Below are 72,089 nucleotides of genomic sequence, written 5' to 3'. Positions count from 1 at the left end.
GGAAGCAACACTATACATAGGCAGTGACACTATGTGTGAGTCTTTTTTAAAGATCATAAATTGAGAACGAAATCACTCTGAATTGCTGACAATTTTGAAAGGTTTAGGGACTGGCAATGTTGACTGGTGAGGCAATACAGAATTAAATGAGATGCCCAGGATCACACATTGGTCAAGAGGAGAAGCTGGGGATCACACCCACTCTGCAATGTCTGCACTTTACCAGTTCTTACCCTGAACTAAAATAATCCCATTTTCCAGAACTGGCTTTGAAAATATGCAAATCACATAACTCAACAAACATTTTTTTAAACAAAACCGTATAAAGCATATTATGCAAAATGGCAATAATTATAGCTTAATTGTCTCCCTCATCAAGGGGAAGCATAGAAGTATCAGTATACTAATTGAATTGATCTTAAAAAAATCATCTAGGTTTCTCTTTTGTATTTTAAAGCTTTAAATACACACCAAACACAGGCTTGTGCAACAGTATTTAAAAACGGTTTGCACAAAAAAAGCAAACCGTTTTGTTGTCACATAAGCAGACCGCTTTCCAGAAACCTGCGATATCTCGTCTGCTCTCTTGTCTAAGACACCTTCCACTCAAATGGCCTACATAATAGGAAAGATCAGCTAATTGGCTGAACAATGCCACCAGTATGTGAGAAAAGTGATATAGGATTTGTCCGGATCCAAGCATGAACACTCTGATTCCACAGACTGGAATTATTATATATAAACCTCTCTGGACTAACACTATATTTTCGTCGTTAGATGTGCCTGCCCAGGTTTTCCAACTCCCCATTTGAACAAACCAATTAATAGACCTTCACCATACTGATAATGTTTCTATAGCAACTGCAGTCTGGTGCAGGTACATTGGTGACGATAACACCTGGAGTGCTAAAAATCAAAGTACATATACATGCAGGCTTATCAACTTCATACATAGGATAGGCGGAGTCGGCCTTGCTGGAATTTGGTATTGAACTTTTGCCTGTTAACGCAGATCCCAGCAATGAGTGCTTAAAACACTGCACCATCGCGACACTCAAATATATTATCCATTTGAACTTTGGCTATTGCTCTTGATCAATATAATCACAACAGAAAGGTGAGAGTGATACAGGTGTTGCACCACACAAAATATGTATGCCACATTGAACATAGAAAGAATTATGCAATGAAAAGATCAGAGCAGAATCTACCTGTCAACAACATACTGGCAATATGTTAAGAGCCTCAGCAGCACACCATATAAAATCCTGAAGTCTGATGTTTAATTTTGGTGACTTATGGGAACTGACTTCTTTTAATGTGGGACCCGCCTCCAAGGTGGGGGCCCAAGCAAGTGCCCCTTTTGCCTTCCCATAAAGTAAAGAGGTCTGTGAGTATAGTAAGGGGGGAGGGACAGTTTCTACCTGTAGTGCCTCCTCTAGATCCACCTTCTCCCAGAAGGTGTCCTCTTTCCAGGCCTCTCCTGCCCTGATCAGACCTGCCTAATAGTATGTTTGAAATCTAATAGGAGCCACTATTTTATCTCTTATGTTAAGGGCCCAAATGCAGCTCAGAGGGGATAGTCACAAAGTCACCCCCTCAGGGTCCTTAGTTTTCTTTTGCAAGTACCAGAGCACTGACAAGTTTGGGTGTGTTCTAATGTTGCATGGTAGCCGCCTCCCTGGGACTCAGATCCACTCCCCCAGGGTGACAGGTGTAAAAAGCCTGTTCTCTAGGTCTATCTATTGTTTCTCATTGTTCACTCTCAGGTGGTCCACCAGTATGTGCAGCTGTGATTCACTGTAAAATGTGTAAAAATCCGGGAAAGCCATAGCCCCCTTTCTCCTTAGGTTGTACAAGTGTGTTATATGCTATTCGTGGCCTCTTCTCTGCCCATAGAAATGTGAGAAGTGTTTTCTTTAATTTTGCATGGAATGCAACCTGACGAATAATTGGGCAAGCCCTAAACAAAAACAATAGTATTGGTAGGATAATCTTTTTTATAGCCGTTTGGCACGCCGTCCAGGATAACATAATGCCAGACCATTTTTTTATGTCTTTTTTAAATCTTCCCCACAGAGAGGTGGAAGTTTGCCAGATAGAGATAATTTATTTAGTTATGGCAACTGCTAGGTTTTTGATGTCATTGACTTGCAGGTGAATCCCATGGTTTATTAATTGTCCACTCATCCGCATATAGTCTATTGCCAATGGCAGTGGCGTAGGTCCATGTATATTTTAAAACCTGACAAATTGCCATTTTCCTTGACTGCAGTGATAAGTGCAATTATTGACGTCTCTGTATGGGTAATATAAGCCCGAATGTCATCTGACAATAATGCCAATGTATATTCCTTACCATATCTGCTATTTTCCTGTATTTGGTCCTTCGAGAGTATGGCCTAGGCCAAAGTTCTAGAGTCAGCGCAAAGTCCAAGAGAGACAATGGGCACCCCGGTCTGGTCCCACGACCTAAACAAAATCTGCCCCGATCCTACCACATTTACAGTCACTTTAGGTCTTGTGTCCTCGTATAGGGCCAGCATTCCAGCCAGCCACCTAGGATGCAAGCCCACCTCCCGCAGGACTGCTTCCACGAAGGACCATTTAACCCTGTTGAAGGCTTTTTCTGTGTCGACAGAGAACAAGATAGGGTCTATATCATCCTCATTAGTCCCCGCTATGAGATTCAGGGTCTTACAGATATTGTGACTCCCTGCCTCCCCCTTATAAAACCCACTTCATAATTATGTATTAATTTAGGCAATAACCTACTGAATCTCGCCGCCAGAACACTAACATAGATTTTCGCATCCACGCTGAGTAGGGATATTGGGCGGTACGATTCACACTCCAATTGACCTCTCCCTTCTTTTGAGAGTATCACTATTGTCGCCTGTGTGAACGAGTCTGGGCCTTACCCAGTATCTAAGATGTTATGGAACATTTTTACCAAGAATGTTATTAATGACAGTACATATTTTTCGTAGCATACTGGGTAAACCTATCTTGACCCGGAGCAGATCCCGCTTTCAGTCTCCAGATTGCATTGAGAATCTCCTCTCTGTAAATTGGGGTCTCTAAAAGCATATTATCCTCCCTTGTCATCTTCAGCATAGCTAGCTCTGACAGGTATGCCTGAATGTCATTTTCTCCTCAGTTATGCTCGGATGTATATAATTAAGGCTCCTGTTTTTAATGTATTTATTTTTGCAACGGTTCTGTCTATATTTATCCATATTTATTTTTGGGAATTCTTTTTTGCATTTACCCAGATGTATTTCTTACTATGTAAAAAAGTAAGTTGTAACTATTATGTATCCACATTTATTTACATGACAAAAAAGCATTAGTGCTTAGATTCCAGTAATGGGAATCTCCTACTGCAATAATTTGATTTCTTTTTAACCTGTTATGTTACTTTGCACAACCACTGACTTGCAATGCATGTTTGACAACATAAATTCCCAATCAAGAGACATACATTTCAATTTGTATCCATTTTTGGTAAATTAATACAGAAAGGAAAAAGAGTGATTTCCATCTGTATTTATGTGTAAAAATCAGTAAAAACAGAAAACAGGGAGCCTTATATATAATCAAGCATAATATTGGCCAAACCTTTGTGCTACAGGCGTGTTATAAATGCCATATCATATCTATATATAGCGGTTGATCTAATACTGGGCCACCTTCATCCCTAGTTTTATATATTGTTCTCTCAGCTCTCTGTCCTCTCAGGCGGGCCACTAGCAGTGTATGTGTCTTGCCGCCTTTTTCACAGTACGACTGTTTAAGATAGTGTAGCTTGGCTAAAGCTTTCCCCTTCCAGATGTCATTCAGTTCTTGTCTCAAGTCCCTAATCTTAATTATCAGCTGTTAACTTAGCCCACATTTCTTGCTTCAATTTAGATTCCTGTAACAGTCTCTCTCTTTTCTTTGAAGCGCATTCGGAAATCAACAAGCCAGGAAAGGTAGCCTTCGGCGCCTCCCAAATTATGTTCAGTGACATTTCCCCAGTTTCATTTTGTTGAAATAATTATTTCATTTCTTTACTGACGGCATCTTTAAACACCATGCCCCTAAATAAGGTGTTGTTGCAGACCCATCTCTTGTATATAGGAGTATTTGGGCACATGTCTAGGCGCAACTCACACATATCATGGTCCGACCATCCAATTATGTGCATGTCAGCTCCAATGATGTTATGTTCTTGGGCCGTATCTATCAAAATATAATCCATTATGGAAAATTTCTGAAAAAAATGAGAATGCTTGCTTTCATGGGTGCTGTGATCTCTATGCGTGTTAGGATTGAGAGTCCTTCAAGCAGCTTAGGTGAGTCAGAACTAGTTAATTTATTGAGTTACATAAGTAGGCACATAAAATGACAGGAAACGTGTAGGAGCAGGGAGGCAGCCCACCGGTTCCCACCACCCAGGCTACATGGTTTCAACTCCATTAGGAGGAACACTCACACATGACAACATTCCTAATCATTCAACATTCTACACATGACATCACTCAGTCGCTGACATCATTCAAACTCTGCACACACACATGTCCAGTTATAACACACTCAAGTCTAGTCATAACACTTCCTTCCCTTCACAAGCAAATCACAGCAACATAACACACCTCCTCTCCATCAATCAAGGAGACATAACCTGCACACTACCACAAGCACATAACAACACACCAGACACACTCCAGCTGAACCAACATCACAACCAGCCAAACACAGGGAGGAAACTGACCAAAATGATGTAACTGACTATCCGTTGACTTACCTGGGTGTTACACTACGTCAGCAAAGAGCTTTCTTACGAAGAACTTCCCAACCATGGACTCTGTTTTGGCATCGTTACAAGTTGCCTTGGAAACTGTTCAGGTCACGTAAACGTGCTAGTCAGCTGATCGGATGTGCTTCGCGTACACGGAAGCTACGCCCCCTTGTTCCTTAAAGCCTTCAGCCGCGGGAACTTCGTTGCTGCTAATTGTACGTTACTACGTGCCTTTTCATAGCCCGCCTATGGCACTGTTTACCTTCCTCAGATTACCCTCCGTGAACCTTTGACTCTGAACTCTCGTTACCTGACCTCGGCTTTGTACTCTGTTTCTGCTTATTTGGATTACCCTAAGGACTTGTTGCCACGGTAGTTTTCCTTTACTGCCGTTAAACCGCAGGAGCCTCCCTGCTCAACCTTCAGTTCTACGGGCTCTGCGGTTCTTCACTTCCACTTAAAACCGAACTCCAGTTCTCATTCATATTACGTTTGCACAACCGCCCTTGCTTTCCATCTGGAGTTTCCAGCTCTACGATCAAGATCTGCTGAGATCCGCTTCAGCTACATTGCTTGGTCCTTTTCTTCCTGTTCTATCTGAATCATCTATTTGGACTATATATCACAAAGGTCAGCAATGTCCTCTTCTTCAAATGAAGTTTCAGTCTCAAAACCCTCCCCCTCCTCCTCACCTCTGTCTTTTCTCCTGATTTTCTTTCCTTCCTTGTTTCCTGGTTTCTCTTTTTTTTTTATGAAGATATGGATGGCCACGAAAGGGCGCCCCCGCGACACCGTATAGGTAAGGCGGTGAAAGATCCTCCGTGACCGTCGGATAAGGGGAAAAAGCCAAAGGCACAAAAAACCCCTATTGGAAGATTTCAGGTTGTGATCCGTAAGCAGGTTGGGTAAGCTTCACATGAAGGACCAATGTCCACAGAAACGGGAGGCGAAGACAGTCCAATGAGCAGGCAAGGTCGGTACACAGGAAGATGAACAGTTCACAATAACGGGAGGCAGAGGCAGTCCAAATAGCAGGCAAGGTCGGTACACAGGAAGATGAACAGTTCACAATAACGGGAGGCAGAGGCAGTCCAAATAGCAGGCAAGGTCGGTACACGGGATGATAAAAATGTTCAACCACAGCGGAAGGCAGAGGCAGACCTATAAGCAGGAGAGAGGAGGGAAGGAGGGTAGAGCAGAGTGAGAGTAGATAGAGAAAGTAGATAGAGAAAAGAGGAGGGTAGACGGGACGAAGGAAAGGGAGAGGGAGAGAGAGTGAGACGGAAGAAAAGGGAAAAGGAACGAAAGTAAGGAAAGAAAGAAACAGCAGGAGCGGGCGGAGGTAACACAGAAGGCTTCCTAGAGTGGCAAAAGCAAGCGAAAAACCAGGGAGCGTTGCAACGCGTACGCGACCCGGAAGCAGAAGGCTAAAAGCTCCCGGTCGCGTACGCGAGCGGAGAAAGACTAGACCTGAAAGCACGTAGGGGAGAAAGGAACGTGACGGCAGGATCTACGGCGGACCACGTCGATACCGATCCCAGACTCGCCATCTACGCCACGATGTGACAGTATGCCCCCTCCGAAAGCACACTCCCCCCGGTTTCCCTGGATGAAAACGGTGGAACTGACGTAACAATCGAGGGGCGTTAATGTGGGATTTGGGCTCCCAAGTATTTTCTGAACAGGGGTATCCCTTCCATCTTACCAAATATTCTAGTCTACCCCTATGATATCGTGAATCGCATATCTGAGCGACTTCATACTCTTCTTGAGTAGGGTCAGTAGGCAGATGATTGGGTTTAGACTTCCGGGACCAGATATCTTCTACAAAGGGTTTTAACTGAGACATATGAAATACGGGATGAACCCTTCGTAGACTAACAGGAAGTTGAAGGCGAAATGCAACAGGATTTATTTTGTGCGTAATCTTGTAAGGACCTAAGAACTTGGGAGAGAATTTAGAGGGGTGTACCCACCGGGGTAAATATTTCGTAGACAGCATGACTCGGGATCCTACTTCCCACCCTGGGACTTGTCTGCGATGTTTGTTAGCCTGGGTTTTATAACGATCTTGTGCCTCCTGGAGGCTCAACTTAGCCTCATAATGAACCTTCTGAATGTGAGAAAGGGAAGAATCCACCGAGGGTATGTGCGAGGAGGTTAAAGAGATGGGTGGTATGGAATGTGGATGATAGCCATAGGTGCAAAAGAAAGGACTTATACCAAGTGCAGAATGGACGGAATTGTTATATGAGAACTCGGCCAAGGGTAAAAGGGAACCCAATTGTCCTGTTGTAGGTTGATGAAACATCTTAGATATTGTTCGAGGGTTCCATTAAGCCGCTCCGTCTGACCATTGGTCTGAGGGTGGAAACCCGAAGATAAGGCTCTCTCTATGCCCAATTTCTCACAAAAGGTCTTCCAAAAGCGTGAGGTGTATTGGCTTCCCCGATCAGAAATGATCTTAGTGGGTATTCTGTGTAGGCGAAATACATCTTTCAGAAAAACCTCTGCCATTTCAGCAGCGGAGGGAATGCCAGATAGGGGGGAAAAGTGAGCCAGTTTGGAAAAGGAGTCTACCACCACCATGATACAAGTGCAACCCTGAGACCTGGGTAACTCGACGATGAAATCGGTGGAAATGGTGTACCAAGGTCCTGCAGGAACGTCATCGGACTCCAATAATCCTATTGGTCTTTGGTGAGACACTTTGTTGCGGAGACAAATAAGACAGGACCGTACATACTCCTTGGCGTCCTCCTTCAGGTTAGGCCAATAAAAGTGCCTTAGGAGGTATTCCTGGGTTCCTTTGATGCCTCTATGTCCTGCAATCCTAGAATCGTGACACCATAAAAGCGCCGTCTTCCTCTGGTCCGACGTGGGTAGATACAATCTATCCTTTATCAGATAGAACCCATCCTTGATGTCGTACTTGGTATCGATGGGGTGGAGAGCCCCTTCGAAATTTCCTTTAGAAGTATCTCTGACTTGCTTAAGGAACGTAGATAGTTCTCCGATTTGTTTGGTCTTGGGAAACATCAATTCTCTGGTGCCTTCTGTCTCTGCAAGGTAATCACTGCGACGAGAAAGTGCGTCCGCCACCAAGTTCTGTTCTCCAGGAATGTATGTGATGTTGAAGTCGAACTGTGCAAAAAAGTGTGCCCATCTTGCTTGTCGGGTGTTGTAACACTCAAGCTGCTTCAACACTTGCAGATTCTTGTGGTCAGTCCTGATGGTAAATGGAAAAATGCCTCCTTGCAACAGATGTCTCCACTCGACACACGCCAGTTTCATGGCAAGTAGTTCTCGTTCGATGACTGAGTAATTCTTTTGACTAGAGTTGAGTGTTTTCGAAAAATAAGAGACAGGATATTCGAGATTGTTATGTGTTGGAAGTAGGACTGCGCCAACTGCCGCTGCCGAAGCATCAGTCTCCAGAATGAAAGGAAGACCCTGATCCGGTTGCCGTAAAACTGGAGCGGAGCAAAAGTCTTCTTTGAGAAGATGAAAACTCTCCTCGGCTGCAGCAGACCAAGTGAACGGCATAGAAGACTTCTTAAGTAAAGATGTGATGGGTAACACTCTTTGGGAGAAGTTTGGAATGAACTTCCGATAGAAGTTAGCAAGACCTAGAAACTTCTGTACTTCCTTTACTGATTTCGGCGAAGGCCAATTTAGAATAGATGTGACCTTCTGTGGGTCCATCGAGATACCCCTGCTAGAAAGGATAAACCCCAAATAGGAGATAGAGGATGCAGAAAAAACACATTTGTTCAGTTTGACGGAAAGATGATTGTCTTTGAGACGTTGAAAGACTTCTCTGACATGTTCTTTGTGATCTTCTGGTGTCCGAGAAAAAACTAAAATGTCATCCAGATAGACGATGGTAGTATGGCATAGTAGATCTGAGAATAGGCGATCCATGAAGCGTTGAAATATGGAAGGAGCATTGACTAAGCCAAAGGGCCTTACCTGATATTCAAATAGTCCGAATGGAGTCCGAAAGGCAGTCTTCCACTCATCTCCTGCTTGGACTCGAAGTAAGTGATAGGCATTCCTTAGGTCAAGTTTTGTAAAGATGGTGGAACCATGTACCGCTTGAATTATTTCTGTTATGAGAGGCATGGGATATCGGTCTTTGATGGTTACTTTATTTAGTCCCCGGTAATCTATGCAGGGACGTAGCTCTTGTGACTCTTTCTTGGGTATGAAGAATAACGAGGCCCCTGCTGGAGACTTTGACGGTCTGATGAGTTTGTTGGCTAGATTCTTGTCCAGGTATTCCCTGAGATAGCGTTTTTCTTCCAGAGACAGGGGAAACATCCGACAAAAGGGGACCAGGGCCCCTGGCATGAGCTCAATCCCGCAGTCTTCAGGACAGTGTGGAGGCAATTCCAGAGGTATCTTTTCTGTGACTACCTCGGTGTACTCCTGAAGATAAGTGGGCAGACAATGAACAGTTCTGGACTCACAACAACTTGATGTCTTGACAACCTCGAATCTAGGTTCCGGTAGGCATTCAGACTTACAGATCATAGAGTGAAAACTAAGGAGATTTTTTTGTCCAATCTATTTTGGGATTGTGTTTCCGTAACGAGCCAATCCCAAGGATGATAGGGAAGTGGGCAGCACGGATAAGGTCGAATGAGATCTTTTCAGTATGTTGTTGGACCGACATCATTAGTTCTTCCGTGGTGTGAGTTATTAAGCCAGAGCTTAAAGGTTTGCCATCGACCCCCTCCACCTTCTGGTCCTCCTTCTTGGCAATGCGAGGCACACACTTCTGAGTGGCCCAATAGGTATCCATGAAATTGCCGGCGGCGCCACAATCCAATAGGGCCTGAGCCTGAATCTCAGAGTCACCCAGTAATAGAGTTACTGATAGAATCATGAGGCGAGCATCTTCTGGGATCGCAGGTGTACAGACCGAAAGAGTAACATAAGGACTAGTAGAAGCCCCTCGGAAGTTAGTCCTGACACTCACCGAGGGCGATCGTTTCCCGACCGTCTTGGAGGGACATCTGGGCAGTTCCTAAGTAGATGAGTAGAAGCCCCGCAATATATGCACAGGTTTCCTTCTCTGCGACTCTTTCGCTCCTCAGGTGTAAGTGGAGCACGAGTAGTCCCTATCTGCATAGGTTCTTCTCGATTGGATCTTGAAGAGGATGTAGGGATGGGAGGAAGGGGATCCACAGGAAGAGACACATAGGGTTTGGATTTCCTCTTCTCAGCACGTCGTTCAGTCATACGAAAATCAATACGAAGTGTAGCAGTCACGAGATCATCAAACGTTGTTGGACGAGCGATCCGGGCCAGTTCATCTTTGAGGTCCTCTCTCAACCCACGTCGAAAGATTGCATACTGAGCTTGTTCCTGCCATCCTGCTTCAGAAGCAACCTGTTTGAAGTTTGTGATGTAAGTAAGTAAATCCGAATTGCCCTGACGTATATCCAGTAAATCTTCAGACGCCAAATAAGTACTCTCGGTCCGTAAGAAGGTTTGTTGTAACAATGTTTTGAAGGCGTTATAATCTTGCAGCACTGGGTCGGTTCGGTTCACTAGGGGGGTGGCCCAAGCAAGGGCATTGCCAGTCATATGTGTAATCATAAAGCCAATTTTGGCGTGATCAGAGTCAAAAGTCTGCGTACGAAAAGAAAAGTGAAGATTACAAGCGTCCAAAAATTCTTTGACCCTTTTGGGGGCCCCATCGAATTTGCCGGAGACTAAAGGAAGAGGGGGTAGATCTGTTGAAAGACGCTCTCTTTCTGTCACCCGCTGTTGTAATGCAGCGTTGGCACTTTTTAGGTTCTGAACCTCTAAGTTCAGGTTCTGTACAGCGGCTATCAGTTCTTGAATCTGTTGAGGGGTTGCCATTTTGATATTGTGGCGTTGCAAACTATCACAAAGGTCAGCAATGTCCTCTTCTTCAAATGAAGTTTCAGTCTCAAAACCCTCCCCCTCCTCCTCACCTCTCTCTTTTCTCCTGATTTTCTTTCCTTCCTTGTTTCCTGGTTTCTCTTTTTTTTTTATGAAGATATGGATGGCCACGAAAGGGCGCCCCCGCGACACCGTATAGGTAAGGCGGTGAAAGATCCTCCGTGACCGTCGGATAAGGGGAAAAAGCCAAAGGCACAAAAAACCCCTATTGGAAGATTTCAGGTTGTGATCCGTAAGCAGGTTGGGTAAGCTTCACATGAAGGACCAATGTCCAAAGAAACGGGAGGCGAAGACAGTCCAATGAGCAGGCAAGTTCGGTACACAGGAAGATGAACAGTTCACAATAACGGGAGGCAGAGGCAGTCCAAATAGCAGGCAAGGTCGGTACACAGGAAGATGAACAGTTCACAATAACGGGAGGCAGAGGCAGTCCAAATAGCAGGCAAGGTTGGTACACAGGAAGATGAACAGTTCACAATAACGGGAGGCAGAGGCAGTCCAAATAGCAGGCAAGGTCGGTACACGGGATGATAAAAATGTTCAACCACAGCAGAAGGCAGAGGCAGACCTATAAGCAGGAGAGAGGAGGGAAGGAGGGTAGAGCAGAGTGAGAGTAGATAGAGAAAGTAGATAGAGAAAAGAGGAGGGTAGACGGGACGAAGGAAAGGGAGAGGGAGAGAGAGTGAGACGGGAAGAAAAGGGAAAAGGAACGAAAGTAAGGAAAGAAAGAAACAGCAGGATCGGGCGGAGGTAACACAGAAGGCTTCCTAGCGTGGCAAAAGCAAGCGAAAAACCAGGGAGCGTTGCAACTCGTACGCGACCCGGAAGCAGAAGGCTAAAAGCTCCCGGTCGCGTACGCGAGCGGAGAAAGACTAGACCTGCAAGCACGTAGGGGAGAAAGGAACGTGACGGCAGGATCTACAGCGGACCACGTCGATACCGATCCCAGACTCGCCATCTACCCCACGATGTGACACTATAAGGCCGTTCTTACCAGTGCTGCTTATCAAGGACTTCCTTTGCTCCAACTACCTGATTAACTGTGTTCGCATACTGAGAGACTGTTTGTTCTTTCTACTGAAGTGCATTTAGAAACGCTTTCCAGGACATGCACCAACCCGGTCCTAGTGCGTCCCTCGTGCCGTTCGGGTTGTCCTCCCTATACTAACCTTCCCATTTTATTATTTTTTCCTGTCGTTTTCATCAACCATTTGGATTTTTTTCTCATTATTGAAACCGGTCCAGGATTTCCTCTCGGGTCTACTCACATATACTATCTCAGGTACCAACAAGTTAGGCATAATACTCAAAACCTTTTCTGTATCTCTTGCAGCATTGGTCTGGCGGTGCGCTCAATCCCGCACTTTTGCATTATAGATTACTCTGTCTGTTCTTACATAAATAGCAGAGTGGTACATCGTGAAAAAGAGCCCCTCTCGAAGAGGAAGCCTGATTCTTGAAATCAGGGGAACTGGGTTTTCGGAGACGTCTACGGCTCATCCTACATCTCGATCCAGGTTGGGGTCACGCACACCTTCCGGCTCGGTGAGTAACACTGGGTCAACCAAAACAACGTTCACCAGCCACCAAAGCAAAATACCGAGCACCTTGTATTCATGGCTGCTATGCATGAATCATGAGGCTGCCACCCCCAAGCACTAACCTGCCCACCAGGGGCAACCAAACCAACACTCCATACCTCCTGAAACACTAACCACCTTTTACCCCACGCTGCCACCAAGCAGTCTCAAGGCTGCCACCCCTAAGTGCAACTGCCCAACACGGTCACTGACACACAGGTAAACCAACCAACAAAATCGTATCTAACACTCCAGCGGAATCCAACATTGAGAATCACTCTTCAAACAAGATACCAGAACAACAAACGGAATGAATTCACACACAAAAGATGATTCATGACACACCCGGCAGGGATGAAAACACAAACCACCACACAAAATGGCAAAACCGTATCATATCATCACCACCAGTGTTCCCAAGGACAGCAAATCCAAACCACACGCAAAAATGCAGGTTTGTTGACCAGATGCAACCAGCAACACACAAAACAACTTCCCAGATGGTGGTAAAACATGTTGAGTGTCACAGTTCAACACTTGGATGTACTAAGAACCAACAGCATACGCTTGTGGATACCACACAGTGCTGCCAGACAAAATTATGAAAAAATATTTCCACAATATTGTCAAAGGCAAACTTCCACAAAGTGGCAACTAGGATCCAATCCTAGAGTCATGTTACCAACTACTAGAAGATTTGCGCCAATACTGTGAGCACTTTATGCCACAGCATAAACAACACTAAGAACCCAGCAAGCATGAAACAGCCTTTTTTCCACTGGGGCCAGTAAAACTCATGCCTTTGACCACAAGCACTAACCTGCCCACCAAGAGCAATCAAACTATTACACCTTTGACCCATACACTAACCTGCCCATGAGGCACAGATTCCAAGACACTATAGTATGGCTGCACATTCACATACAGATGCATGTCATCACCCTGACTGCAACCGGGTTCTATGGCACACTAGCATCACTATAACCTTTCACACACAGGTGTACGTCATCACACTCACTGTAGTACACACCCATCAGGCAAGACACAGTGTTCTAAACACACTAACCTCGCTGTGCCAATACTCACACGGACATATGTCATCACACTAACTAAAATACACACCATCAGATAATACAAATAATCTCAGCAGGTCTGCACAACAAATACAATGGTGCAGGCCACTTAAAACTACAGCGCAATGAGAGCACTTTCTATTGAGTATTCCAAATTTCCTGAAATCTGAAATATCATTATTTGTCCTTGACACGACCTGCAAATCCTCAAAATGGTTAATCTAACAACCTCAGCACATAACCACACCACATGTGCAGGTGTTACATGCACATCAACCACACCACACTGCATTACAGCAAACAGAAACACATTTCTACATAAGTCCAGTCAACAACTCTATGCTTCTAAGAGTCCCTTCTGCAGTATGTGTAATTACAGTCCAGTCCTGCAAATCCTCAAAATAGTATACTGTTACTTCAACATGTTATACTTGCTAAGCAACACACTCGCAAGAAATCCTCTACCACGCATCCTTGTGATAACTATTTTTTTTTTTTTTTTTTTTTTATTTGATTTAATTGTACAAACAATTTTTTCAAAAGTAAAATAATAAAAAAAAAAGGCCAATGGTTCCATAGGTTCCAGAGTGGTCCCTTTCAGCCTTAAGTGATCCAAAAGAAGGCGCGAAAAGAAAGTCCCTTCCTTGTCCTCCATTTTGACCCGTACTGTTTATTCCGCTGCCTGACCTGTTGGGTTATTTGCGTAGTTCTAGTTGTTCTCAAGGTCTCCAGCCAATTTCTGTTATCAAGCTTCCTTGCATTATTTATTTATATAATCCTTTAAGTCTCTTCGTGTACTCATACGTTTTCACACTTGAAGTCTTTTACTTCGATGGTATTCTTTTTCTTCCCCTGGAAATTCTTCCTATTACTTTTACTTAGTTATTAGCCTAAGGTTTTCAAAGAAGGAGGCCACTGCAATCACATTTTTGTTATTTTCTCCTTCGTTAAAGGCCTGCCACCAGTCATCCTCTGTCAGTGTGGAAAACGATTGCATTATTTTTCCTATATAGGCTGCTCTCGATGTGTTGGTACCTTTGCATTTGAGTAGAAGATGTCGACTAGTTTCTACTATCTCCTCTGATTTGCAGTATCTACATTTATTGTCTGGTGACAATTTCCTTATAAATAGGATTTCGTTAGTATGTAGTTGGTTTAATCGAAATCTTAAATATGTTCTGGCCAGCCTTTTATCCGGGAACTTTTTCAGATAACCTCTTGTATCATATAGTTTTTTCGGGGTCGTTGGGAAATCTTTCGTCAGCTTATATGATCGCGCTATGTCCTCTGTCCTGATCCAATCTGCTTCAAATAGTTTTTTTGATATCTTGACTGGGTTTGTTTCAAGTGTCTCATCTGCGACGTCTAGATCTTTCAATAGCTTCGTATTTCTCAGCTTCCAATCTTTTAGAGCCCGGATCTTGTTCGTTAACATCTCCTTATTTACCAACTCCAAAGGTTTTGATTTATTCTTCAATTGGAGTTTTCGATATAGCATCAGCATGTTTCTCTCCTGAATCGCTTTTAGTGACACGAGACATAGCTCTCTCCTTAACAATGGCATAGGAGTAGATTGTGCCAGATTAAGCACTTTCTTCCAGAAATAGCTCTCTAGTTTAGTCCACAGTGTGTCAGGTATTAGGAACATTGCATCCGCTCCATAGAGGATTGCAGGGACCACCTTCGCCTTATAGAAGTTGATGACTGCCAGTAATGAAAATTTCCCATATTTTTTGTCAATCATCCTTGCTTGTGTTGTTAACGTTTTTATCTTTGTCCATAGCAGATTTTGCATTGTTATTTCTGACTCGTTGATTGACATCATGACTCCGAGATATTTGAAGTCTTTTACTTTTTCCAGTTTTAGCCCGTCCGCGAACCAGTTCTGTTTGTTTTGGTTCTTCTTTTTCTTGCCTTCCCAGGCCATTATTTTGTTTTTTTCTGGATTTAGCTTTAGATTGTTCTGCTTTAGATATATGATCAGATTCGTCAGCTGTCTTTGCAGACCTATCGGCGTGTTGTCTATCAGAATGATATCGTCTGCATATAACAAGCGCGATATTTTCTCACCCCCAATAACAGGAGGGAAGCATCTTATTGCCTTCTCGTGTTCAGCATAGTCAGCGATGTATGCGTTAAATAGAGCAGGGGCGAAGGGGCAGCCTTGTTTCACCCCCCTGGAAGTTGGAATTTCCCTCGACAACAGACCATCTTGCCCAAGCCTTACTTTGATAGATGTGTCCTGGTACAATGTTTGAATCGGGCCCATAATAGCTGGAGGGCATTTCATAGCGGCCAGCTTTTCCCATAGTTTGTCCCTGTTGACCTGGTCAAAAGCCTGCACCAGGTCCACGAATGCCATGTATACGGGTTGCCCGGTCTGCATTGCCTTGGCCTTGATTGTTGTTAGCATCAGTATATTGATCGATGTTCCTGCATTTTTTACAAATCCTGTCTGGAATGGGTCTCCCTCATTATTGGCTTTGAGCCACATTTGAAATGCTTCCAAGGCGAGGCCACCGTATATTTTCCCGATGACATCCAACAAGGATATAGGGCGGTAGTGGCATGGATCTTCTCGATTTCCACGTTTAAATATTGGAACCACTATTGCTTTTCTCCATGAAGCTGGTATATTTTGCTCCTGGTTGCAGGTTTTAAAGATGTTGCTGATCAAGGGAGCCCATATTTCTTGGTGTTGTTTTAGGTCACAATTTGTGATCCCATCCGGCCCCGGGGCCCTTGAGTTGTTAAGTTTTTTCATTTTTGCCAGGATGACTTCTTCCTTTGTTGTGATCTCCCACGGCAAGTCAGTCCCCTTTTTCCTTTTTCGGAGGCAGGCACTCTCTATATCGGGCAGTGGTGCATATAGGTTGGAGAAGTGGGAGATCCAGCTCCCTTCTCCTACACAGTTTTGTAGGGCGGTAGTAGATGACGTCATAGTTCCCTTTATAAGGGTCCAAAAGTCTCTTGATTTTTTCCCACATAAAGTTTTTAACATTGACTCCGAATCTGCCTGGTAAAGGGAGTGCCTTTTTTGAATTATCCAGGATTTATAATTCCTGTTGGCGCTCTTCCAACTTTCATGTGCCTCTTGTGTGTCAGATCTGATCGCCATCCGCTTTAGTTTTCGTACAGTTCTTCTTCTTATTACTAGTTCCTGGTTATAGACATGAAGATGATTCATTGAGATCTTTTTGATTTTATTTGTCGTCTTCATGTATTTATTTAGCAGAAGTGTATAATCCATCGTCTTCGCTGACTTCTTTTTTATTGAATTAACTTCCCCATCCCTTATCCTGGAGTATTTTTCAGAAATCTGCTTTATTGCGTTCTCCGTCAATTTTAACCTGGATTCCTTGATGTTCACATCTAATTCTTGGTTGAAGAGCTGTTGGGGTTTCTGTGGATTCGCCCACCTTATATGCTGTAAATTGTGGTCACTATTTTGAGTCCTTACTATCGCGAAACTGACTATATCTCCCAGCAGCTCCTTGGACACGAATGTGTGGTCTAATGTCCCAGATTGTTCCATTCTTTGCCAAGACGGGATCATCAGGTTTTTATCTGATCGTATCCAATGCAGGTTGTGCAGGTCTCTTGAACTCAATATTCTTTCGAGTTGTTCACCTCTTTTCAAGATTGGCGCAGATTTTGATAAATGTGGTCGTTGGTTTCCAATGTTCTTACATATGGCATTAAAATCCCCTGTGATTATAGTGTGATTACACGTTTGGTTTTCCGTATTTTCATCTAGAATATTTGTAAGATTTTCCAGATACAGTTCGTCCTTGCTCAACTCTGGGTTCCAGTACGTGTTAATTAGTAGTATGCGCTCTTCCTTTTCTCTACTACTACTGTCTATATATTTCCAGGATATTATTAGAATTTGGGATTGATCGCAAGTATTTTTATGTTCTATCACCTCCAATCCAATACCTGATCTTATTGCTGTAAGTAAACCAGCGGTGGGACGGCCTTTTAGGCCCTGTTTTGCAGGTACAGCAAATGTAGAATATCCATCCATTTCTGGTTTCTGTGTTAGCCATGTCTCCTGTAGACATAGTATGTCCCATTGCCCCAGATTCACGTCACTCTTTACAGTTAGGTGACTGAACCCACGTGTGTTCCAAGAGGCCATTTCTATGAAAAAGTTTCTCCGTGTCAATAAGGAACATTCTTTTACCAGATGATCAACCTGAGGAATCCCGATCCGGTTTTCTAGTTGCTAATTGTGTTTCTTTTTGTATGTGTCCGACACTTTCCATGACCAGTTTGGCGGTGATCTCCTCACAATATTTTCCGCTCCATGGCTACTCTTATGGGCCGAGTCTTTACTTCCTTTTAATCCATGTTGGTTTTCTTTTTCTTTTTTCTCCTTCACTGGGTGTTTTTGATTTCGTTCAACGTCATCCGTCCTTTCCCTTCCTTTTAGGTTTGCCCATCGAGTATTTCCGATGTTTTTATGAGGAATGTCTTTTGTCTCGTCCTCTTGTCTTGACGTCTTAATCCGTGATTTCCTTAGCTCATAACCCAGGATATCAAAGTTTGCTGTTTCGTTCTCAAGCATCGTTTTGATAACTTCTGACTTAATATGTAGATAAGAGCAATCTTTTCTCCCAGTTTCGCAAGGTTCTACCATCCATAAATCTCGATTTTCAATGCATCGTAATCTTGGAATCTGTTTGAATAGGTCGATAATTGTATTTCTGTTTAGAATTAGATTGTCTTTGGAGCTTTTTTTCCGTTCCAAACGAAATATACATGAGCTTTGTATTCTGGACGAGTGTGATTTGTCAGTTTGTTCTTTGTTCGGTGTATTTTGCCTCAGCTCCTTACTCCACCTTGGTTTCTGATTTATCGGAGAGAAATTTCTACCCGTGATGTTTCTGGATTTGTTTCTAGGTGGAGTGACCCTTATTTCCTTCTTCTGGTCGGATTTCTTTCTTGGAGTTTCTTTCCGCCCTGCTGAACATTTTGGGGTCCGTTTGTTTTCTTCTAGGGTTAAATTTCCTTTCCCTATTGTAAACAGCCTCTTGTCTTGATTTTCTTTTTTATTATTTGCAACCTTCTCAGCTGCTCCCGATTTTTCATTCTCTCCTATGATACGAACCTTCTTCTTTGGTTCCATTTCCATGTTAGAGAGGTCTAGTATGACTGCTTTTCTTTTAAATCTTGGAGATGCGTTGTTTTCTGTTTCGTATTCATCCACTGTGTATACACTCCATTCACTTATATCAGTTCCTGAATCTATTGTCTCGTCAAGTGACTATACACTTTCATCCAGAGAAGCGCTGGGCCACACTACGAAAATCCCATTCACCAAACAGATGCATAGCTCTCAACTCACACGCTTTTGGCGGGTGTCACCCGCCTTGTAAAGAGCTGACTCACCCGCCAAGCCTCCTGCACGCCCATTCATTCCAATGGGGTCTCACCCGCCAAAAACAAAATCGAGTGTTTTCACCCGCTTTTGCGACAGAAATAGTTGAGAGTGCAGATGTCAAATACAGTTACTTCTAGTTACACACAAAGAAACGTTGCTGCAGCACACTGCAAAATTCACTAAACTACTGACATAAAAATCACTTCAGGTTGCAGACAACACTTTTGCTTTGCTTAAAAAATGAGAAACATGGATGAAAGAACAAGTGAAAAGTCTTCACTCATAAAATCTGCATAGCGTGCAAAAAAGTACTAGGATTTCTTAACAGCAGCCCAGTCTGCCATTAACAAGAGGACGCGTTTAATGATACTTGAAGACACAGAACCGTAAAACAGTAACTGGGGTTCTACAAGCATCAGCCCTGTGTCAGTTCAATGTGTCACTCCGAGTAAGACTGCATCAAAATGTAGGTTCATCACACAAAAAAAATACGCGTGAATCTTTATGGCACTTCCCTTCCATTCTAGTAAATCGATCCCTCCGTGCTTCTAAAGTGATTGATTTTAAAACAGTACCTAATGTTAGAAGACAACTGCTACTCTGTCACACCCTGATGCTCTGACAAAAGAAATTGTCCCTCGTGGCTGCACTCACGGGTCTGTTGAGTGTTATATCCTCCAGTGAGGGACAGGAAATCTTCTTCCTGGTTCCGGGCTCCAATCAGAACTCACAGGCGTCTTAACGCATACAGGGCATAATACAGTGCCTTCCTCTACGCCCTTCCTGCTTACAGTGCGAGGGTTTGGAATGCAATTCTTGCGCGTTCCACGTTGTCGCCAAGCCCTGCACTTCAGCAGGTGACGCCATCAGAAGCTGTTCTGGGGTAGAGGGCCATACCTGCCTACATTTGAAAATCAAAATTCCTAAGATGTATGCCCCGCCCACAGCCACACAAGACTCCGCCCATTTGCACACGGCTCCGCCCACACACCACGCCCACCTGTCAAAAAGGTAAACTCGGTTGTTGTAGCCTTCAGTTTGCTTACTATTGCATTGAAAATAATTAATTCAATGCTATAGTAAGCAAAATGAAGGCGGCGCCGCTGCCGAAATAATAGTGCTTTCAATCCATATCATTGGATTGAAAGCACTATTATTGCTGCAGCGGCCCCCTCAGTGTGCTTACTATAGCATTGAATGAATGATTTTCAGTGCTATAGTAAGCAAAATGAAGGCAGCGCCGCCGCCAAAATAATAGTGCTTTCAATCCATGTCATTGCATTGAAAGCAGCATTATCTCGGCAGCGCCGACGCCTTCGTTTTGCTTAAAATAGCACTGAAAATAATTCATTCAATGCTATATACTAAGCAAAATGAAGGAGGCGCCGCAGCAGAAATAATGCTGCTTTCAATCCAATTACATGGATTGAAAGCAGCATTATTTCGGCTGCTGCGCCGACTTCATTTTGCTTACTATATAGCATTGAATGAATTATTTTCAGTGCTATGGTAAGCAAAATGAACGTGGCACTGTCGCCGTAATAATAGTTCTTTCAATCCAATGATATGGATTGAAAGCACTATTATAGTCAGTGGTGGAAATGGAAAAAATGTGGTGGGGGATCCCACAACAGAAGGCCCAGGGTGTGGGAGTAGTTGGGGGGCGTGCCTGAGGGGCATGGTCTAGAGGGGGCGGGTCTGGTATTGTGCATCCAGCAATGCTGGAATAAATGCTGGAATACGTAAATACATTTTTTTTTTTTAAAAACGCCGGCGACAGCAGCATTGCTTTTTGCCACTGGTGTGTAATGCACAATGCTCTACATGTACAACTGAAAGGAATCAGTTGTACATGTAGTGAGCATTGTGCATTACACACCAGTGCCAAAGCCGTGGTAAAAGGCAATGCTGCCGTCGCGGGCGTGTTTTTTTTTGTTTTTTTTTTAGTATTCCAGTGCGGTTCATGGTCTTGGGCGGCTGACTCTGGCCGGTTCCCGAGATCCGGCTCCATTTCTGGTGCCGGATCTCAGATCCGCCGAGAGCCGTCCCAATGACCAGCACTGATTATAGTGGTGCAGGCAGTGGGCACGAACATTAGGCGCCGGGTCCTCATATTCTCCACCTGATTGGCTACCGGCGGTAGCCAATCAGGTGGAGAATATGACGGGACCGGAAAGAATCTTAAAATTCCTGAGATTCAAGGAACTTTTCCGGAGACCCAGAGAAATACTTGAAATTTCGGAGTCTCCGGAAAAATTCCAGAGGTTAGGCAGGTATGTAGAGGGCAACAGAGATCCCCTTTGCACACAACACCAATGGTGTTTCCCACACGTGCGCCTTTGCTCTGAACTTGATGGAAACGTGAACTACACAGCAGGGTAGCCCGCAGACCACACAACAGAGGAGCCCTCTCTTTTCCTCACATGCAGCACAGAAATGTCCTCAAGTCCCAAACTTCTCCCTTTTGCGTATTGGCAGCACAATCAATGGCACAGCAGCGCAGATTCTTCCTCACACAGCAGCGCAGATTCTTCGTCAAATCCCAAACTATGCAGCGTTCAAGGGACTCCGGAACCTAAACTCATATGGAGAACCACGGGGAGTCATTCTTCCCAAGGCGGAGGCAGGTACGTGCTCTCCTGATAGTTTGGGGACTGTCTACTTAGCCTTACTAGTCCTGGGTGGTGGGACTTCTTCACTGGGGGCAGTGGGACCTCTTCTTCTTCCTTCAAAAACCCATGCTCCTTTATTGTCTACCGTCCTTTTGAGAAGATTCATTGATCTATATCATTGGTTGTTGTACCTGAAGAACTTCTTCGTGCCTTAAGGATGGCCCCTTCTTGGTTGGGACTTCCAATTCATGTCCATCTGGCCTAATTTGTGAAGCCCTTCACCTTGATCTGTACTAATGGCCTCCGAGAACATGCTTTTGAGGAACCCTTCATCTGTTGTGACCCTACACTCCTGTCCTTGACACTAAAAGCATAGCCTGAATGGAAATCCCATCTATATTGTATATTCTGCTCTTGAAGCCATTATGTCAGGGGATGGCATTCTTTCCATTCAGACAATGTCAGTGCTGACATGTCTTGATATATTTGGATCTTTGAACCTTCAAATGCGATCTATCCCTTGTCTCTTGTCCTTTGGACAATGTCCCTTTTGTGTTGGTAATGGTGGCTCTTTGCTACAACAGACCATGGTCTATTTGGTGGGCCCCCCACCTCGAATGAATTCTACAGAATGTTATTGCTGGTGAAAGCGGATCAGCAAAAAGACTGTTCATGAGAGATTCCAACTGCAATTCAAGTGTGAGAGCCGATTAACTTTCAGATTCCTTCAGGCCCATAATGCAAATATTTGATTATATCTCCTGATTCTTCAAGTCATCAGTTCTGGACGCACAGTCTGATTGCCTTTGTTCCAAATCTGTGAAGCGGCCTTTGAACTTCATTTCCGTTAGGTTGACAGATAGTTGGTCGCTCTCTAAGACTTCTATTTTCTCCTCAACTTTGTCCACTCTAGTGCTGCTGTTATTCCACTCTTGATGGATCTGACTTCCTCTAGTAATAGACGTATGTCAGCCTTGGTGGAAGCTTTGTGGTTGGCCCCTGTGTTATGTGGCTCGTCCTACATGTTGTTGGTGTTTGCAGAACCTGTCATGCATCTGAAGCTTTGTAGAATGGGCGCCATATGTGGATCCAGCATTTAGTGCCTGCTTTTGTGTTTCTCCGCTTATCCCTTGCTTTCGTTATTTCAATGGCGGGGTTAGGTGGGCCTTCCACCATTCGTATGAGTGCATACAAGATAGAAGGGCACATCTTGTAGGTGCCTCTGTGATAGGAGTATGTGTTGTAAGAGTGTGTGTCGTAGGACCATGAGTATAGCGCTTCCCACTGGACCCCTTGTGTGGGTGTTGGTATGGGCCTTAATCTGAAGCAGGAAATGAGGACCCCCACCCAGCCTATGTGTCTGTTGGCTCTGTTGCTGTCACTTCTCCCGAAAGTGTTAATGCTTCAGTCGGGGTCTTCACCTCTGTTTAGTTATTCTGCCACCAGACTCCTCTGCAGATGTTTCCCATGCACTTGTGACACTGTTATCCATGCGGTACGTTTGGGTTGGTGCAGCAGCCTGCAAGGCACCTATGTTTTGTGGCAGGTGTTGCAGGCTCCTTGCATGGACATTAAGCACTGGTGTGGCCACTGATATGTGGTCCCGTAGGAGTTCCCAAGTTGTAGGAGCACATATAATAGGATTGTATGTCATATGAGTGCATGTCGTAGGAGCATGTGTCATAGGAACATGTGTTGTAGGAACGCATGTTTTAGGTGGGTGTGGTCAGTTTGCATTGAAAGAGTGTGGGTCAAAAGAGTGCGAGTCGTAAAAGTGTGTATGGTGTAAGGAACTCATGGTGGCAACAGTAAAGACAGACACAAGTGATCACAGTTCAAGTGTTTTTATTGAACAATAAATGCAAGGTAGAAAAACGCCTAACCTAAACCTAAATCTAATATGGGAGCAAGTGTCGACCATCAAATGATAAATATGGCAGCCCTAGTGGAGTTGTGTCAAAATAAAAGGGCCTATACTAAGAAAAACGATTGCCAATTCCTTATAACTAATTACAGAAAGAGTGTGGGATAGGGTTTCATTAAAGAAAAGAAGTGTTCCAAATAAGAAGTCAGGATGAGATTGCCAGGGGTCTCCCTTCCCCAAGTTTTTAGCATGGGACAAGGTGAGACCTGGGAGCACAGCACCCACTCAAGCTTTCTCATGACAAGCTTGCATTTCTGTTCCAGCTATCAGGTTCTTCAATGGTAAAGTCTCTTTTCATTAAGAAGTCTCTTGTCTTCGAGGCCTGATGTATCCAGCAAACAAACACAAAGTTCTATTCCACAGTTCTCGTTGGGTGATGGCTTCACCCCTGTGTCCCCCTCTTCCGGGTGTAGACCCCTCAAACAGTTTTTTATCGATGCCAGAACCTTCAGTGGCTGTGTCTCCTGCTTCCACAGGACTGATAGTTCCCAAAGAAACAAACCAACACAATAAACAAAAATTCCTTTCAGATTGCACTCAAGGTGAGTGTTCATCACCCCTGGGTCCCCCTCTTCCGGTTGTAGACCCTTCCTAAACCTCAGCCTCCCTCCGCCGGGTTCACTATGGCTTATTCACTCATTCTAGGGTGATGGTTTTTCACCGCTGGGTCCCCCTCTTCCAGGTGCAGACCCCTTTCGAATGTTTGTCTCGGTTCTCAGCCTCCGCCTTCCGGGTTCACTATGGCTTTGCACAAAGACAGTTCAGCTTTTAACTTTCAGCAGTCTTAATCTTAATATATTTTCACACAATTCTCATGGACATCCCTCTACCAGGTTCACTTTTTTCAACACTCTGTTTCTCGAGACTTTAGACTTTGTGTCTCTCGATTGGCATCCCTCCACCGGGTTCACTCTTGACACTTCTCAATTCCCTTTTACTTTTAATGATTGCAGGAGTCACTTCCCCTGCTTTCTCTTGGTGCAGGATTCACTTCCCTTGCTTTCTTAATAATTTGCAAATGACAAGGGGGATACTTCCCTTAGCTTTTGCAATCATCTGCTGGTCAAAGGCTTTCGACGGTACAAAGGATTTTACAAGACCCCTCTATGACCACTTTGAACTTTCTTCACCTCGTCCCAAGGGCCTTTGGTTACAACAGTTTCTATCTTCAGGTAAATGCCCAGAGTTTTCTGCTTGAGCACCCATGTGGTGCTGTAGCTACTTTGTATTTGTATTTGTTTATTTATATTGCGCAGCCTGCCCAAGGGCATCAGGGCGCATGTTTGGAAGGGTTACAATGAGGAGTTACAGAGAGACAGTTACAGGAAGGCAGTTACATATTACAAAATATAAATATACATAAGGTAAAGAAATATACATATATTTACAAGGTAGTTAGTCGACCCAATATATACAGAGGTGATAGGATTGGTACAGCGTGCAGTGAGTGTTTACAAAAAGGAGGCTGAAGCTTCGTCTAGCTCATAAAGCCATTGTTTTGCTCTATTTTTGAAGGATTGAAGGGAGGGGACATTCCTGAGATCATTGGGAAGTGAGTTCCAGAGCTTGGCTGCCAGGACTGGGAAGCTCGAGCCACTGGCAGTGTGGAGCTTGAAGCTAGGAATGATGAGTGTATTAGCTTGTGCAGATCTTAGGGGTCTGTGGGCTGTGTGTTGTGTGAAGCGCTCTGACAGGTAGGCTGGTGCAGCGTTGTTCTGTGCTTTGTAACTAAGAACCAGAGTTTTGAGGGCAATGCGCCGTGAGATGGTGAGCCATCGTAAGTTGCGTCTAGTGGAAGAGATGTGTGTGCGCCTAGGTATGTTAAGAGCAGCCCTGATGGCGTTATTCTGGGTTACCTGAAGTTTGTCAATGTTTTTTTGACTGGTTCCCAAGTAAAGGGCATTGCAGTAATCAATTTTGGATAAGATGAGAGTTCTGGCAAGGATCAAACAATTGTCCGTAGATAAGAAGGGTCTGCAAGCAGTGATTAGTTTGCACGTGTACGCAGATGCTGAAACTACTGAGTTGGTTTGTCTAGTGAGAGAGAGGGTCGAGTCGAGATAAATACCGAGTGTTTTAGTGACCTTAGTGACCTTGATAATGTTACCATCAATGATGAAGGCATCATATTTGCTGTCAAGTTTTGCAAGTTTGGATTGAGAACCGAGGATGAGTAGCTCGGTTTTCTCATCATTTAGGCAGAGACCGTGGTGGGCCATCCACGCCTGAATGACGGAGTAGACTGCATTAAGAGCTTTGACGTCAGTTACATAGTCACCAGTGATAGGGATGAGTATCTGGGTGTCATCCGCATAATTTGTGTAGGTGACACCCAGATGGTCAAGAATATCAAAGAGTGGTTTAGTAAATACATTGTAGAGCGTAGGTGATACGCATGAGCCTTGTGGGACTCCGCAAGGGACATGCGCTGGGTCAGCCGCGGCCAGAGGTGAGAAGACTCTCATGGATCTGTTGGCAAGGAATGAGCTTATCCAAGAGGTGGCTGCATCGGAGAAGTGGGCAGCCGTTTTGAGATGCTGGCAAAGGATTTGGTGGTCCACCAGATCGAAGGCGGCGGATAGATCTAAGAGGAGTAGGAGCGCTTGTTTGCCCTTGTCTTTTAGATCCTCAATTTGTGTTTTTAGATCTAATAGAGCTGTCTCAGTGCCGTGTCTCGGACGGAAACCAGATTGCCTGAGTCCTAATAGGTTATTTTTGTCAAGATAATCTTGAATTTGGAGATATGCAGCACGGTCCAGGATTTTTAGGAGGTAAGGTACCGTGGTGATGGGCCTATAGTTGGTGGGATTATTAGGGTCTAAGTTAGGTTTTTTGATTAAGGGGATTACCCAAGCATCCTTGAGGTTGTTAGGTACTATGCCAGATTTAAACGAAGAGTTGATGAAGGATGTTATGAAGGGAGCGAGCTCAGGTGCTGCTTCCTTTATGATTGGTGCTGGGCAGGCGTCGCCTTGACAGTTAGAGGGTTTTAGCTTCTTGATGATATTTTCCACTTCCCTAGTGGTAAGCGGTGAGAAGCTAAAAGGTTTGAATGGATGAATGGGGGAAGAGATGTTGGAGGGTTGGGGGTTTCCTGCTGAGTCGCGGAGATGGGTTTTTTTTGTGTTAAAAAAAAAACTGTTGCTGATTCTCCCCTTCTCTTAGCAATGTATCATTAAGCCTTTCAATGTTCAGATTAGCCATTGACTACATTCCGTTGAACACAGTTCGGTTTCTTATCGATTCTCTCCTCAAATCACCGGCTGTGATGAACCGCATGCCTTTATTTATCCTTGGATTCAATGAGGGTACCTCTGAGACCAGCATCTGTCCCTGGCTTGGTTATCAGTGGAGGAGGGTCTGCCGTACCATAGACATCTGCTGCACCACACTTGGTTCGCGGTCTTATAATTTCTGTAGAGGTTTCACAGGCCTTGGTTGAAAAGAGCAAGGTCGCTTCTCTCCTTGTCACCCTCTCTGTCTGCACCATCTTTCCCCTCCTTTTGAACTGCCGTGCTGAGTTAGCTCTCGCATTGTGCAGTCTGTTTTGCTCTCCCTGTGCTCTTGTGCTCCACCTTTTATCCCTGTGGGGAAGGGAAAGGGCTGTCAGGTGTGCGTGATTCTGGTCAATTGCCTGACTTTGCCTGACCCTGGTATTGGGACACGTCAGGTAAATGGCCCTGGTTTTAGTCTGTTGTCTTTCATGTTATGCAAAAGTGTTCATGTGAAAGGGGGAGGGGGGCAGTGTATTGGCATGTCCTAGGTGGTAGGCTGGGGGAAAGGTGTTGAAAGAAGAAGGGGATACTGCGTCTCGCCTGTCGGTGTCCCACTCCCACTCCCCAAGGATCCTCCATCCAGGTGATCCTCCCTCACTGATCCAGCCCCAGAAAGTGGATCCAATAGCGATGGCCGTGTCCTGGCCACCTGGAGGACGGATACCCGGGGACCAACCTGGGAGACACAGTTAGGTTTCTCCCAGTGGTTAGATCATGTCCTGTAAGATTGCATGTCCTAATGCCACTTGTTAAGTGTAGTAGACGCATGTGTAGTAGCATGTTATAGGATCATGCATGAAAGGAGTGTGTGTTGTAGGAGCATATGTTGTAGCAGCGTCATGGGAGCATAGGAGTGTGTGTCATTACAGTGTGTCATAGGAGTGCGTTGTAATAGTCTATATCGCAAGATTGAGCGTGGTAGGAGCATGTGTCATAGGTGCATGTGAGAAGCTGTGTCATACATCCACATGTTATATGCAGTAGGTGCATGTGTTGTAGGTGGGCATGTCATAAGAACATGTTTTACAGGAGCGTGTGTTGTAGGAGCTCTTGCTATAGCAGCATGTGTCATAAGATAACATGCTGTAGGAGCACATGTTGGAGTGTGTGTCAAAGGAGTGTGTGTCGTAAGGGTGTGCAGTAAGTGTGTGTCATAAGGGTGTGTGTGGGAGGAGTGTGCGCCATAGAAGCATGTGTTGTATGCAGCTGTACATGCTACCCCAATATTTTTCTTTCTGACCCAATAGGTTCAGCTAACCCCAGTCATACCAGTTATAACCACGGTTATCTCTTGCAACAAGCAAAAAATCAAAATGGCGGCTTTCTCATTTCTGAATAGCCATGCTGATGCATTGTGGTACACATATATATATATAGCTATAATTTTGGGAGAAGGGAGCACCCCCTCCTCCATCAAATATTTTAACAACTACTGAATGGAATAACCCTAGACCACGGCCAGACATTTTATTAGCTTCTCTCAGCCTCTGTGCTGCAAAGCGCCAAGACAGATGTAAAAGTTTAAAGAGAATGGGGAACCCCATTCTCTATCGATTATTTTAAAAATAACTGGATGGATTTACCCCAAACTAGTAAAGGGAATTAAATCAATGCTTTGTGTTCAAATTGTGTCTTATTTTGTCCAAATCTGCCAAGCGTTGTTCACGGTATGGCTGTTGAAAAACTGTACGTTTTCAATTTGGGGGGAAAAACGAGTAGGCTGAAAACAGGGTGTTTATGTTTTCTTAATAACTTTTTCATGTTCTAACAAATTCTTCCCAAATGTACTAGTTTAGTTGTGTACTTGACATACTGTTTGTTTGGAAAGTTTCATCCAAATCCATCCAGCAAATCAAACGTTATTAGCCTCGCTCAGCCTCTATGCTGTAAAAAGCAACAAGGCCAATATAAAGCTTTCAAGGAGCAGGGGGCAAATTCTTCTCTGTCAAATATTTTAAAAACTACTGCATGGACTTACCCGAAAACCAGGCAAGAAAGTTAAGTCAAAGCTTTGTGCCCAAGTTGTTTTCGCTCTACAGCTGTTCAAAAATTGCACTTTTTCTCTGTGGGAAAATGAATGGGTTAAAAACGGTGAAACTGTGGTGTTTTGTCTTCTTAAAAACCTTTTATTTTACGTTTTGTTCACAAAATTTGCAGTTGGGGGAGAGGAGAATGGCTTGACAAACTCTTTGTTTTGAAAATGTCATCCAAATCCATCCAGCAAGTCAAAAGTTATTAGCAATAAAGGTTTGGGGAACAATTTCTGCATTTTCATTTTTGAAAAGCCTGTCAGCCTTTCTTTTGCAAGGCACCATGGTAGATATAGTTATGATTTTGGCAGCAAGGGGCACTGTCAAATATTTTCAAAACTACTGGACAGAGTAACCCCAAACTCTCCCCTGTTCACCACAACCAGAAATCAAGTCAACGCTTTGTGCCCAATTCCATCCATTAGTTTTGACTGTGCGCTGGAGCAACATTTTGAATTGTTCTCTATGGAAAAAGGAATGGGGATGAGGCCGAAACAGTGTTTGTTTACTTTTTCAATAACTGTTTTATTTTTTCTTTTTAAACTTCCGTTTTTATTGGCATTTTAAATTTTACAAACAAACAAACCAGGTAAAAGAACAGTGTAACCCCCCATCCTCCCCCACAGGGAGTCCCCCCCTTCCCCGTGTCCAGTTCAGAGTGCTCTTCTTGGGAGACGCACGGAGATGCCTCCGTCTCCCTTGTCACAGAGTTGTTGCGATGCATAACCACAACTGTTTTATTTTTTAAAGTTCTTTCCCAGACTGTCCATTTGGGGAGTCCGGGGGGTTGTGGCTTGAAACACGTTTTGTTCATTTTCTGGGTCTCCTATGTATCTTGATATTCAACTAGAGTGCACATGTGCTTCGTGGACTGAGCATATAGACAGACATCCTTACACTGTGACCGGGTTAAAACATTGTACTGGGAAACTAAATATTTTCCCTGGGTATCTTTGATCCCCATTTAACTGAGTGAAGCCACAGCCTTTTTACCGAAGCGATGAAGCCAGCTGTAGGGGGATGAGGGGGGATCTACAGACGATATAAGGGTAATGTGAAGGGTAGAGGTGTAGTTGTGTAGGGGTCTTAAGAAGGTTCTAAGGAGGGGATAGACCAGTGGGGTTAGGGAATACAACAGTAAGTGGTGTTAATGAACCTGGTAATTGCCAGGCTTCCCATGATAGAAAATACAGAAGCTCTGCAATATTAAGTTCGTAGCCTAGGAAGGCCTAGGCCAGGACATCAGTAACAGTGTATTCTGTCAGCCAGCACAAATATACTTTCTGATCCCTGTTCCCAGCCCAGGCATTAGATGAGAAGGCCTTCAAGCCAGACAGATAAACCCTCCATTGTCTCATGTTTCAGGCATGTGCAATCAAGAAGGAATGTGAATGGCCAAGTCCAGGTAGAGCTGCGCCTGTCCTTGAAGGACAATCTCCAGTGAGCCAAGGCAGAGGTCTCGAGCTGCCAAAGTAGCCTAACCAAGATTTACGACACTAGCACCCCCCAAGAAAATGCTCACTCTATTTGAACTTGGAGAAGCCCACAAGCAAAACACCTACATACCTCACTATTTTAAGTGATTAGTGGGTTCATAGAGAGGCCCAGGTGAAGACCCGGGGAGGGGGTGGCTCCCAAGGGAGCACAGAGCAGTATATCTTGTGATGTGTACTATGAGGTGCACAGGGTGCTGCCAACAAATCTAGGTCTGTGCTGGGGAGGCATGTTAGGGGCGCCTACGTGTCTGGGATCAGAAGAGGCACCTCTCCTTTCAGAGTGTCAATTTAGAACTCGAGAGTATCCACTAAGCTCATGTCTAATTACCAGGTGCACATCACGTAAGGTGTTCGTGGGAAGGGAAACATTCTCATACAGGCCACCACCCATGTTCATGGAACCCTAGGTAGCAAGGCCAAAGACCCTGTGGAAGGGACTGGCACAAAGAAATTATAACCAATCATCTGGCATCCCATAGGGAGTGGGTGGTATGTGCATAGGGGATAGCCAATGAGTGTGGGGAATGAGTGCCATATACTGTACATGTCATGGATAATGACATTCAGTTAGATTACAACTCAGGCGGTAAGGGGTTTACGGCGCCGTAAACAGCGCCGACCCTTACCGCCTGAGTACGAGGTCCCTTAGCGCCATGGCGGATTTAACACCTGCTTTTAGCAGGTGTTAAAATCCATGGCGCTAAGGGACCATGGAGTTAATTACGCCACTGTAATTTACGGTGGCGTAATTAACGCCTTCCCCACTCACATTATGCCCTATGGGGCAAAAATGGGAATGGGGAGGGGTAAATCGGGATTGGGGACTTACCGCCCCGCCAAACTCGGAATGGGGCGGTAAGTCCGCCAACCACCATGGCGTAAACATAGTTTACGCCATGGTGGTAAAGTCACGGCCCAGGCGGTAACTTACCGCCTGGGTCGTAATGAGGCCCATTGCCTGTTATAAGATGTTGCTCTGCTTTGAACTAACCAGTGCACTCTGTGGCAGTCAGGTTTAAATGTCCTTCCTGACACATTATTTCTTTCTGTATGAGAAATAATACTTTGTTATCTTTGCAAGAGGTGCACCGAGCCTTTTTCCTAAGAGTATTGCTTTTATTCATCTGGTTGTCTGGGGGCCTGCCCAACAAATCTTACAAACACTTTAATGTTACTCAATGTAGTGAACAAGTAATGGGGAACCACACCCAGTGAGCAATTTTATACTTAAAGATTGGGACATACAACCCTATTATCACAGAAATATTTATTATCAAGTATAAATATCTGTAGTCATTTTTATGTTCCCAAAATGTTCTTTGATTTCATGCCAATCTGCCAGCAACCCTCTCTAGTGCTATTTGTCCCCTTACCCTTTCCCCTTGGAAAGCTGGACAGTTGAAGTTGACCAGACTGCCCTTCCAGGAATGATAACCTTGTATCAGAAAAGAACGTATGTGGTTATTCTAGGTTTTGATAGTGTACTTTGCTTGGTAAGACAAATGCAATGTTCTTGGTGTGATTAAACTATACACTACAAGCAATCTTTACATTTTAACATTGTACTATTTTAAAAAGATTCAGATTAGAATTGTAGAATAATTAAATATTTTAAAAAACATGTGGCAAGAGACAAAGTCACAGAGTGAGACAGAGAGAAATGGAGAGAGAGGGAGCGAGTAAGAGAGCGTGCGCGCGAGAGAGAGAGAGAGAGAGAGAGAGAGAGAGAGAGAGAGAGAGAGAGAGAGAGAGAGAGGGAGAGTCGAAGTACAATGCTAGATCAGTATATGATTTGCAGGCTAAATATAGTTGGTAAAGATTTCTGTAAAAAAAACATATGCATGCTTCTTTTGCCAAACTAAGAGTACTTGAAGTGCTTGCTGTTTTAAGAGAATGCACTTGAAGAGCATGATGTTCAGATGTATTCTTGGTAATTTTCTTCATGGCATCAGACACTTCAAACGCAGCCATTCTGCTGCAATCAATACTGTGCGTTCTGAGAACCTGTGCCTGTTCTAAAAACATTATGTGACTCAAAGCACACACTCTGATGTGCTGTGGTGTATAATGAGAAGCAACAAAGTTTATTCCAAGAACAGATCATTGTAGAGCAGCTGCTTACAAGGTCAATCTAGGTAGAGCCTTTCATGTGCAAGACACAGACATCCCAGCCATCCACTGCGGATTTCCAGCAGACAGTTGTCACCATATGTTAGTCTCTCTTGGATGCTGTGGGCTGAGTGTCACCAGCCCCTTAAATCACATTATCTATTTGTCTCGGGAGGATAGCTCAGGGTCAACCCGCTCGCCTTGGAAGCAAGATGACGTGGAACAACACAGGTTCGATCTTTGGGTCCGTGCTTAGAAACCTCTGGGTATTAAGTGTGTTATACATAACCAATTACAATTCTTGAAATAATTCCATAGCTTGCTGCGTATGGAAATATTTAAAGTAATAAATCCACAATATCGTTCAATTGTCATCTGTTTTTGTAGGTCTCAGGTTTTCCAGACCAGTGGCAGAACTTGAGAAGTTCAGTCAGTCCCAGATTTAGAATTCCGATTAGTTTGCATTCTTTAACATGGATAGTTTCTGATTCTTTATGAAGAAATACATTCTAAGTGATTGGGGATAAAAAGGCAAAGCAGCTGTACATGCCATAGAAGATATGGGGTAACTTAAGACATTGCAAAGAAATTCTTCTCTCGAGGATTTTAATGGTCACACCCCTGGCAACATGACCAACCCCCTTCGCCCTCCACCATATAAACACACATCCAAACTCTTGCCTGCTAATGAGCCCTCTCCTTCACAGCTATGGTCTGCCAAATGTTGTTCACCAATTATTATGCTCACTCTTGTCATCTTCTCAACGCAAATTAGTCACACATGGGCCTCCAAAACTGTAATTCACCTTCTCGCCAGTCTGGGCGACCAGCTCTTTCAACAAACCTCACATTTCTCAACACCCCGCTCACTATACTGTGTCGTATAGTGAGCGGGGGCTGTGGGGGACACACCTGCAGCTCCCAAAAATAAAAAGAAAAGGACCCTGCCGCGCCGGTTCCCAATCACGGAAGTGAAAGAGAACTAGCACTGCAGGGACTCCGCGTGTAAAAAAGGAAAATAGGGTTTGGTTATGTTGGGGGTGTGGGTGGGGGTACGTTGAGGGTGTGGGTGGGGGAGTGTTGTGGGTATGTTGTGGGTGTGGGTGGGGGTGTGGGTATGTAGGGGTTTTGAATGCGTGTTCACATGGGAAATGTTCAAACCTTTTGTAGTTCGCACATTTCTCATGCAAACCTTTCCATCGCTGACTTTTCCACGACCGAAGAATCACGCATATCCCATTTCTCACACTTCTGAACATCTTCATTGATAGTTAACAGCTCCTGCTTTTCCTATCAAATCAACCACAAGCTTCAACCACCCCTCCACGAAGACCTCCTTTGATTTCATAGCAGGGTTCAGCAATATGTGCCGGGCAACCTGTGGCTTTTCAGATGTTTTTGACTATGACTCTCATAATCCCTCAACATTGACTATGCTCGCTAGGGCTGATGGGAGCTGTAGATCAAAACATTGTGACAATACATTTGTTTGCATTAGACACGAAGCAAGAGTACACTCAACATGAAGAACATGCACATTAGGTAATATATGCACTTACACATTAAGAATATTAACATAGCATTGATAAGATATAAAGACTACTAATACAAGCAATGTGTAAGCTAAATGCAACATGAACGACAAACGAATATAGCTCACTAACATAGAAACACGAGAGTAATGAGCAGCCATTGTTTCCAAAATGCAAGCCACAACACGCTTTCAGATAGACAAAAGCCTCAAGGCTTCACGAGAACACATAATGTTGACACCACAGATCCATTCAGACCCCAGGCAGAAGCTGATAACTACAGGCAAGGTTAACATTAGGGGCGGGTCATAATGTTGCATAGAAGGCACGAGATAGCAATTTGCAGGATGCAGACGTATACTCCCAGATTAATTAAGGTTTAGAAGAGCACAATCAACCATTGTTAGCCAGGAGCACACAATTATAAGCCAAGAAAAATCAACCCAGAATAACTCAATAGCATCACCAGTGGTAAAATAAACCATAACACTCACATTAATATTAGGTACAATCCCAATAAATGCAGGGTGAAATAATTCCAAACATGGTCCCATCACAAGTGGCACATAATTGAAGATCACTGTCTTTTCAGTAGCAACAAGAACAAATAGGACACCTGCCTTACTCCTTATGCGCACACTCAGACACAAGATTTCACACAAGGCCAAATACGAAGAGATCACCCTGGCTTATGGCCTAGAAATGAGCAATGGTATCTTTAATTGAGCAGTGTGGAGGTTGGAGTAGTAGCAGTGTGGAGGTTGCAGTAGTAGTAGTAGTAGTAGCAGTGTGGAGATGGGAGTAGTAGTGGAGGTGGGAGTAACAGCGGTGTGGAGGAGTAAGTAGGAGTATTTGGAGTATTGTAGAGAGGGGAGAGTAGAAGTGGTGTGGAGGTGGGAGAGTAGTAGCATTGTTGGTGTGGAGATTAATAGGATGTAGCGAGAGAGAGAGAGATATCATTGGCGAGGCAGCTAGAGAGCGAGAGTGGGAACGTTTGAAACAAGAGGGAGGAAGGGAGCAGAGCTCTTTAGGTAGTAGGGGTTACTGATCACTAGTACCCACTTGGGGTTGAGGCAGACCTAGTTTAGAGTGGGGCTGCCCATGCCTGGGTTAGAGTGGGACGGCCAATGGCCCTTTGCTGATTTAAAAATTAAAACCCTTGGATCTCATCTGGGAATTGGTGTATTCTTGAAGCCATCTGTGACACTGGTAAGTTATTTATTTTTCTAAAATGAACGTGCTATTCTCAGGCAAACATCACTTTTCACTTCATTATGAAATTGCAGTTACAGAAAAGACTTAACTGAGTATGTGCGGAAGATGTAGATACAACCCCAATGTCCTGCCTTACTCCTTACGTCTACACTCAGGCACAAGATGCCGCGCAAGGCCAAAAACAAAGAGATCACCCTGGCTCATGGCCTAGAACTCAGGGGTGGTATCTGCTTTAATTGTCAGTTTTCAAAGGTTCTTTAGTACGAAGCCAACCAATGAAAACCCGCACTGTTACGCTGCCCAGGAAGTAAGGTGTTAGCCAATTACCTATTGCAGAGATGATGTCTTTTTACCTTTATCAATTTAGAGATGGCCTCAGGAAGAGCCATCAGACAAGCGTTAGCCAATTTGAAATGTAACCCTTATAGAAAATATTTTGAATCACCATCACATACCGATGCCCGTCCCCTGTAGGTTTTTGGTAACCAAGATTACAGTATGATGTCAGTTATGACAAAGGTTGAATATATAAACCATTATTTGTGTATGTAACAAGCGAGAGCTCCAAGAATTCAATGCGTGCCTGCTGTCCCAGCTTTATTATTATGATAATAAAGCTGGGTTTTGCCTTGCACTTTGCCTATTTCCGTTATTTAGTTCGGTTTGACTGATTCCAGAACCTCTGTTTTATCAGGACATCTTAACACTCAGTGTGGATATTTGGTGTTCCAGTTAGATGTCAGGATTGTCTCTATTAGAGTAAGAGCATTGTAAATTAATTTGATTTTTGCAATTGAAAATTACATTTTCTTATTTTAAAGAGAAATGAAAAACAATCCTGAGCTTTCTTCGAAATGTCGGCAAAGGATGAATTACTTGGTTTGCATCACTGACTGGGAGCTTACATGGTATAAGTCTTTCCTTAAAGTAAAGCAACACACATTTTAAAGATTATTTTGAGATTTTTCCCACAGTGCCTGGGACCCGAGTTGGTCGTGTTTGTGTTTTATTGCCATCTGGCAGCTGTTGGGTGGCAGTCTGAAAAGAGCTGATTGCCCCCCGGCGGATGTCCATTTATATTGTGATGCCACAATAGACAGTAATGTGTTCCATTGCTCTGCCTCTAGAGCAGGCCTGAGGTTGATTGGGGGCATGATGGGGCATCTGCACGCTGCTGGTGCGGTACAGCCCCTGTCCAAGAGTGGGATGATGTCTCATCCCAGCTTCACACTGCATTGCCTTTATTGCTACACTGATAGAGAATTGCAGTACTGGGACTTTGGTATGCAAAGCTGCAGCATTATCAGATTCCAGTAGAGCATTTAATCAAGTTAAATTTGCGCGGGTCGGTGCTGGGGATCCAGGTGCGGAACAGTTCTTCTCTGCATCTCCCTAATACATTTGCAGGATACGCATGCAAAACCACTCTTTTTAAGAGATCTATTATGCATTGCAAGTTACCTTCTTGTCACTCAAAAGCCCAATGTGGGAGAAGCAAAGGACAAGCTCGCAGGAACCTTATTGTTCTGTGGGCCAGAAGTCAAGCTGCTTCCCCGGGGCTGAAAGGATAACCAAAGGCGCAGATCAAACTTGATGCTTTAAGAGTGGAGATCCATATGAGCAGAGGCAAGAGTTCTGCAGAATGGGGTAACCCTTTTTTTGGAGTCAGATATTTACATTTGTAAATTAATGAGCTAACTTACTTGAAGGACAAGGTACGAATCTTGCCCACTGTTCGTTAATGTAGCCTCAGTGGTGAATCTTCCAGGATAATCTACCAGAACAGGTGGGACAACAGATCCTGAGGGCCGAATCTTACATCGCGCGCGCGCGTGCGTGCGTGCGTGCGAGCGTGCCTGCGTGTGTGTGTGTACACAACCTGTTAAAACGCTGCATGACACCTGAGTCTTACAAAATACAAAATACAAAACAGAAGGAGGTTAATGACATGGACAGTTTTGATTGATTCATACCTCCTGGCAATGGCCTGGGCAGTCCTACAGACCATCATTTGTTATTGTCATTCAAGTCAGAAGTAGAATGACCATATGCAAATCAGGCTTTGTCCGACACCAAAAGCAGCAGTCCAGCCCAAGATGCTAGGTCACATCCCTTATGAGCCTATAGTCAATCGCAGATAAGCTTCAGGCTCGTTGAACCTCATACAATGAGATGTAAATTGGGCTTCTAAGCATGACAGGGTCGGAACCCATACCTGGAAATACCTTTTCCACTCAAAGTGACATTGGCAAAACTACAATAACCTCTGTCACTGCTCGGGCAACCCCCAGACCTTCCTTTTTCTGCCTGCACTGCCATTAGAGATGGGGAAAGACCATATGCAAATCAGGGTTGGTTCCAACCACAACAGGAGCAGTCCATCCAAAACCTCTAGGTCACATTCCTTCTGCACGAGACCACAAGCAACCACAGACAGGTTTCAGCCTCATGTACCAATGTCAGTAAGTGTTAGTTTGGTGAATAGCGATGGAAGGCTCAGGACTAGGCATACCTGTCCCACTCAGATTGACATTTCTAAAATAATAATAATGTGATCTTATACAGTGCCCCTCTGCCAATTTTGTTGGCCTTGGTGTGTGTGGCGTGTGGCTCTATAAAAGAAGAGGATGGGCTGTTAGTAGGATATCAGGGGAGACTGGTGAGAACTCTGCGGTGTTGATGGATGGAGGTAGAAGTACTTGGTTTATGTGAGCTGATGTGCTGATGTGCTACTATGTGAACAGTAGAATTGTTTTAGACTGTGTTATCCTGAGGGGTGAGCCCAAGTACTGTATAGGATAAAGAGTGTGTTTGCCACTGTTATTATTAATGTGGGGCATGTGATAGATCTGAAGAGAGCAGCCTAAGGCATACCTTGGTAGGATTTATGTAAGATTGGTTAGGCCTGTGATGGCCATCAGCGGATGATAGTCATTTGTGGTGGAAGGTGGAAGGGTGAGGATTTAGAAGGGGGTTGGTTGCTTGGGAGGGGATAGACAGGCAAGGTAAGGGTGGTGGAGGTGGAAAGGGTTGACATCCAGGAAGAATACTTTGAGGTCTCAAAGGTGAGTGTCTGTCGGTGAAGCAAATATGATGGATTGTTGGATATATTTGGTAGTAGATGTTGGATTCCTCTTTGTTTGCTTGAAGTCTGATCTGTATATGGTACATTGGGTATATTGGCCAGATGAGTGCATGAGGGTTCCTGGGGATTTCTGAGGAAATTATTGATCTTTCTGTGGAGGCGGCTGAGGTGGGTAGGTCTGCAATCAAGAGGTTTTGACAATGATCTTGTTTAGCTGAAGAGCTGGATTTTAGCTGTGTGTTGTAGGGCAGATGGTCTTCTTCCAAAACTGAAGGTTGAAGGCCTGGAAGGTTTTGTAACGAAAAATAACCCATAGCGGACCTCTGGGCAAAACATCAGAAGATTGTTTTTCAGCCTGCAGTGCCAACAAAGAGGTAGAATGACCATGTGTAAATCAGGCTTGGTCACACCCTAAAAGGGGCAATTTGGCCAGAACTACTAGCTCACAGCCCTTCATCCAAAGACCAGAAGCAATCTCAGACATGTTCTGGTCTTGTTGGGTTTCATCAGTGATGTGTAACCTGGGTCTCTCAGCACAGCCAGCTCAGGGCCCTTGTCTGGGAATACAAGCAACCCTACAAAGGTTTTGGTCTCATTGGGCATCATCAGTAAGGTGAAGTTGCGTCTTTAGGCATTGCAGGCTCAGGACCCATGCTTGGTTGAACCCCTCTGGTGCATCATACCACTCTTATGCTGCTCTTGTGCCACTGCTCATGATGCCTGGAGTTCCAGAACCATGATGTTGATCGACACAGAAGTGAGGGATGGTTGAGGTAAACATATAGAGGAGGCAGCTATCTCGGTTGCTCCTCGCAGAATAATTTTAGCTTACCTGTAGCTCCTCTCTTCATTCCTCTTTGCACCGTTCGAACATTACACGGGCGACAAGCTGCCTTCCTCTGAACCAGCGCAAATAAGCAACCTCTGGGAACCATTCAAACCAAACCCACAATGGGGCCACTCAATGCTCTGGTGCAACCTACTGCCAACGTCAACCCTTGTGAACCAGCACATCATCCAGCTTGACTCCCTTGCTGACACCCTGATCAACTGTCATCCCGGTGAGTGAGAGAAATGAAGGGAGGACATTGTGCAAAGCTGCCTCCTTCACAGAAAGCTAAACATGGCGCTGAGTTTGTGCCTCACTCGGTGTGCCGCCAAACCCATCGGCAGCATCTGAGGAAAGGATACTATGAGGTTCCCCATGCTGGCCTCTCCAATGCCACAGGCACCTAGCAACCCACTGAATTCATGACAGCGGCAGTTCTGTTGTACTGACCAGCCACTTCAGAGTCATCTGTGTCAGCTCAGAAGCACAGAGAAGCAGCATTAATGGCACAGTCCCCTGTTCACAATGACGCAGAGTTCCCTAGCAAAACAGTCAACTGGAGAATTTTCAAAAGCAAAGACGATCTGGCAAAATTATCTTTTGTTTTGGTCTTTCTTTTCGTAAAGAGATGAAAGTACTAATAGAAACACACAAACATCCAACGAAGAGGACACACCAAATGACAACTAAATAACATAATGTTGATCAACCACAGATTACCTACACTACACAGGGGAAACAGAGACGCAGCTGGAGGTGAAGCAAGGGAAACCAGCCCCTGCATGCTACAGCATGTGAAACAGCCAGAAAATTCTTAGAGCTCTGGAGCGCACCAATCACTTGGTGGAAAAGATGGAGCAAGTGCTCCTGACAAACCTCAAGGCCACTGATGGCCCTCTATTCCCACCAATGAAAAAAATGCAGTCCTGTTAAATTGTCTAAAGCACAAGAAATCTTCAGACATCTCCCACCTATACAGAGAATACCAGACTTTCCTCCGATTTGTCCTTTTGAGGAGACTCTCAAGCAACTAAACATGTATTGCTTACCAAAAGTAAATACAGTAATGGAAAGACATCTGTTCTACATGTGAACAACAACTAACTGAAACCAATGAACAGTATGTGGGCACCCGCACGTTCAGAGATTTTTAAAAGTAAGCTATAAAGGACCAATGGATGGTCCACACCAATAATCAGCATGTGAGAGATCGATGCTGGCTCGCAGTGGAGCCCACTCTGGATCAGGCTATCACATTAGCCAAGAGTTTACAACAGTCCATGATATGGATCAATGCAATTGGAAAAGAAAAACCACAAGCACCAAACTCAACTCAGGCCATGAATCCCTTATGCTTAGTAAACGAAGCAAGATCTTCAGACAGGCCAGCTACCTAGAGTGTTATGAACAGAGTCAACAGTAAACCAAATCCGTACACAAACTAGCATGCATCCTGCTGTTTGAGGTGGGGTAGCACCGGACACAATTCAAGCTACAAGGCGTGCCCAGAACTGCAAGTCTGTAGTGCGACTCAATGTATTGCAGTGCATTTATTTGGAATTAGTTTACTTGATGGGGTGACTCATCAGGAACCTCTAGCTCTAGATTGTGCTATGAGACAATAGAAATGAAAGAAAATTGAAGTAAAAACTTGCCAACTAAACCACATATGTACTTATTTATGCCAACTAGGTGATGGAGTACATTGGTGGGTTCTCGCTTGGAACACCTGAAGCAGTGCAATTTTCAGACGCTAATGAAAAAGATTTAGAAGGAACAGTAAGCTGCAAGGTAATAATGGAAATTCCTGAACTATACACTAGGAAACGGGGAATTGTTTTAATTAGATCAGCAATTCACTAGAAGTAAAAAGGAACATTCATGTTTTTCCTTTATAGAGACTGCAATGACAATCAGGAATAATTGTCCAGCGACAAAGATTAGCTATACTCCGCTTATGAGAGAATATGTTTGGTGTTAAGCTTGTGAATGCCATTTTGGCATGATGTAATATCACCAGATTGAATCTCCTACTGATATTTACTTTTCAAAATCTTTTAGAGATCCAATGAAGTAGCCAAGGGGCTGAATATTGTTTCATGATGTTTATCAAATCAACTGTTGTCCTGACAAAGGCCTATTCATCTATCTACGAAACCGTGGTGTATGGACAGATTTTTTGTGAAGGGCCGAAATGCATGAGTGTCGACATTGTCTTTTATCCAATTAATGTAACGTTTTGAAATTGTATTAAAAAACATATAGATATGATAAAATAACTGATCTCAAGGGAAGTTGAAAGTTATGATGTTATAGAAAATGACTACACAATTAGAGTGGTCTGGAAAAATCCATGGTAACGATATATATAATCACACCTCATGTCAACAAAATTATTCAAAGTTAGGTTTTGATATATCATACTCCCGGTTGAGACTTGTGAGAGCAAGCACAAAAATGTGTCATACTGTATGAAGAAGCACTTTTGTATGTATTGTGGTTATTACAATAATGAAATTAGAAGATATGCATTTTATTGGATAAACAACATATAATAAATGTAAATTCAAGAGTATGTTTTGTAAAAACTTTTAATTTAAAGGTTGATTATTCAGCCAAATAAATAAACAATTATTAATGCACTTAATCCTTGCAGCCACTGGGAGCCAATACAGAGATATCAGTGCTGGAGAGATACGATCCCTGGGCTTGAGGCCAAGGACAAGACTCGCAGTCCTGTTCTGGAAGAGTTGCAGAAGGCAGAAAGTAGAAGCAGGCAGATTTAGAAAGAATCTGTTGCAGTCGTCCAACCTAGAGAAAACCAGAGCTCTAGAGACAGTGAGGTTCTGGGGGAAGGAGAGGGAAGGAAGAATACCTCTGAGGAGGCGCAGTTGGTAGTTTGACTTCTTAGAGATGTCAGAGATGTGAGGAGAAAAAGAGAGTGTAGAGTTGAAAATGACCCAGAGGTTCTTAGCCTCACAGGTGGGAGCAGGACAAGAGCCAAGGGAGGCCGGCCACTGAGTGACAGGAAAGCAGGCTGTAGGTGTGCCGATGAGGAGAATCTCTGTTTTACTGGCTTTAAGGCAGAGATCATTGGCAGCACACCACTCCTCGGTAGAAGACAGACAGTCAGAGATGAGAGAAGGAGAAGAGGTGGCAGAGGGGAGCCTGAAAATGAGCTGAGTGTGATCCGCATAGCACAGAATGTTAGGAGCTGAGAGCGGCAATGCAGTGGGCAAGAGGTGCTAGGTATTGGTTGACAGCCAGGGAGAGAGGTTAGACCCCTGGGACACACCACAGGTAGAGAGTGAGATAGAGGAAAGGAAAGACCCAAGTTAGACCTGGGAGGGTTGATCAGAGAGGAATGAGGTCAGCCATGCCAGGGCCTGATCGGTGATACCCAGGTTATCATGGAGACGATTGAGCAGGATGGCATGGTTGACCGTGTCAAAGGCAGAAGAGAGATCGAGTAGGATTAGGACAAAGGGGAGATTATAATCAAGGTTAGAGATCAGGTCATTATGGATGTTCAGGAGAGCAGTTTCCGTGCTTCTGGCTGCTCTGAAACCAGACTGATTGCTGTTATGACTGATATGGAAACTTGCAGTAATGCTTCCGATATGCAGAGGGAAGTACCTGCCCGATCTCTTGATGTTAAAGGGCTGATACTAACAATGATGCCTTCTGTATCATGAATAGGATACCTAACATGCTTGCCATTAATGTTGATGATAGGGAACCATACTGCAAATGAAAGTGTAAAATATGTTAAAAAAAAGGGCAGGGGAGCAGCGAAAAGTGATGCTAGACAAGAATACTACATCTAATAAGAAAAAACATGCTTCATAACATTTGAATCAGAGACTGTAGATTTACCTGTAAATGAACATGGGTATTATGATCTAGTAGCTGACAGAAGGAAAATTGGCAGAAAGAATAAAAATAGTGTTGGGGTGCCTACTAAATCTGATAACTCTATTGTACAAAGCAAACAAACAAATAAACCTATATTAAAGGATAAGCATAGAACAAAGGAAAAGTATATCAGATCTATTCTAAATAAAAAGAATGGTAAACAATGGACTAGGGAGGTATGGGATGATGCCCATACAGAACTAGAACAGTTTAGACTAATGAAGAAGAATAATGGGGAAAATAATGGGGAAAAGATGAGATGGAAAAATTGATGGTAAGTCTGATTAGTGTGCACTAGCAGGATAGTCATCATGTCAATCATACGATGGTTCTATTCAATATTTTACACTGAATCATGCACCTAAGGCTGATAAGGAGTGATAGCATCCTGCTTGTTGATGAAGTACAAGGAAAAGGTAGGCTTAGGTTGAATATTGTGTTCTGTACAGAGGATTTGTTAGACTTTGGCTTGCTGTATGAGAATGATATTTTAAAAAAGCGGATAGACATGTCAAGTTGTAAAAATTGCCAGAAGGAAATATAATTTCAGAGGGTATGACTGTACTTTTAAACAGCCTGATGTTAGCTCTGCTAAGGGATACAATAGTACTGGCAATGGCATTTAAGGGAGCACCCAGGGGACATATCCCGAGGAACAAGCAAATAGAAGTGCATTAGAGGCCAGCAAAATGGGTGGCTCCTGAAGGCTTTCCAGTCACATTTTAGAAAAAAACCCTAACCAAGGGTTCTTGATCTGTTCTTAGAACATGAGTGGACATGTGCATTACAACTCTGATGGTGGCTTTATTGAGAACATCCAGCTATATGGTTTACTAATGTTGCATGAAACCTGGTTTCTTGATTCTCTTGAACTTGATGGATATGTTTCTAACCAGGTACCTGCAGTAAAGGGACCTGAAGGGGGGTTATTTCATGCAGTTGATAGCAATTGGAGTATATCTAGCCATGAGTTAAATTGTGAAAATGTGTTGGCTGGTAAAACTCAAAATGCCACACTGCAGGATAGAGGTATATCTGTTATCAACACAAATGATCTTCCCACCCTTGTTGCACATAGAAAAACCCTTGGTATTGTGGTGATAATTCTTGATATGGTGGTCTCTGCAAAACCCATTATTATTGAGGGTGTTTTCAGCACCAAAATTCCATCTGATGCAGACATTTGTGATACTGATCATTCACCTGCTCCCATAAAGAAAAACAGATACAATAGGAAAGGCATTTCTTGGGCTCTCATGCTATATCAATTTGGTTTTGTGAGGCTGAATGGGCATTGTAAAGGAAATAGCCATGGTGGATGCCCCAGAGTTGATGGCACGGCCATGGGCTGCACCTTTTCTCCCAATTTAACCATTATTCACATAGCTCTATTTGAAGAAAATACATTCTCAATTACCAAAATCCATTTTGAGGTCCGATTTCCATGTTCTGATGTTACATTGATGGCATTTTATTCATCTGTAATGAGACCGGTGATAGACTATTGGAATTCATTGCATGGTTAAATGAGATTGACCCTGACTTACACTTTACATGTGAGTCTTCTCCAATCTTCTGCAACCTCTATACCATTTTTGGACTTTAAGGATTTTTGAGAATAATGGTATTTTGGAAACAGATTTTTTTCTTAAGCCCACTGACATAGTAGTTCTCTAGCCAGCATCCCCAAAATTTGATTCACAATCTCCCTAACTGTTTGTTTTTACGCCTATGACGTATTTGTACCACAATCTCTAATTTTAACAGACATGTGGACATTTAAAAAAACAGATTGATTATGTGAGGATACCCCCAAAGAATAGTGTGCCAATGTTGCAAACAAGCAAGATATACAAATCGTGACACCTTTCTTACTTCCCAGCATACTCTTGGGGTATATATGGATGTATCACTTTCGCTAACATGACAAGTTAGTACCATTGCCTCCAGCGCTGCCTACACAACCAAACAAATCAATGCCGCTAGACCTTTCCTCTCCAAAGACAGCTGCATGACCATAGCTCGCGCCACCATAGGATCTAGACTTGACTACTGCAATGCCCTTTTTGCAGGTACCACACATGCCAATATTTGCAAAATGCAATTCATTCAAAATGACGCTCTTCAAGCTGCACTCAACAGGTGCAGCAACAAGGTGCAGCAAGAAAACGTGCCTAATAGCTCCTGATCCATGAATGGGTGACAAACATTGTTTCCGCCATTCTGTGCTCCTGCACACACAAGCCCAGCAAGAGTATGGGATATGGAGACTCTATGTTCCATTTGAAAATGTCAGCCGAGAGTTGGCCCGCACCAACACCACTCTTAGCAATTGTCTATGTCAATTGAAATTCACTCTTTTGATGTGTGGCTTCTGGGTCTGGTACCAGAGATTGAATGCTGGTATCTGTCTTCCAATAACACAGATCTTTCTGCCACATGTCCGTAATGTAAATTCTGCTAGGCACACATTTTTATCCTAGTATTGCAATGTGTCACCTTTGGAGACACCGCACCCGAGCACTTTGCGGCTCTTGAATTAAGGCTGCTAGCAATTACTCCATCAGTAAATTTGTACTTTTGATTGTTACTCCATATATGTGCGGGTGCCTTCTTACATGCAATCTTTTTAATTTCGAATTCATAGTCGTTGAACTAACTTAAATCATTTTGATGAGTTGTATTTCCTGCTGCATTTCAGTGACATTAATTTGTCCAATCATCTGTAAATTCAAATGAAGGTACTTCATTCCAATTTTCTTTTGATCACATGATTTTAGTCAGCTGTGCTTACTATGTTCCTTTTCATAAATCTTTTTCTGGCCCCTTTGGGTTTGTTTTCTTATCCTTCAGTCTATGGTACTTTAGTGAGGTGGCACCACGTATAGACATTTTACACCTCGGCCCTGAAGGATTCCTTTATGAAATACTGGTTTTCGCTCTTCACAGGCAATCCAATTGTTATTTGCCTTGGTTTTTTGCACGGGAGTATATGAGTAATTCAATTGTTTATACAGATGAGCAGATTTGAGCAATTAGCTAATCACACGTATGTATGTTTCTTTAGCAATGATTATTCCCTGATGAAGACGTTAAAAAATCAATCTTTATATTGAAACCAGTTGGTGATGCTTTCATGTATGAGATCAGTCCTGCTTCTAAACTCAAACAGTCCGTCATGAAAAGCACTACTGCCCCTGTGCACCCGCTATCCCTAGGCCACGCTGATGTGCCGCCTATTCAAGAGTGAGAGCCAGAGAGAAAGTCCCTACAACTAAACTGAACTAAATATATACATATGGTAGCTTCTTAATGAAAAAAAGTAGAGTTGGGCTAAACAATTGTAAAGGGTTACAGAAATTAGAACCACAAGACTGTTTTGCTGAGCCAAAGATAATATATATATTTTATTTTTATTTTTATTTCAGTGGTTGGTTTATTACAAACCTTTCACTTATCACTTAAAATTTCACGATACCATACAAAGACATGTTTGCTTTTATAAAATACATAAAAATACACAATTAAATTAAACATTATACAATTCCTCATGATACCTTGAATCAATAAGTCATTATTTTTCATTTGATTCAATAAAAATTACTGTCTCTTCCACTCACTCATTTAATTCACTATTATGCATTTTTTTGTGCATGGAGGATAATTTTGTAACAAAACATTTTTTTGTAACAAAGAAAATGTGTACAAATTGAAATTCAATTAAACCAAATAAAGATAAAAAAATATGCATTTTTTTCTGCAGACAGTACTATAAATGATGCATCTAGAAACACTATCAAGGCAAATACCAGGGCAAATTCTTCGCCATATAATAATTTTGCCCACCACTCTTCAGCAGTCAGTGTTCCCTTGTCATCAACAAATTTACCCCACAATGGTGTTCTCAAACTCGTGAGACCGGGACAAAACATTACAATATGTTTAATTGTTTCTATTTCTTTACTATCAAGGCAAAGTCTTTAAGTGTTATTAACTCTTCCCACCTTCTCACAAGATTTTAATACTACTTTGGTTCGGTATAAATTCAATCGAAAATGCAAAAATTGCATTCAGTGGTAGGTACTCAGGAACTTGCTCAGGTTTTTAGGTAACACATTAAACGCCTTTGTTTCGTGATTTGTTCGATTGAATAACTTATATATGTTCCTATTTTCCTGAGGTTTAATTCAATCTTGACGCAATAAATACATTTCTACTGTCCGGATTAGGTATTAACTCGTCCTCTATATTCTCTGTACTGTTGAGGATAGTTCCACCATTGGATAACCATTGTTCAATTACCCACTCAGATTGATTGCCCAATTCTTTAATGAACATTTCAAAATGATTAGGTGCCTCTTTCATTATACATTTCTGGACAAGGCTAAGATCTTGCTGAGACTACTAAAGCACATAAGTATGTAGCCCCAATTCATACCAAATTACCTGAATAGGTACCCCCCTTGGTGACAATACCGTCTTTAAAAAAGTGCTTCCAAAACTGCCCATGTTTCCCATGATCTGCTGAAAAATGTTACGGCTCCATAGGTAAGTTTCGGAAATGCTTTTTGTTATAAAATATCAAGACCGGCATAATCATACGTTTCCCATATTTCTTACTCACATTTACTCCTTGATCGGATATCTTTTTTCGCCTTTTCTCTTAACTCTTTTACAGACGTGTTATCATTCAAGCTTGAGTTTAAGCACACACCCAAATAACGTAGATCTTCCTCTCGTTTAATTGATTCCTTACCCAGAGTCCACAAAAAGAGGTCTTAAACTCGCCTTTCATTGATCTCATTGACATTATTCTAGATTTAGTTGCATTAATAGCTTGCCCATTCTGTGTGATAGATCCCCTGAAAGATTTAATCGAACTCGCAAGTTGGTCAAAGTATACAGAGCCTTTATTGCTTGGAGCAAGTCCGGCAGGCACCCCCCAAGCATCCATTTTCTTCCACAGTAAATCTCTATCAACACTATCGAAAGCCTGTACTAAATAGATAATTGCCAAATAGATGTTTACATTATATTTACTCACTCTTAATTTCAGGATGTTCAACAATAGCATATCTAGAAATGCGCCCACTCACTTTACAAAACCAGTTTGGCGGATATTGTATAATTTGATGTTCTCCATCCAGTTTATCAGATGCTTAAGTACCAGTGAAGCAAATAGTTTACCCAACACATCCAGTACGGCAATAGTGCAGTCGTTTGTTTGATTCTCCCCATTGCCCTTCTTTAATATAAGGACTATCACAGCAGACTTTCACGACTTAAGTATTTTTCTTGCTCTCACCACTTGTTTAAAGAGCAAGGTCATAAAGTCTGCCCATTGATCCATCAATGCCTTAAGCATCACATTAGTGAGCCCATTTGACCCCTGTGCACAGGAATTACTAGTGTTCTTGATAAGTTCTAAAATATCTTCTGTATAAAACAGAATATACCATCCCTCAGTTCTTATTCCATCGCACACCTTTATTACAAAGGTTGTATCTCCTAGATTTTCCACCCAGGCCTCTTCTGGTACTACATTAGTAATCATGGCTTGTTTTTGCTATTAATTATTTGCCAGATTTGGGTGGGATTTTTCAGACAGATTACCCTTAGCATTTTTCTGAATCCTTCTGCAACATTAATGCTTTATACAAAATCAACCAATTCCTATATTTTTGTTCCACTTTTTTTATTTTTTATTGTCTTCTGTTGTTCAATGAGATTTTAAGTTGTCTAATATCTGCTTTTAACCTTTTCTTTTCCGTCATGATCACAATGCCATAAATAGGTTTATCCTTAAACCTCACCTTTCGATTAGTCCTCCCATCTTTTACAAAATCAGTCAACAGATGCACATATTCAAATACAGGGTCATAACATCCCAAATTTCGTCTGGTCATACATCTCTTATAATTTTCAATTAGTACCTCCACCTCTTGTGGTTTCAGACAGGGTCGATTGCTGCCCTGGTTTAATTCTAAATCATGCTCCTATCTCACATCCTTCTCTTTAATGATGTCACCCCAGTTTATTTTCAAGATGGCATGATCACTATTCCTTGTCAGGAATACCTTAAAATTCATAACCTTTGGTGCCTTATTCCAAGACACATACATATAATCTAAGACTCCAAATTGCAAAACTCTAGACCAAGTTAGCCTTGCTGGAATATTCCCTCTCGTTAATCCATTTATTAATTGAAATTCTCTCAATTCCATCTATCTTTCCCATACCAAACGTCTTTCCTTCAATGTGATTGAAATGATGGGTTGATCTTTTCTTCCAATACCCTTTGTATTCCCAAAACATATCTTCAAATCTCCAGATACAATTATCTTGGGATTATTCATATTAAAATAATAATTGTCAATTAACTCTGTCACTCCTGAAATAAATTCCTGTGTGTCAATTGCCAGTGGATTCCAAAACAGGTTTAAAATCACCCGTAAAGTAAAATTGGGTGGGGTATATTGCTCCTGCCTTATCTTGAGTATTTGTATGAATGGGTTCGGGATCAGCGTTTCCACGACAACCAAAACCACTCCATTTCTTACTAATGTCCATAACCCCACTGAGGGTGTCCCTTTTGCCCCTTTTTTATGCTGTATTGAAAAAGGCACCAGAATCATCTAGTAATGGTTTGGAACATAACCATATTTCTTGTAGACATTTGATGTCAAATGCATCAAATTTCATCTCTCCTTTTATTAAAGAGATTAGTAAAACCTTGTGTGTTCCATGTACCAATTACTAGTACCCCTGATTTAACAGACTTGTTTAGTTACTTTTTAGGGTGAATAACCAAAGCCTCTGCCATTCAGGTCCATGACCCTCATTCACATTCTGTACCCCTTCTTTTAAACTCCTCAGCAGCACCTTTTTCTTTCTGATCAATAAACTGTGGTTTGATTCAAAACATCATTTATTTATACTTTTCCTATGTCAGCAACAATGCTTTTTCTTTAACCAATGCCACACCTCATCTTACTTTAAACCCAGCATTTAATTAATGATACAATCTTTGTAACTTATTTTACAACATGACTTCTTTCAATCCAAATTAGCTTTTTGGTTTCTCATTGTTACAACAAATGTTTGATTCTATTTTTGACAAACATATACCATCTATTCAATTTTCAGATTGAAAATCACTGACATGACCTCTGTCCCTCATATTCTTTCTTGAATAAACCATTTCACTTTCTGTCAAGTAGTAGTTGTACATTCAATTTCCAAGTTGTACATTCAATTTCCAAATACCTATTCCACAAGTAATAGTATTTGAAGCCAGAATTTTAGATTAAAGCATACAGCTCTGAAAAAATACAGGCACAACTTCACTTTTACAACATTCTATTGTTGTCAGAAGAAAAAGTAAAATACATCTAGTTCTATTAAATCCAAATTTGATAAAGAAAACTTCTAAAATTGTCTTTCAAATTAAAAAATGCCCCTCTTATTTTAATAAACCAGATGATGTATCTAGTGGAGCCAATCTCACTTTTCCATGCTATGATGTACAAACATTAACCCCCTGCCCAAATTCTTACACCTCTCTGAGTCAACACAAAACTTTAAATTCTGAAAAACATTTCTTTCACATTTGTCTGAAACAGCATAAACATTGATTACAGAATCAGTTCCTAAAACATTAAAATCCTTTCTTAAGATTCCCATTTATTTTAAAACAAAACATTGTGATGTTGTAATACTTTTATTTTTCACTAATCTTGCAGCATCACTCTTTCTACTTTTATTCAATCCTGACCAGAAAGAAACCCTTGATTCCACTTCTTTTTAAAATATTCATAATTATTTGTAAAAGGTACACCACATTCCTGCAAGCAGAATATACCTGCCAGAATTTAATTTAAATATCTTAAGAAAATGCCACTTCTTGCAGAATTAGGGGCGTACTGAATTTCATCTTCTAGTGAGTATTTGTCCGAATTCTGGCTGAAAAAAAGCTATTCAGCTCCGTCTGAATTGTTTCTTGCTATTCAGCTCTTGCTGAACACTTTGTCATTCTCATTTCAATACAATGCAACAAGAACTCAGAAAGCAAATATAGAATTCAGTTTGCAAAACTGAATAGAATTAGACCAACACTTAGCCACAAGACCAGACAAATTGCTTTCACATAGCTGTAAAATATGTTATATTTTGATATGCTCTTTATGGCATGTTTTGTTACAGATTCTTAGACATAAAATGTGCTCACCTTTTATACCTAGCCAGCAACAATACAGAGAAATCTTTTATTTTGGTGATTGTTTATGTGCAATGTGCACTTTCTTCAGTTGGAAAAGACAAACTGAATTGAAATGTGCAAACATGCACTTTAGGATACATTCAGTTCCTGTTTTGTCACTTCCCATTGCGTACGTCATAGTCACCCTTTTCTTTTTTTAAGGACTTCAGTCCTGAGTTTAACATTATCTAATATTTTATCAGGAATGATAAGGTGCATATGTTTGTTTGTTTATTGACGAGGAGGAGTGGCGAGGATAAGTGAAAAGTGAACAGCATTTGTTCCTATGGGCCATGCCCATGGAGAAACATTAAGAATTCACAATAAGTAGTGGACACTAGCAGGGCTCGGTTATGTCAGGCAGAGTAATATGCCCCCACCTAACAGGCCTCAGATGAAAGTATGTTGGGTATTCTCTCCAGTTCGAAAGTGGGCCAGTGTGTGATAGCGGGTAAAGATACGTGTGAGGACTCTGTGTGAGACAGTCAGAGAGCTATGCTCTGTTGGTGGAATTTGTAGGATGTAGAGTTGGGAGAGCCAGATAATTCCTGGGATGGGACAAGTCAGGGCCGAGCCTTAGAGTCTGCTTGGCACCAAGTGGCAAGCGCGGGCGAACCAGAAAAATGAGCATGTCAGTCTTGGAACCAAAGACACCATTGCTGAAACTCTGCCGGCATACAGTGCAAGCTCCCATTACTGGCATCCTGCCTCCCCAACACCCACACAACCTTCCTACTTGGGGCATGCCACCCCCTAACACAAATACCATGCATGGCATTCCACTTCCCACCCCAACAACACAAATCCCCTATCTGGAATTGTGCTTGCCCATCCCTACTAAACATAAATCCCTGCATGACCTCCCACCTCTCCAGACCACGCAGAGAGACAACACCCTACACCAACTTGGAGCAATCAGACAATGAAGCCAACGAGAGCCAAAACATGATTCTGCTTTAACGAGGAATACAAAATAAACTAGTAGTTATTCAATTGAATTTTTGTTCTGAAAAACATAGGACTATTACTCTGAAATGTTTCCTTTAAAGCGTTTCTGGTTTGGCTAGTGGCAGCGGGTTCAACTCTGACATAAAGCAATTCTCTAATGAGAATTGGCATTTAGGGCCTTTCTGTCTAGTTAATATATGAAAGGGATTTGGATATGTGCTTTGGCTCTTCTAAATGTTATGCCCCTTCACATGCTTTTTCTCAAAATTAGCATTTTGCTCTTCGGCCAAACATATTAACAGCTGGTCTAGGTACTGCCAAAGTGACATAGGAACAGACCAGGCTGACACACTACACCTTTCTTCAGCACGAGTGATTGCGGACCATTGTTTACTCATAAATGGGTGAAGGTCATAATTGCTGTTTAATCACTTCTAGCAGCATTTTAATGCAGGGGCAAGTGGGATACCGGCAGCGCTCGGGAGGAGGAGCTAGGCCAGACCAGCCTTTTTGAAAGAAATTGGTGTAAACTCTACAGGGGAGCCTTCAGCATGAACTCAGCTGGATGAGGGAGTGGAGACAGGACAATCTTGCAAAACTCAATCTCAAAGCCACTGGAGGGATGCAGTTCAATATATGGGGCAGATTTCCTTTTACAATTGCACACCTGTCTATGTTTTATATATATACTGCTTTGTAGCAAAAATGTGATGCATGTGAAATTACCCTTTGAAAATGGAAAGGTGGAATCGTGTGACACCTGCAAGCCACTCAGATTCATTCAGGGCTGCTGCTGCTTTAACACACCAGACTATATAAGCAGCTTTCTTTATTGCCCAAAGAAATCAACATAAAACAAAAACAGCACTACACAGGCAAAAAGACAAAATTGACAAAAGCAACAGCAAATTTGATGAATTTGATGGAAAACTGCAGCAAACATATTGGTTACAATAGGACTCTTTTTCGATCAAGTTTGAAGTGAATGTTAAAGTATATTTTATTTTATTGCAGCTATAATTTCTTTAATTGGTTTGGTGGCCATCAGAGTTACATGAACAAATTTCTCCCGTGTATGATCCAGAATTGTTATATTTTTTATATATTTTATTTATGCAATGAGTATTTAGACATGATGTGCAAAATCAATTGTAATAAATGAATGAGTGCTTTCCCATTCACCAGACACCAACAGCCTTTTTGAGAGAGTCCTCTCCTTTGTTTGGCGGCTATCACAATCCTTCCTGGCACTGCGTAAGACGAACCAGCCCCTGCGTGTGAACAGCAAAGAGCCGCCGCGTCTTGAGAAACGCTCGCATCTACATTTTATAAGTTGGTGGGCGAGATGAATGTGAAAACTGTAAGGACCAAGTCGCATCTATCTGAAAGACCGCGCAATTATTTTGACTGTGAAGCCTATTTTTTCGGCGCCATTTCTATCAACAAGCGGCCCAAATAATAGAAGGTTTGAAAAGCGGCCTCAAAAGAAACAAATGTTGAGAAATCCACGACAATTACATGGCGGTTGCCTCAAGACGTTGGCCAATTGAAAAAGCAGAACACAAATAGTTCGCTGCGTAACGCAACCCATGAAAAGGAAGTGATTTCCGATTCTCCTCATTAAAGAAACTAAGCTTTAGTCCAAACACAAGCGAATACAAATCACTTGAAACACTGTGAAAAAACAGGGGATTTGTGTGTTTCAACTTTGTTGTCAACCTGAAAAAGAATATACTGTCCTGAAGAGGGCCACAACTAAAAGAGCAGAACACCAGTGATGGTATTGATGTAATCTGTGTGCCGAAACATATGTAGACATCCCGCAGACATTTAAATCAATTTGTCTTTTTTGCAGCACTAGTACTCCTTATGCTGAGCATTCATAGTATGTTCCCCTCTGATGGCAAGATATTCAAGATTTTGAAGACAATCAAAATTTTTGAATACAGTTCGTTAAGGTGATCTGTTACAACTGTCACTATACTTATCTTAGACACCACTAGTAGAAAATGTGTTTTTGCTGGAATTTTTAGTATTTGTGTTTCCTAATTATAAATTATTTTTAAGTGTGTGAGGTGCCTTGTGGAAAGCACCCACCTTATATCCATTTGTGAAAAATGTATTGATTAAAAATGTGTTTTCACTTTGTTTACTCTTTGGAAATTTTTTTGTTTTCTATGTGAATCCTAGATAGATGAAAGAGATAATCTATCGATATTCTTTTTCCTTGTCCCTGATCTATTTCCAAGGTGGACAAAAAGAGGGGTAATTGAGCTTTCTCATGCGTGTTTGTTGACACTCTCCTTTGTTTGGCCTGTAAGTGGGCGGGGTGAATAATTGTGAGATGGAGTTCACGCATTTCCGATTTCCTCTTGATTTATGTCCTGCATGAGCCGACATGCTCCATGTTATATATTTCTATTTGAGCTGCAAATAAGTTTTGAAATTCCATTGCAGTGACTTTGCAACTGGATAGAGAATGCAATGCGTCTGATTCACAAAGGCAGTTGCACATTGCAATATTCATTTTGTTCATTGCAAGCTATTCCTTTTGCATTTGTGAACCCTTCTACTTTGTCTGGCACTGGTTTTGAATATGCAACAACCTTCTGTACATTTGGTCCCTTCATTTTGGTTGAATCTGCTTTTTTGTTGGCTTTCATACCATAAATAAAGATGCTGCATTGATTACAATGAAGAGAAATAAAATTATGGAATGCATTTAAAATGAGCTTTCTTTTTAATAAGTGTGTTTTTCAGGTTTGTAACATGATTTATTAAATACAGAAACTATTTGGCTTCATATACGTCTTCGGCCGAATGGTTGACAAACTATTCAGTTTTCAACAGAATACTACGGCACAGCCCTACTTTTAATACTTCAGCTATTCAAGGTCACAATTTGTAGGCCTGAAATAATGAATGTGCAAACAATCCTATTAATTAGACCTGTGAGGAAGAAGCTGATACCTGTACTGCATCTTCAAACATGCCCCAACAGTATCGGATAAAAGGTTCACTCTCCACAGGTGCCAGCACAGTATATTTCTAAGGACGTAGTGAGCTCACAGCCAACCCAAATTCAATAACTTGGTCATATTTCTTTTTAATTCCTTCTACCACATCCACTTGCTCTTCCAAACTTGCATCAGATTCTGACACTTCCCCATGCTTTATAATGACATTCTTTGCCAGTGCAAGTACACACTTGTGTTGGTTTTACTCAAAAATTCCAGTATTTGCGCTTTAAGAGAAACTGGTGATGGCTTTTCCCAATAATGATGATGTGATCCTCACTACTTCCTTCCCTGGTTGCTTGCAGATTCATGGCTGACAAATGTCCCTCCCTTCCCATATTTATATCCCCACTCCTCTGTTTCTATGCTTCCCTAATCATGTTCTTCCCCCTATGATTGTAAAATGCTCCATTGCTTCCCGAAGGTAGGTCTGCGATCAATACTTACAATAATAATAATAAATAATAATCCTAAAAGTACATATGACATATAGCATGCTTGGACACCTATGGTTACATTTAGGAACCATTGCGTATTATGCTAGTATGACAGTGCCGCAGCTAATGGTTAATATCAATACTTGTGGAATTTTGCAGATGAATGCAAAGAAAAACATTTTTGGTTAACCAGATTGTGATTTTCCCCAACTGTGCTGAGCTTTGCTTTCCATGGTGTATGTACCATGGTGCAGCCAGGACATTGGGCTTCATCATGACCCCGGTGGTAGCCGTGCCGGTGAAAATGGCACCCGGACATGGGGACTTACCGGGGCATTACAGCCGGGTGCCGGAAAAAATGACTACCCATTCCCATTCAAGTTCCCGCCCGCCAGGTCAGACTTGATGGGCGGAAAGGCACTTGCATGCAGAACGCAGAGTATGCTGGTACGGTAACAACGGCGCCGGTAGCCTACCGGCACTGTTGTGAGCCGAACGGCATACTCATAATGAGGCCCCTTCTCTGGCTCAAATTTGCCAAGTCAAAGGAATTATTGCAGGCCATTCTTTGGTCATTATGCATATCCCACACTGCAACCATGATCTGTCACCTCCTCAGTTCATATGAAGCGTAGGCAGTGCCGCGGATTGAGGAGGCAAAGTGTAGGAATGGTGGAGGGACAAAGGGAAAGGTAGAAAATACAGGTATGTTAGTAAGAAAAATAGAGGGACAGACAGAGGGTGAGGGTGAGGGAGAGAGATAATTCACTCAAGAGGAACACGAGAGGGGTTGCACAAAATGAGAGAAGAGAATCGATAAACGACCTGTCAGGGAATGAGATAGCAAGAGGGTATGGTGCCACTGTAAGAATAGACACATGATAGCTGTGCATAATAATGCCAGAATTGCTACTTCATGAACCCACACATCCTGGCTTTTCTCAATAATGTCAGAGTTAGCGTTATTTGACACTCTGAGATGACACATGTATTGAATTTTCCTGCAAATGCCAGTATTTGGCGTTGTTATAACACACCTCTGACTACTTTGACCGATGATGGAAGTGTTTGCCGCATAAGAGCACACTTGTGTTGGCTTTGCATAATAATGCAAGTATTTGTCCCTCAGCAGCTTTGCTGGACTTCTAGGATTTATTTTTTTCACCTGGTAAGAGTGTGAGCCTTTTTTTCCCACTCTTACATCTGTTTTGCTGTGTGTGTTTAACATTTTTGTGTTCATAGACTGTGGAGCCTCACCTACTCCATAGGCATCATCATTTTACTGTGTGTTACACAGCACCTTCAGTGCAGTGACACAGGGTTGTCTTTTAGACTTCCCAATTCAGACTCCATTTTCTGGGACTGACTACTGTCTCCCAGAACAGGTAAAGTTGCCATTGACTTTATTAGTCTTTTAAACTCCACAGACCCAGTACAAACCGTCTTACATGGATTACTGGAAAGGCTTAATACTTATCCCTTTTTGTCTGTTTCTCTTGGAGCATTGTTTCGCTCCCTTTTCACTCCCTGGTGGCAGTGGTAGCTGCCCCGTTTTTCCTACCGCAGTTATCTTAAATAACCATGGTATTGTTTTAGGCTATCTTGGTTGCCTCGAATTTAAACCCGCTAGACCGTATATGTTTTATTTCGATCTGGCTGGGTTTATTCGCCATTTCTTGTTGAAAAATCTTTCTTGTGTTTTACTCTGCGCACCAAACCAGGTTTGATTCCTTTGTTCACCGTCTTTTCATGGGCTTCTACTCAGAAGCCCTCTATTAGGCACCTGTATGTCTGGGGGGACAGGATGTGAGGGAGGGGTTTTGGACTCCCTGCACAGGGTCTCCTTGGAGACCCATGTCGCACTCTGAAATGATTGCCTGTCGTGACTGTCCTGGCGGGACAGCCACCTGCTGTGTGATTGACAGCCAGGCTGTGTGAATGGGGGAAAACTGCATAAAAAGCAGGTCTCTGGGTCTGGAAAGGCAGAGTCGCCACTGAAATGAAAGAACCATTGAGGACTGACAGAAGAGGACCCCTACAACGACTGAACCACCCGGTGAAGCCCTGCTGCAGGTCCGAATCTTCAAGCTCCCACAACAGAGAGGATCTACCAAGAATCTTCTTCCCCTGAGCTGGTGGGACCAACCAGTTCGCCCAAACTGCAAGCCAGGACTCTCTCCTCTGGTCGAATTTGCTGTACAGAGCTACAGTCAACTGGATAGCCAGGAAGGTCGGACCCTGCTTGGGTTTTAAGGAGCGCACCTTTTATTTGTTGATTTGCTCTGCTGCTAGTTTCTTCCCTTGGAAGGGCAGGACCCTCCAGTCTTCCTACTTCATGTCAGTCTGACAGTCGCTTCAGGAACCGTGAGCCTGCAGGAACGCCAAGAACATCCGCCTCAGTTACAGCTTCTTCTCCATTTAAAGGTACTGTGCAAATCCGGTTGTTCTTTTCGTTCAGCCGCGGTGAAAGTGTGTGAAATCTTTCTCCAATCCAAGGACTTGTCCTTCTCTACTCTTTAACCTAACTTTTCTGCTGATCAACTTCGTCCGGAACTCTTGGCAAAGACTTAACCGCGAAATACCCTGAGCTGTGTGATCTTGAGCAAAAGACTTTTGTCCTATTGTCTTTGGCCCTAAGCCTTTTTCATTTGATTCCATCACTGTAGTTCCTCTTTCTAGATTGCCCTGCTTACTTACTTGTTAGTTAATTTGCTGGAGTGCCATTTTGCCCCCACTTCATTTGTGAGCTTAACTTGTCTGGAATCTATGGGGAGTGGTATGGTGTATTAAGAGTGTGATTTTTAAACTGCTTTACTTTAGTGAAATGTTATACAACTGATGTGTAAATAAATGTATATTCTTTTACTCAGAAACCTTGAGTCAGTGTTTGTTTGAATCATAGTAATTGCTATACTTTGTGTAACTATTGATACTGATCACTTGCTCTTCAGATAAGTCTGGCTGCTCAGACATCGCTACCACTTTACTGTGTAGTACAGGCTTGTACCAAAGGTGAACTTGTACTGTCACTTGTAGTCTTAATTGTGTGTGGTGTTCCCAAAGGGTACTGCATATAACTCTGCCTAACACTGGTGTACAGTGGTGAGGATTCAAGTATAGTAATTACACTTAGAGTGCTGCTATTACCTTGGATCAACTAACCACAAGGCTAACATCACTAAAAAGCAATATCAATCATGTCTGATATGGAAAGCTACAGCCAGGAGACCCCCCTTAGTTACACTGTGGATTATTTAAAAAATCTGTGTAGCGAAAGGAATCTCTCTGCCAAAGGCAAAAAGTCTGAATTGATTGAAAAGTTGTTAAGGAACCAAAGTCTGGGGAATGGGTCTTAAATACCTGACTCTCCAGCAAATGTGGAAAATAATGAGGATGATAATGTGTCTATTACTGATGAGTTAGAGGAAGTAAATGGGTCCCCTAATGTAGGACTCACTGCTCCCTTTTCTGCTCAGCATCCTCAACCTTTGTCCACTGGGACCCCATCAGGTCCTACACTCAGTCCTCAATTCATTGCTCTAGAAAAGATGAGGCTTGAATTGGAATTCAAACGTTTAAATGCTCAAACTGAACAAAAGCACCAAGAACTTAAACTCAGACAAATGGAGTTGAATCATGAACTAGAAATGAAAAGGTTATCTCTTGAAAATGCTTCTCTCCCAGAGTCTTCTAGGTCTTCCAGTCCTAGGAGACCCTGTATTCCTAAATAAATTGTGGGTATGTATGAGTTTATACTTGATATTTTGGATTGATTGGCAATGTTTGAATATAACAATGGGATTCAAGGTCTTACAGGGAATCAGTTGCTTCCCTGGCTCCTCTCTAGGCTACCCAATTTTGCATCTGATGTTGTGAGGGAGTTGGGGGAGGTGGATAGGATGGATTATGAGTGTGTGAAGCTTGCTTTAATTGCTAGATTTGGGAAGACCCCTTCCCAGTACCTTAAGAGGTTTAGGACATTCAAAAAGCATGATGGTACCCCTTGGGCTACCTGGGCATGTGAATGTTTGAAAAACTTAGATGGTTGGGTTAAGGGTTACAGAGTGAACACTTATGAAGGTATGAGAAATCTTGTTATGTTGGAGTCAATTTATGATGTCTGCTCTCCTGAGCTAAAACAGCGCTTGGCTGATCCTAAGGAGATAGATCCAAAGAAGTTAGCTAAGGCTGCTGACTTGTGGGTTGCAAACGGGGCTACTCACAAGGATTCTGGGGCAAATCAGAAGAAGGATGAGGGAAAGCAGGCAAATAAATTCTAATACCTCCAATCCAAAAGAGGGACACAAACAGTAACACAAACAGCGCTGGTTTACCACAGGGAAAACTGAATCAGGCTAGTGCACAATCTGGACCCAAAAGAGATGGAGGTCAGAACAAACCCCCATTCATCAAGACTTTTGGAAAATGTTATGTTTGTGGGTCAACTGACCATGTGAAAGGGGATCCCAAATGTAAGGGTAAACCTTCAGGGATCCACAATGTCTCCTTAGCCTTCTCCCCAGAGGAAGAAGTAACTATGGCAAGTGGAAACGTTCACCTACTTGCTGATGAAACCATGAGAGTCTCAGCTAGTGTTTCTTTAGTGTTGGCTTGTGGGAACAACAGAATTTAGATGTCTATAATTCCATCCCAGATAATACTAAAGAGTATTATAAAGATAGTATACTTGTGAATGGCCAGGTGACTCCTACCATCAGAGACACTGGAGCCAGCATAACTGTGGTTTATGAATCATTTTTCAAGGTGGAGGATGTTGCTAAGGCACCCAAATGCCTCACCAGGTTAGCTGGAGGCCCTGTGCAAGTGCTTCCCCAGTTACCAGCTCTCATCCAGTGTAATGATATGACTGTCAAAATACCTGTTAGTGTGCAGAGTGAAGTGCCTGGGAGGGTTCTGTTAGGTTATGACCTTAGAATTCTTGTAGTTGTGTCAAGTACCCCCAGGCCTCCCAGTAAAAGGAGACAGGAGCTCACTAGGCCTGCAAGGGAGAGGACCTTAAGCATCTCTCCAGAGGAGTTGATAGAGGAAACTATCGCTCCCACTCCACAGGAGTTGCTCACTGTCATTTCTAGAAAGAATGAGGCAAAGGGGAAACCCAAGACCTCAAGGGAAAAGTCAGACAACACCCCTCTGCTACCAACAAGGACATCCCCACGATTGTCCAAGATCACACCTGTGACTCCTGCACCTGCTGAGGCAGAGTGTGAGGTGCAACCTTGTGCGGTTGAGCCAGTTTCTGAAGAATCAGATCTGGAAGAAGACACTGTTTTAGTTGGAGATCTTGACCCTGTTGACCATCCTGAGCTGCAGTCTTCAATGGCAGAAGATGGGCCCATGTCACGTCTCCCATTAAGAACCCCACGACCACACGCCCCACACCACACCTAACAACAAGAGCAGTCCTTGCACATAGAAAGAACCAGCAGAGTGCCTGGCGTAGGAGGACACCAGCCTGTAGCCCCGGTGTCTACCGTCCTTTGTTTCGCTGGCAGTTACCATGGAGGTGCGCTCACGGCTGGTCACGCCCATGGAGACTCCCACGGCAACGAACATCCAGCGTCCCGTGACCTCGTGATCACGTCACGTCTCACACATCCATGAGACACATCACGTGGTTACTTAATCAGTTTAAAATCATCTTGGCAACGTGGGTACAGCGCTTCACAGCTGATCTCTTGAGGATTGTTTAGCGCTTTGCTTTACCTGTTTATGATCACGGATTTTGCAACCTCAGACTGTTCTTCGGATTTGTCTTGCCTGCCCCTCGGATTTCTGTTTCTTAGATTCCGCCTTGTTTCCCCGGCTCCTTGACTTTGGAACTCTCTTGGACTGCCTTTGGATTATCCTCTCTGAACCTAGAATCTTGGAACTTGGTTTTGACCTTCTCGCCTTGCTGGTCCATCTACATCAGACCCAGGTGTGTCTCACCTTCGAGCCTTGCAGAACGCCTATTTCACCACCATCAACAATCTGTGGCTCTTGCCATATAGGACCCTACTTGCAACACTCCTGGGTAAGCCTTGTTAATACTGATTGTTACCCGTTACCCATACCAATTGCACTGCTCCTGTTTAACCATTAACCATTGCCTTGCAGCGGTCAGGGGTCCTTCCGGCATTCCTGCTACCTGATTGACGGCTCAACACACCTGTGGCCTCAAAGATTGCACAGACAGTGTATCCTTTCTGTCTGTGCGGTACTTGGGGACGGAGGTTCAATAATCTGCACGACCATCAAGATCAGAACAGCCCAGCAGGGCAGACTTCAGCAGAGGACAAAGAGAGTGTCCTACTCTCGAGGGTCTTCAACAACAGGCTGCTAACCAACTTGATAGGCAAGAAGTTGGAAAGCATATGTTAAACTGGGAAGTTGGCCTTGTCTACAGTGCACCAACTGAGTCTATCCCTGGGGACTGCAAAAGAATTGTAGTGCCCCTTGCCAACAGACTACAGTTTCTACAGTTAGCCCATGAGATACCTTTGGCTGGTCAAAAAGACCAAGGAAAGGCTCTCTTTATACTTCTACTGGCCTAAAATGGGTTCAGAAGTTGCCAAATTCTGTAGGAGCTGTCACATGTGCCAAGCCTATGGCAAGAGTGGAGCCAAGAATGTGGCACCCCTGGTGCCTCTCCCAGTGGTGGAAGTCCCTTTTGAGAGGGTGGGCATCAACATTATTGGTCCCCTTGACCTTCCCACATTTTCAGGGAACAGGTTTATCCTGGTTGTAGTAGACCATGCTACAAGATACCCAGAAGCTATACCTATGAGAAATGTTATGGCTCAGACTGTGGCTAAGGCTCTACTTGGTATTGCTACCAGAGTAGGGATTTCTAAGGAAGTGATATCCGACAGGGGATCCAATTGTATGTCCCACTACATGCAAGCCATGTGGAAAAACTGTGGTGTCACTTACACGTTCTCTACAGCCTACCATCCCAGACCAATGGACTGGTAGAGAAGTTTAATCGTACCATGAAGAGCATGATAGGTGTTTTAGAAGAACCCCTTAAGAGAAGGTGGGACCTTATTGGCCCTTAAAGTCTGTTGGCCCTTATTAAGGAGGGGTTGGAGAGTGTTCCTTCCCCCAAGCCAGTCAGAGTGACTGACTATGTGATTGGTCTCCGGAGGAGAATGTCACACATGATGGCAGAAGCTAGTGATAACTTAAAAGCAGGTCAGGCTCTGGTCAAACATTGGCATGACCAGAAGGCAAGCATGGTTGAGTTTACTCAAGACCAGCTTGTATTAGTTATGGTGCCAACAAGGCAGAGGGCCTTTCAGGACAAATGGATAGGACCCTTCAAGGTTGTGGGCAAAATTGGAGAGGTGAACTATTTTATGGACTTAGGCAGACCTAAGGAGGCTCCCAGAGTCTTTCACACCAACCGTCTGAAGGCATATGTCTCGAGACCAGAAGTGGGAGCTTTGCTTCTAGATTCAGCTCAAGAGGAAGAGAAGAGTGAACCTTTACCTGACCTCCTCAGAGGCCAACCTTTGGATGAGAAAATAGAAGGAGTCAATCTCTCATCTCAGCTGACATCTGACCAACAGGGGGAGTGCAAAGTTCTGTTAAATCAGTTTGCCTCCCTGTTTTCACTTTCACCAGGCTTGACCCCTTGGGGCCAGCATGATATTCTCACTGGTGACTGTCTACCTGTAAAAATCAGAGGTTACAGAATGTCCGAACATGTGAGATCCCACATCAAAGGAGAGGTCAACAAGATGCTTGATCTCTGGGTTATAGAATCCTCTACAAGTCCATGGTCTAGTCCAGTTGATCTAGTACCAAAGGCAGGATCCAAGGAGTTGAGATTCTGTGTGGACTATAGAGCTCTAAATGCAGTCACTAAGGCTGATGCCCATCCTTTGCCAAGGACAGATGAATTGGTGGACAGACTTGGTTCAGCCAAGCACCTCAGTACATTGGATCTGACGTCAGGCTATTGGCAAATATCCCTGACAGACCATCCCAAGGAGAAAACTGCATTCTCAAACCCAGCCGGCCTCTACCAGTTTAAGGTTATGCCTTTTGGACAAAAAAATGCACCTGCTACATTCCAAAGGATGGTCAATCAAGTTCTGAATGGGATGGAGGACTTCTTATTGGCATACTTGGATGACATTGCAGTGTTCAGCCATACATGGAAAGAACATATTGATCACTTGGGATATGTTTTGCAAGCTCTTGAGCAGGCCCATCTGACCATAAAGGCAGGAAAATGTCAAATTGGTCAGAGCAAAGTGGTCTACTTTGGTCATGAGGTGGGAGGAGGTGAAATAAGGCCATTGCCTAGCAAAGTACAAGCTGTACAAAACAGGGCCACCCCTACTACTCAAACCGGAGTGAGATCTTTCCTAGGTTTCACTGGGTACTACAGGAATTTCATAGAGAACTATGGGACCATAGCTTCTCCCTTGAATGTGATTTCCTCTCCAAAATTCCCTAAAAAGTTTAGATAGAATGAGGAGTGCACTCAAGCCTTTGAAAACCTTAAGAAAGCCCTTTGTCAAGCTCCAGTCCTAAGAGCTCCTGATTATCACCAACCCTTCATTGTGCAGACAGATGCCTCCAATACAGGTATATGTGCAGTCCTTAGTCAAGTGGATGAGAAAGGTAGGGAGCACCCCATTTGCTTCATCAGAAGGAAACTGAAGGAACCAGAAACAAGGTGGACAGCCATAGAGCGTGAATGTTTTGCCATTGCCTGGTCTCTGAAGAAGTTTAGACCATACTTGTATAGATCTACTTTTGTGATTCAGACAGATCACCAACCCTTGAGATGGTTAATGCAAATGAATGGGGAAAACCCAAAACTTCTGAGATGGTCAATCTGCCTGCAAGGGTTTGATTTTACCATTTAGCACATAGCAGGATGTCACCACCAAAATGCTGATTTGTCTCTCTAGGATGTTTTTAACTGACTAGAGGTAGAGATGCATCCAGGAGTGGATTAAATCCTCCTGTCCCTTAGTCTGGGGGGCGGCGGGGACCAGTGTTAGGGAGAATTCTCCAGAATGGTTAATTTCCCTTACCTACTGAGTCCCTCAGCATCTTTGCTGGATGGCTAGGATTTTTTTTTCACCTGGTAAGAGTGTGAGCCTTTTTTCCCACTCTTACATGTGTTTTGCTGTGTGTGTTTAACATTTTTGTGTTAATAGACTGTGGAGCCTCACCTATTCCATAGGCATCATCCTGTTACTGTGTGTTACACAGCACCTTCATTGCAGTGACACAGGGTTGTCTTTTAGACTTCCCAACTCAGACTCCATTTTCTGGGACTGACTACTGTCTCCCAGAACATGTAAAGTTGCCATTGACTTTATTAGTCTTTTAAAATCCACAGACCCAGTACAAACCATCTTACATGGAGTACTGGAAAGGCTTAATACTTATCCTTTTTCATCTTTTTCTCTTGGAGCATTGTGTTGCTCCCTTTTCATCAAGACTTGGCTGGTGGCAGTAGTAACTACCCTATTTTTCCTACCACGGTTATCTTAAATAACCTTGTTATTGTTTTAGGCTATCTTGGTAGCCTCAAACTTAAACCCGCTAGACCATATATGTTTTATTTCGGTTCTGGCTGGGTTTATTCGCCATTTCTTGTTGAAAAAGTATTTCTCATGTTTTACTCTGCGCACCAAACCAGGTTTGATTCCTTTGTTCACCATCTTTCGGCAGGCTTCTACGCAGAAGCCCTCCTTAGGTGCCTCTATGTCTCAGGGACAGGATGTGAGGTTGGGGTTTAGGATTCCCTGCACATGTCGCACTCTGAAATGATTGGCTGTGGTGACTGTACCGGCGGTGGGGGTTGGGATTACAATTAAGACCCCCACCTTCGAGACCCACTCTCTACCCACCATCCTTAACAGACCACAGCTCAACCTTGCCACTACGGTACTCCCTTACTTGTTCCACGATGATCTCCACATAGAGGTTGCCCACCACCGTGCCTCCTTTGGTACTTCGACCCCCATATCATGTCTGCACTTGAAAGCCCCATGCTGTCGCTGACAATGATGCATGACTCAAAGGAAGAAGATTGTTGGTCCTGCATTGCCGGAACTCCCACAGAAAATCATATCAGCTGAGGATGAGCAAGTGACTATTTATGAGAGCAACCACTGCCCAGGTAATATGGCGCAAATGCTATTCATACATTTGGTGACCTTTGAGCAGTATCAGCAGTGGAACAACAAACGGGTCAACTTTAATGGCACTGATTAGTCCTAAGCAAAACCAAAAGGTGATGGTTGGAAGGTTGTGAAGCAATCATAAGCACAGGCACAGCTCTGGGCAACCCTCCAGACCCTCATTTTTCAGCCTGCCAAGCCATTACAGAAGGGGAAAGACCATCTGCAAATCAGGCTTAGTTCCCCCCCAAAAGGGGCAATCCAGCCAAAACTGCTAGTTCACATCCCTTCTGCACGAGACCACAAGCATCCTCAAACATGTTTTGGCGTCATTGGGTGTCATCAGTGAGGAGTAACTTGGGTCTCTTGGCCCAGAAGGGTCAGGACCCACGTCTGGGCATACCCGTTCCACTCGGGGTGACTTTAGCAAAACACAAAAGGTCATGACTGGAAGGTTTTGAATCAATCATAACACCAGACACAGCTCTCAGCAACCCTGCAGACCATTGTTTTTCAGCCTGCCAAGCCGATACAGACGAGGAAAAATCATATGCAAATCATGCCTGATCCCACCACAAAAAGGGACAGTATAGCACAAGCTGCAATGTCACAACCCTTCTGCAAGAGACCACAAGAATCTGCAGACATGCTTCAGCCATATTGGGCATCATCAGTGAGGAGTAGCTTAGGTCTCTGTGCCCAGCAGTCTCGGGACCCAGGTCTGGGCATACCCAATCCACCAGGGATGACTTACGCAAAACTTCCAATTCTTCTGAGGAAGTCTTGCACCTGCATTTGTACACAAAAGATTCCAAGGTGACCATTTTCAGATGCGCAAGAATAAAACCAGCAATTTCAGACATGTGTGAAAACCATGCCTCGCACTCTGCCCAAATCTCACCACACCACCCCACCCATCCCTGCCTTGACACCCAGCAGAGACCCTCCAGCCACTACTTGTCCTTCTTCAACGCTAACACTGTTTTTTTAACACCACCCCAGTCCTCCCTGCCTTGAAATCTATCCCCTCCCCCTCTAATGCCCCCTTTCATTAGCTGCCACAGTCTCAGCCATGCACATTCACCAATCAATGGTTGGAATGGTCTGACATGGCCTCCTCTCTCCTCTCCTCTTCCCAACTCCTCCTCAGGGGGGATCTTAACATCTATCTCGACTCTCTGGACTCCTCAGGACCTTTCCGCAACCTGTGTGACTCCCTATCTCTTTCAATTCTGCCCTCTGGTCCAAAGCACACTGCTGGCCACACCTTGGATGCTTTCATCTCCACAGACATCCCACTCTCTATTCCTCGCACTACCTCACTCTCATGGACTGATCATTCTCTTCTCTTTTCTCACGTGAAGCTCGGGTTGAGCACTCGCTGCTGCGATCTGAGCTGCCCTTAAATGCAAGTGCAGAGCAGCCAAACAGAAAAGGGGATCTTCAGAAAAACTGGCCTGCCGCCTTCTTCAAAGGCAATATATACTCTGCATCCACTCCAAGAAAAGAGTGTACATTCAAGCCTGCATCGCCGCGGCATCTAAAAACACATCCAAACTCCTCAAGGTCTGCAAGTGACGGGCCAACTCTACCGCAACCGCATCCTCTACTACTTCATGACTTTTAAAGCCACTCAACTATTGGTGTCAGTTCTAATCTTCTTGGAGCTTTTCTACTGTTCTTCTTTACTCCTTGGGCTTCCTGTGTCCCGTCTTGCTCTCTTGAATTCTGTATTTAATGTTTCTATTTGTGTTCTTTGCCTGCCTGCTCCTTGTGATTCTATCTATTCTTCTCTGACTGATCTAGGATGGTTCTCTATCCATCACTGTTTTAAATAAAATGTTCTATATATAGTTTATTAAAGCTCTTCATGGTCTTGCTCCTCCCTATCTCTTTTCTCTTATCACATTCTACTTTCCCTCTCATTCACTACGTTCTGCCTCCCACCATGTCCTTATAGTTCCTCGTCCCCCTTTACACTGGAATTATTTCCCACTCTTTCTTCATTCCATCACTGTTTACTTATCTTTTCTGGTCTCTCGCCGATCCTACCTTCTTTCGTCTGTTTAATTGAAGGTTACAGCAACCACAGAACTATTCTGTGTTTTAAATGTTAACTTCATTGTTTGTACCATGCTTGTTCTTATGTTCAGCGCCTTGGTGTAAGGCGCTATATAAAACCAAATAAAATACAAATACAAAACACCTACCCAGGCCCTTTGGTCAGCCTTGGCCGCACACCTCATCACCGAATCACACAGGACATCCTGTCCTCTCTCTCTTCTCCCCCCCTCACTGCACCAACATCTCTTGTGCCTCCCTTGCCGTCCCCACCCCTGCCCTCTTCTCTCCTCCCTCTCCCCTGTCACATCTGATGAGGTCTCTAGACAAGTCTGGTCTATGAAAGCCTCCTCCAAACAGGTGGGCCCCTGCCCCTCCGGAACCATCAAGGACAATATTGACACTCTCTCTCCAGCCTTGGCCAACCTCTGCAACCTTTCTTTCGCCACTGGAGTTTTCCCCTCTCCTGTCAAGCACTCCCATGTGACCCTCTGCTCAAAAAACCCTCAGCCTACCCGTCCAATCCGGCAAACTATTGCCTTATATCCTTCACCCCTTTCCTGGGAAAACTCTTGGAGAGGCTGGCTATCACTCATCTTACCCTCCATACTGAATCTGCTGGTTGTCTCCATGACTATCAGTCTGGGCGTAGAGCATCCAGAGGCACGGAAACTGCTCTTCTAAACACCCATGAAGACCTGCTCTCAAATCTTGACTCCAACTCTCCCTCTGTCCTCATTCTTCTCGACCTTTCTTCTGCCCAGCGCCCCAACACCTCAATTAGACATCACAACCTCATCTATCCTCAAATGTCTAGCACTTCCAATACCATTGATGTCGCCTTATGGAACACTAGATCAATCTGCAACAAAACCGCTGCGGTCCTCGACTTATTCTTACGTCTCAACCTCCATTTCCTCTGTACCACCGAAACCTGGAATCCCCCACAATACTTCTGTTCCTGCATCTCTCACTTTCTCCTCTTTGTCCTTCACCCATGTCCCTCGATCCACAGGCCAAGGGGGTAGCATTGGTCTTCTTTTTTGCCCTAATTGTCTCTCTTTTCCCAGTCCCACTCCTCTTCCAGTCCTCCCCTCTTTTGAGTTCATGTGTAAAATGTTCAACTCCCCACATGCCATATCTTTCCTCATTATTTACCGTCCACATGGCCCTCTCGGATCCTTCTATGAGGATATTGACCACCTCCTTAGCCTCATCTCCCCAGTCCCACACCTCTTATCGTACTGGGCAACTTCAACCTCACCTCTCCTCCACTCCCTACTACTCTCCTCTCCTATCCATACTTGACTCCTACCTTCTTACTCCTCTCCTTCCCCACCCACACACCTTTCTGGCTCCACTCTTGACCTTATCTTTACCTTCTCATTCTCTGCTTCTTCTATATCCACCCTACCAAACTATCTATCTTACCACTCTTTACTTTCCGTCAACCTCACTCCCCCTTCCTACTTTCCTCCCTCCCCCTCATCCTCCACCTCTTTTCTCTGGTGTGACCTATGTAACTTTGACCCCTCTCTTTTCTACACCTTCCTCTCCTCTTCCCTCCCCCATCTCTCTAACTTCTCCTCTCTCTCGGCCAACGAGGCATCTTCCACCTTATCCTCTACCCTCACTTCTACTCTCGACCTACTTTACCCTCTCGCCTCATTTCGCCCCTTTTGCAAACCTGCCCAGCCTTGGCTCTCTCCTCACCTTTCCTCCATGCGCCTCCTCCTCAGACGCCTTGAAGGACGCTGGCTCAACCACCCTTCCTCTACCAACCAATCCACTAACTTCTCCTATCTTACCCTCTACGAAAACTGTCTTAACTCTGCTAAACCTACCTAATTCTCTGACCTTCTCCACTCTCAATCGTCCCACCCCCACTGAATCTTCCAAATTCTGACTCATCTTCTCTCTTCCCTTACCCCTGATCATTCTATTGCTTCTCCTCTCTTTGCCACCGATCTTGCAAATTTCTTTTCTAACAAAGTCTTCACTCTTCGCAAAGACATTCTCTGCTCCCCTTCTTGCTCACCCCCTTCACCTCTTCCCTCCACCCCACCCTCTACTATGTCCTCCTTCACTCCTGTTACTCAGTCAGACATTTCCTTCCTCTTGTCTAAAACTCACCCTACTGCCTCTCCCTCTGACCTCATTCCTACCTCCCTCATTCCTAAAATGTACCCCCTCTTCATACCCTACCTTACCTCCTTCTTCAACACTTGCCTAGCTACCTCTACCTTTCCTTCTTCCTTCAAGCATGCAACCATCATCCCTATCCTGAAAAGCCCTCAGCCAACCCCCACCTGGCTTCCAATTTTTGCCCCATCTCCCTTTTGCCCTTCCGATCTAAACTCCTTGAACGCATTGTCTATTCTCAACTCTCCTTTGTCTCCAACCTTTCTCTTCTCCCCCCTACTCAATCTGGATTCTGCCTCAACCACTCCACTGAAACTGCTCTCACCTCTGTTCTCAACTCACGCCTTTCTGCCCGCTACTCTAAGCACTCATCCATTCTCATTCTTCTCGACCTCTCAGCTGCGTTTAACACTGTTGATTATCCTCTACTCCTTGACTCTCTCTTGTCCTTTGGCCTCAAAGACTCCATCCTTAACTGGTTCACCTCTTATCTTTCCAACCGTACCTTTGCAGTTTCCTGGGGCGATGGCACCTCCCCCATCTATCCCCTTAACTACAGCGTCCCGCAAGGATCCGCCCTTGGCCCCTTTCTCTACTCACTCTACACTTCTTTCCTATCTCCTATCATCTCTTCCTTTGGTGTATCACACCACTCCTACGTCAATGACACCCAGCTTTTCCTCTCCTTCTCTTCCTTCACCCCTGACATACATCTCAAGCTCTCCTCTTGGCTTTCTGCTATAAAAGCATGGGTGTCCTCTCACTTTCTTGCCCTAAGTAGTGACAAAACTGAAGTCTTATTCTTCCCTGCTAACACACTTCCTCCCCGTTCACATCGACTCTAACCTCTCCCTTTCTCACCACATCTCTCTCACCTCCGGGTCCTGCCGCTTCCACCTCTATAACATCAGCAAAATCTGACCCTTCCTAACCTTCCATGCTGCTAAACTTCTAATTTCCGTCCTCATCTTCTCTAGACTCTTCTACTGCTCCACTCTCTTTTTTTCGGTCACCCCACCTCTCATCTATCCCCCCTTAAATTCATCTATCACTCTGCCATCCATTCTCTCTGCCTTCTCTCTCCATGATTCCATCTCCTCTTCTCTCACCTCTATGGGTTGGCTCTCCTTTCACTCCCAACTCAAATTCAACTTCCTCTGTCTCATCTTCAAATCACTCTATGGTCTTGCTCCACCATAGCATTCCTCCCATCTCACTTTCTACTCTCTTTCTCGCCCACTTCGCACTGCCAATCTTTTTCTACTCCTCCTCCTCCTCCACCCTGCACTCCATCCCGTTTCCGTACCTTACAACCTTCCAAGTCCTTGCCCCTTTCCACTGGAACTGTCTCCCTCTCCTTATCCACTCCATCCCCTCCTACTCCTCATTCTGCACCTCTCTAAAATCTCACCTCCTCGAATCACCATCCTAACACTTCCTTGATTGTTTTCTCTCACTCAGGTCCTATACTATACATGTTATTCCACTTTACTCATTTAAATTGTTTCATATACGTTTCTCAGTTACTTGATTCATGTTTTGTTATACAATGATTGTCGTGTATTCTCTGTTGTCTTATATAAAGTGCTTTGGCGTAAAGCGCTATATAAAATCTAATAAATACAAATACAATTATGTTAAAGTATTGAGGAATGTTAGGGAGTACTGTGACTTGATTCTTGCTGAAGGGGACTCAGAAAAACGTACATTGATGGAAAGCCTGGTGAAGAAATACAACAAAATAAACATTGCAAAATGGGGAGCAAAATACATAGATAATGTCATTGTATAATCTACAGAGGGAAACACCTGAGGAAATATAAGGAGATGTAGTCCTCTGTGATGAGATTCCCAAGGCCAAAATATTGATACATTTATATGCGCTTTCATCTTAACTTACTAGGCTCCCTACAAAGGAGGGGTTCCATAAGAGGGATCCCTTTGCAAGAAGGAAATTGTCGTCTATGTAACAATCCAGGAGAGTCAGAATCGTTAAAACATTGGCTGATTGGCTGTAGCGCAACACTAGGGATGAGGAAAATGCAGTTGGGAAAGTTCATAATGAGATTAGAGGATTTAAACAGTGACATCATGAAGTATAGGCTCTTGTATGGATACTCAAATCTCAATGACCATTGCTTTAGTGAATATTTAAATAGTGATACACAAAAGGTTGTTGGAAAAGTTTTTTCTCGATTAGTCCACCATAATGAAGTAGGGAAGGAAGCACTTTGTTGGATAGATGGAAATTGTAATCTTGGTGGTTAGAAAGGGAGGCCTTGATGGATATATAGT

The sequence above is a fragment of the Ambystoma mexicanum genome, chromosome 1p (genome assembly GCF_040938575.1).
Source record: "Ambystoma mexicanum isolate Mex_15411 chromosome 1p, UKY_AmexF1_1, whole genome shotgun sequence".
Lineage (NCBI taxonomy): Eukaryota > Metazoa > Chordata > Amphibia > Caudata > Ambystomatidae > Ambystoma > Ambystoma mexicanum.
Note: the sequence above shows the minus strand (reverse complement) of the source record.